We start from the raw sequence: 72,089 nt of genomic DNA, 5'->3' as shown, positions 1-72,089 counted from the left end.
TTTGTATTGAATCGGGATGCAATTTCTGTTTTTTATCGTCAATGTGATGGTCTAAGGGTAACAGTAAACCTGCTGTGGTGCATCGGAGTCTAACACTCAGCCCCCAGGGAAGAGCCAGTAAACAGACTCCCCGAAACGTTACTTTCGTCAATATAAATCGGCATTGCGAATTTTGTATTGAATCGGGATGCAATTTCTGTGTTTCATCGTCAATGTGATGGTCTAAGGGTAACAGTAAACCTGCTGTGGTGCGTCTGAGTCTAACACTGGGCCCCCAGGGAGGAGCCAAAGTACATCCTCTTCTAAACCATAGTCCTGTGGACAGAAATCGGCATTGCGAATTTTGTATTGAATCGGGATGCAATTTCTGTGTTTCATCGTCATTGTGATGGTCGAAGGGTAACAGTAAACCTGCTATTGTGCATCGGAGTCCAACACTCAGCCCTGGGGAAGGGCCTATAAACAGACTGACCGAAACGTTACTCTCGTCAATATAAATTAGCATTGCGATTTTTGTATTGAATCGGGACGCAATTTCTGGGTTTCATCGTCAATGTGATGGTCGAAGGGTAACTGTAAACCTGCTGTAGTGCGTCGGAGTCTAGCACTAGGCCCCCAGGGAAGAGCCAAAGTACATACTCTTCTAAACCGTAATCCTGTGGACAGAAACCGGTATTGCGAATTTTGTATTGAATCAGGATGCAATTTCTGTGTTTCGTCATCATTGTGATGGTCGGAGGGTAACAGTAAACCTCCTGTTGTGCGTCGGAGTCTAACACTGGGCCCCCAGGGAAGAGCCAAAGTACATATTCTTCTAAGACGTACTCCTGTGGACATAAATCGGCATTGCGAAATTTTTATTGAATCCGGATCCAATGTCTCTGTTTCATCGTCAATGTGATGTTTGAAGGGATACAGTAAACCTGCTGTGGTGCATCGTTGTCTGACACTGAGCTCCGGGAAGAGCCAAAATACGAACTCCCCGAAACGTTACTCTCGTCAATATAAATCGACATTGCGAAATTTGTATTGAATCGGGATGCAATTTCTGTATTTCATCGTCAATGTGATGGTCGTAGGGTAACAGTAAACCTGCTGTGGTGCATCGGACTCCAAAACTCAGCCCCCAGGGAAGAGCCAATAGACAGACTCCCCGAAACTTTCGTCTCGTCAATACAAATCGCCATTGCGAATTTTGTATATAATCGGGATGCAATTTCTGTGTTTTATCGTCAATGTGATGGTCGAAGGGTAACTGTAAACCTGCTGTGGTGCATCGGAGTCCAACACTCAGCCCCCAGGGAAGAGACAATTAACAGACCCCCGAAACGTTACTCTCGTCAATATAAATCGGCATTCGAATTTTGTATTGAATCGGGATGCAATTTCTATGTTTCATCGTCAATGTGATGGTTGAAGGGATAGAGTAAACCTGCTGTGGTACATCGGAATCCAACACTGACCACACAGGGTAGAGCCAATAAACAGACTCCCTGAAACGTTACTCTCGTCAATATAAATCGGCATTGCGAATTTTCTATTGAATCCGGATGCAATTTCTGTGTTTCATCGAAAATGTGATGGGCGAAGGGTAACAGTAAACCTGCTGTGGTGCATCGGAGTCTAACACTCAGCCCCCAGGGAAGAGCCAATAGACAGATTACCCGAAACGTTACTCTCGTCAATATAAATCGGCATTGCGAAGTTTGTATTGAATCGGGATGCAATTTCTGTTTTTTATCGTCAATGTGATGGTCTAAGGGTAACAGTAAACCTGCTGTGGTGCATCGGAGTCTAACACTCAGCCCCCAGGGAAGAGCCAGTAAACAGACTCCCCGAAACGTTACTTTCGTCAATATAAATCGGCATTGCGAATTTTGTATTGAATCGGGATGCAATTTCTGTGTTTCATCGTCAATGTGATGGTCTAAGGGTAACAGTAAACCTGCTGTGGTGCGTCTGAGTCTAACACTGGGCCCCCAGGGAGGAGCCAAAGTACATCCTCTTCTAAACCATAGTCCTGTGGACAGAAATCGGCATTGCGAATTTTGTATTGAATCGGGATGCAATTTCTGTGTTTCATCGTCATTGTGATGGTCGAAGGGTAACAGTAAACCTGCTATTGTGCATCGGAGTCCAACACTCAGCCCTGGGGAAGGGCCTATAAACAGACTGACCGAAACGTTACTCTCGTCAATATAAATTAGCATTGCGATTTTTGTATTGAATCGGGACGCAATTTCTGGGTTTCATCGTCAATGTGATGGTCGAAGGGTAACTGTAAACCTGCTGTAGTGCGTCGGAGTCTAGCACTAGGCCCCCAGGGAAGAGCCAAAGTACATACTCTTCTAAACCGTAATCCTGTGGACAGAAACCGGTATTGCGAATTTTGTATTGAATCAGGATGCAATTTCTGTGTTTCGTCATCATTGTGATGGTCGGAGGGTAACAGTAAACCTCCTGTTGTGCGTCGGAGTCTAACACTGGGCCCCCAGGGAAGAGCCAAAGTACATATTCTTCTAAGACGTACTCCTGTGGACATAAATCGGCATTGCGAAATTTTTATTGAATCCGGATCCAATGTCTCTGTTTCATCGTCAATGTGATGTTTGAAGGGATACAGTAAACCTGCTGTGGTGCATCGTTGTCTGACACTGAGCTCCGGGAAGAGCCAAAATACGAACTCCCCGAAACGTTACTCTCGTCAATATAAATCGACATTGCGAAATTTGTATTGAATCGGGATGCAATTTCTGTATTTCATCGTCAATGTGATGGTCGTAGGGTAACAGTAAACCTGCTGTGGTGCATCGGACTCCAAAACTCAGCCCCCAGGGAAGAGCCAATAGACAGACTCCCCGAAACTTTCGTCTCGTCAATACAAATCGCCATTGCGAATTTTGTATATAATCGGGATGCAATTTCTGTGTTTTATCGTCAATGTGATGGTCGAAGGGTAACTGTAAACCTGCTGTGGTGCATCGGAGTCCAACACTCAGCCCCCAGGGAAGAGACAATTAACAGACCCCCGAAACGTTACTCTCGTCAATATAAATCGGCATTCGAATTTTGTATTGAATCGGGATGCAATTTCTATGTTTCATCGTCAATGTGATGGTTGAAGGGATAGAGTAAACCTGCTGTGGTACATCGGAATCCAACACTGACCACACAGGGTAGAGCCAATAAACAGACTCCCTGAAACGTTACTCTCGTCAATATAAATCGGCATTGCGAATTTTCTATTGAATCCGGATGCAATTTCTGTGTTTCATCGAAAATGTGATGGGCGAAGGGTAACAGTAAACCTGCTGTGGTGCATCGGAGTCTAACACTCAGCCCCCAGGGAAGAGCCAATAGACAGATTACCCGAAACGTTACTCTCGTCAATATAAATCGGCATTGCGAAGTTTGTATTGAATCGGGATGCAATTTCTGTGTTTCATCGTCAATGTGATGGTCGATGTGTAACAGTAAACCTGCTGTGGTGCATCGGAGTCCAACACTCAGCCCCAGGGAAGGCCAATAAACAGACTCCCCGAAACGTTACTATCGTCAATATAAATCGGCATTGCGAATTTTGTAATGAATCGGGTTGCATTTTCTGTGTTTCATCGTCAATTTGATGGTTGAAGGGATAGAGTAAACCTGCTGTGGTGCATCGGAATCCAACACTGACCACCCATTGAAGAGCCAATTAACAGACTCCCCGAAACGTTACTCTCGTCAATATAAATCGGCATTGCGATTTTTGTATTGGATCGGGATGCAATTTCTGGGTTTCATCGTCAATGTGATGGTCGAAAGGTAACAGTAAACCTGCTGTAGTGCGTCGGAGTCTAGCACTGGGCCCCCAGAGAAGAGCCAAAGTACATACTCTTCTAAACCGTAATCCTGTGGACAGAAACCGGCATTGCGAATTTTGTATTGAATCAGGATGCAATTTCTGTGTTTCATCATCATTGTGATGGTCGAAGGGTAACAGTAAACCTCCTGTGGTGCGTCGGAGTCTAACACTGGGCCCCCTGGGTAGAGCCAAAGTACATATTCTTGTAAACTATACACCTGTGGACAGAAATCGGCATTGCGAATTTTGTATTGAATCCGTATGCAATTTCTGAGTTTCATCGGCATTGTGATGGTCGAAGGGTAACAGTAAACCAGCTGTGGTGCATCGGAGTCAAACACTCACGCCCCAGGAAGAGCCATCAAGCAGACTCCCCGAAACGTTACTCTCGTCAATATAAATCGGCATTGCGAATTTTGTATTGAATCCGGATGCAATATCTGTGTTTCATCGTCATTGTGACGGTCGGAGTGTAACAGTAAACCTGCTGTGGTGCATCGGAGTCCAACACTCAGCCCCCAGGGAAGAGCCAATAAACAGAATCCCCAAAAACGTTACTCTCGTCAATATAAATCGGCATTGTGAATTTTGTATTGAATTGGGATTCATTTCTGTGTTTCATCGTCAATGTGATGGTCGAAGTGTAACAGTTAACCTGCTGTGGTGCATCGGAGTCCAATACTGACCACCCAGGGAAGAGCCAAAAAACGGATTCCCCGAAACGTTACTCTCGTCAATATAAATTGGCATTTCGAATTTTGTATTGAATCCGGATGCAATTTCTGTGTTTCATCGTCATTGTGATGGTCGGAGGGTAACAGTAAACCTGTTGTGGTGCATCGGAGTCCATCACTGGGACCCAGGGGAGAGCCAAAGTACATATTCTTCTAAGCCGTACTCCTGTGGACAGAAATCGGCATTGCGAATTTTTTATTGAATCCGGATGCAATATCTGTGTTTCATCGTCTATGTGATGGTCGAAGGGTAACAGTAAACCTCCTGTGGTGCATCGGAGTCTGACACTGAGCCCCCAGGGAAGAGCCAAAAACGGATTCCCCGAAACGTTACTCTCGTCAATATAAATCGGCATAGCGAATTTTGTATTGAATCCGGATGCAATTTCTGTGTTTCATCGTCTATGTGATGGTCGAAGGGTAACAGTAAACCTGCTGTAGGGCACCAGAATCCAACACTGAAATTCCAGGGAAGAGCGTATAAACAGACTCCCCGAAACGTGACTCTCGTCAATATAAATCGGCATTGCGAATTTCCTATTGAATCCGGATGCAATTTCTGTGTTTCATCGTCAATGTGATGGTCGAAGGGTATCAGTAAAGCTGCTGTGGTGCATCGGAGTCTAACAGTTAGCCCACAGGGAAGTTCCAATAAACAGACTACCCCAAAACGTTACTCTCGTCAATATAAATCGACATTGCGAACTTTGTATTGAATTGGGATGCAATTTCTGTGTTTCATCCTCAATGCGATGGACGAAGGGAAACAGTAAACCTTGCGTGGTGCATCGGAGTCCAACATTCAGCCCCCAGGGAAGAGCCAATAGAAAGACTCCACGAAACGTTACTCTCGTCAATATAAATCGGCATTGCGTATTTCGTATTGAATCGGGATGCAATTTCTGTGTTTCATCGTCAATGTCATGGTCGAAGGGTTACAATAAACCTGCTGTGGTGCATCGAGGTCTAACTTTGCGTCCCCAGGGATGACTCAAAAGACTGACTCCCCGAAACGTTACTCTCGTCAATATAAATCGGCATTGCGAATCTTATATTGAATCCGGATGCAATCTCTGTGTTTCATCGTCAATGTGATGGTCGAAGGGTAACAGTAAACCTGCTGTGGTGCATCGGAGACTTACACTGGGCACCCAAGGGAAGAGCCAAAGAACATACTCCTCGAAACAGTACTGCTGTGGACAGAAATCGACATTGTGAATTTTGTATTGATTCCCGATGCAATTTCTGTGTTTCATTGTCAATGTGATGGTCGAAGTGTTACAGTATACCTGCTGTGGCGCATCAGAGTCTAACACTGGCCCCAGGGAAGAGACAAAATACATACTCTTCGATACTAGATCCCTGTGGACAGAAATCGGCATTGTGAATATTGTATTGATTCCCGATGCAATTTCTGTGTTTCATCGTCAGTGTGATAATCGAAGGGTTACAGTCTACCTGCTGTGGTGCACCGGAGTCTAACACTGAGCCCCCAGCGAAGAGCCAAAAAAAGGCTCCCCGAAACGTTACTCTCGTCAATATAAATCGTCAATGCGAATAATTTATTAAATGCGGATACAATTTCTGTGATTCGTCGTCAATGTGATGGTCGAAGCGAAACAGTAAACCTGCCGTGGTGCATCGGAGTCCAACACTGGACCCCGAGGGAAGATTAAAATTACATACTCTTCGAAACGGTACTCCTGTGGAAAGAAATCTGCTTTGTGAATTCTAAATTGATTCGCGATGCAATTTTGTGTTTCATCATCAATGTGATGGTCGGAGGGTCACAGTAAACCTGCTGTGGTACATCGGAGTCTAACACTGAGCCCCCAGGGAAGATCCAAAAAACAGACTCCCCGAAAATTTACTCTCGTCAATATAAGTCGTCATTGCGAATTTTGTATTAAATCCGAATGCAATTACTGTGTTTCATCGTCAATGTGATTGTCGAAGGGTTACAGTAATTCTGCTGTGGTGCATCGGAGTGTAACACTGAGCCTCCAGGGAAGAGCCAAAAACAGACTCCCTGAAACTTTACTCTCGTCAATATCAATCGGCATTGCGAATTTTGTATTGAATCCGGATGCAATTTCTGTGTTTCATCGCCAATGTGATGGTCGAACGGTAACGGTAAACCTGTTGTGGTGATCGGAGTCTAACACTGGGCCCCCAGGGACGAGCCAAAGTACATACTCTTCGAAACGTTACTCCTGTGGACAGAAATCGGCATTGTGAATTTTGTATTGAATCCGGATACAATTTCTGTGTTTCATCGTCAATGTGATGGTCGATGTGTAACAGTAAACCTGCTGTGGTGCATCGGAGTCCAACACTCAGCCCCAGGGAAGAGCCAATAAACAGACTCCCCGAAACGTTACTATCGTCAATATAAATCGGCATTGCGAATTTTGTAATGAATCGGGTTGCATTTTCTGTGTTTCATCGTCAATTTGATGGTTGAAGGGATAGAGTGAACCTGCTGTGGTGCATCGGAATCCAACACTGACCACCCATTGAAGAGCCAATTAACAGACTCCCCGAAACGTTACTCTCGTCAATATAAATCGGTATTGCGAATTTTCTATTGAATCCGGATGCAATTTCTGTGTTTCATCGAAAATGTGATGGTCGATTTGTAACAGTAAACCTGCTGTGGTGCATCGGAGACCAACACTGAGCCCCCAGGGAAGAGCAAAAGTACATATTCTTCTAAACTGTACTCCTGTGGACAGAAATCGGCATTGTTAATTTTGTATTGATTCGGGATGCATTTTCTGTGTTTCATCGTCATTGTGATGGTAGAAGGGTAACAGTAAACCTGCTGTGGTGCATCGGAGTCCAACACTCAGCCCACAGGGAAAGGCCTATAGACAGACTCCCCGAAACGTTACTCTCGTCAATACAAATTAGCATTGCGATTTTTGTATTGAATCGGGATGCAATTTCTGGGTTTCATCGTCAATGTGATGGTCGAAAGGTAACAGTAAACCTGCTGTAGTGCGTCGGAGTCTAGCACTTGGCCCCCAGGGAAGAGCCAAAGTACATACTCTACTAAACCGTAATCCTGTGGACAGAAACCGGCATTGCGAATTTTGTATTGAATCAGGATGCAATTTCTGTGTTTCATCATCATTGTGATGGTCGAAGGGTAACAGTAAACCTCCTGTGGTGCGTCGGAGTCTAACACTGGGCCCCCTGGGAAGAGCCAAAGTACATATTCTTGTAAACCATACACCTGTGGACAGAAATCGGCATTGCGAATTTTGTATTGAATCCGGATGCAATATCTGTGTTTCATCGTCATTGTGATGGTCGGAGTGTAACAGTAAACCTGCTGTGGTGCATCGGAGTCCAACACTCAGCCCCCAGGGAAGAGCCAATAAACAGAATCCCAAAAACGTTACTCTCGTCAATATAAATCGGCATTGTGAATTTTGTATTGAATTGGGATTCATTTCTGTGTTTCATCGTCAATGTGATGGTTGAAGTGTAACAGTTAACCTGCTGTGGTGCATCGGAGTCCAACACTGACCACCCAGGGAAGAGCCAAAAAACGGATTCCCCGAAACGTTACTCTCGTCAATATAAATTGGCATTTCGAATTTTGTATTGAATCAGGATGCAATTTCTGTGTTTCATCGTCATTGTGATGGTCGGAGGGTAACAGTAAACCTGCTGTGGTGCGTCGGAGTCTAACACTGGTCCCCCAGGGAAGAGCCAAAGTACATGTTCTTCTAAACCGTACTCCTGTGGACGGAAATCGGCATAGCGAAATTTGTATGGAATCGGGATGAAATATCTGTGTTTCATCGTCAATGTGATGTTTGAAGGGATACAGTAAACCTGCTGTGGTGCATCGGAGTCCAACACTGAGGCCCCAGGGAAGTGCCAATAAACAGCCTCCCCGAAACGTTACTGTCGTCAATGTAAATCGGCATTGCGAATTTTGTATTGAATCCGGATGCAATTTCTGTGTTTCATCGTCAATGTGATGGTCAAAGGGTAACAGTAAACCTGTTGTGGTGCATCGGAGTCCATCACTGGGACCCAGGGGAGAGCCAAAGTACATATTCTTCTAAGCCGTACTCCTGTGGACAGAAATCGGCATTGCGAATTTTTTATTGAATCCGGATGCAATATCTGTGTTTCATCGTCTATGTGATGGTCGAAGGGTAACAGTAAACCTCCTGTGGTGCATCGGAGTCTAACACTGAGCCCCCAGGGAAGAGCCAAAAACGGATTCCCCGAAACGTTACTCTCGTCAATATAAATCGGCATAGCGAATTTTGTATTGAATCCGGATGCAATTTCTGTGTTTCATCGTCTATGTGATGGTCGAAGGGTAACAGTAAACCTGCTGTAGTGCACCAGAATCCAACACTGAAATTCCAGGGAAGAGCGTATAAACAGACTCCCCGAAACGTGACTCTCGTCAATATAAATCGGCATTGCGAATTTCCTATTGAATCCGGATGCAATTTCTGTGTTTCATCGTCAATGTGATGGTCGAAGGGTATCAGTAAAGCTGCTGTGGTGCATCGGAGTCTAACAGTTAGCCCACAGGGAAGTTCCAATAAACAGACTCCCCAAAACGTTACTCTCGTCAATATAAATCGGCATTGCGTATTTCGTATTGAATCGGGATGCAATTTCTGTGTTTCATCGTCAATGTCATGGTCGAAGGGTTACAATAAACCTGCTGTGGTGCATCGGGGTCTAACTTTGCGTCCCCAGGGATGACTCAAAAGACTGACTCCCCGAAACGTTACTCTCGTCAATATAAATCGGCATTGCGAATCTTATATTGAATCCGGATGCAATTTCTGTGTTTCATCGTCAATGTGATGGTCGAAGGGTAACAGTAAACCTGCTGTGGTGCATCGGGGACTTACACTGGGCACCCAAGGGAAGAGCCAAAGAACATACTCCTCGAAACAGTACTGCTGTGGACAGAAATCGACATTGTGAATTTTGTATTGATTCCCGATGCAATTTCTGTGTTTCATTGTCAATGTGATGGTCGAAGTGTTACAGTATACCTGCTGTGGCGCATCAGAGTCTAACACTGGCCCCAGGGAAGAGACAAAATACATACTCTTCGATACTAGATCCCTGTGGACAGAAATCGGCATTGTGAATTTTGTATTGATTCCCGATGCAATTTCTGTGTTTGATCGTCAGTGTGATAATCGAAGGGTTACAGTCTACCTGCTGTGGTGCACCGGAGTCTAACACTGAGCCCCCAGCGAAGAGCCAAAAAAAGGCTCCCCGAAACGTTACTCTCGTCAATATAAATCGTCAATGCGAATAATTTATTAAATGCGGATACAATTTCTGTGATTCGTCGTCAATGTGATGGTCGAAGCGAAACAGTAAACCTGCCGTGGTGGATCGGAGTCCAACACTGGACCCCGAGGGAAGATTAAAATTACATACTCTTCGAAACGGTACTCCTGTGGAAAGAAATCTGCTTTGTGAATTCTAAATTGATTCGCGATGCAATTTTGTGTTTCATCATCAATGTTATGGTCGGAGGGTCACAGTAAACCTGCTGTGGTACATCGGAGTCTAACACTGAGCCTTCTAGCGTTAAAAGGTTTTTTGGCTTTTAACATTTAACCAAATATAACATTGATGTTGATAATTCATGGCAATGTTTGCCGACAAGATAAAGAATGCAACCTTTTAACACTAGATTGCGTACTCACGGCAGTTCTCCTTGGCCGTTTCTTGGTACGACTTGGAAAAAGAGAAAAATTAATGAATGATCGACGATGCGTCGGTTCTCGATTGTGTTTAGGAGACGTACGGATTGATTGCGTGAAAATAGTTTCTCAAATGACCTCTTAACCCGGATTGCTTTCACGCAATCAGACTCTTCAATGAAATTACCTAAGGGACCTATTTGAATAATAAAAAAAATTGGAAATGAATGCAAAACAGTGAAATTTTGTAAAAAAAGTTGTCAGATCGTAAATTGAACACGTTAATGGTCTCCCAAATACAATCGACACACCGCGATAAAGAGCGAACCTGTAACAAAGTTCATTTAAACATAAACATTATTTGTGGTTAATTTAAAGAAAAGAATAAGCATAGATTTTCTGTATAGTGAAGCATCAATATATTCGTAAAGAACAAAGGCGTTAAACTATAAACATTAACAAATTTACAATGTATACAAAACTTACATTTTTATGTTTTTCTCATACATGGAGCAGTCCAACAATCGCTGCTTCTGTATGTGTGATATTTTATAAAAATTAAATGTCCTGGCGTGCGCTTAAGTATTTTTTATCGTCACAAAGTTTATAAAAGCGTTTTTGTTTTCTTGGTGATAACGTGGTTTTTCACACCAAAAGAAATATAACTTGTAGCGGTGCTACACAACACGTCTTAACAAGTCGGCGACCAAACATCAAAGGTAATGAAGTACATGTTAACATATCGGCGACCAGAAGTACAACTAACTATAAAGACTCTAGAATTTTCCTAACAAATGATAAATTGTTCTTTCTTCTGTTTCGCAGCTTCTTGCTATCAAGCGCTGCGCCAATGATTTTAAATATCTGCGCCCAGCGAGTCATAGTATTTAAAAGTACCTTTTAAACGCTGGCCGCGCGTCTTGGTGTAGGCGAACGTTATAAACAGATTTCGTTTTTTTTTTACTCTCGTGTTGTCATGCTTAGTATCACTGCAAACTACAGCTTGGTGGCTGTCCTTTTCTCATATGCAAAATGTCTGAAATCCAATAATATCACATTGCTTCCCGCGTGAGGAGCGATGACTCCGTCAGGATCATCGAGACTCACGCGTAGTCGTGATATTATTGCTTTCGTGAAACAAGTTAGTATTACTTGCAAAAATTCTTTACAATAGATTTTACACATTACATCAAGCAAAGTGGTTAACATACAGAGTATCAGGTAAGTATATTCGTACGACTGAAATTGATAGTAATTTGTCCATAGGGTAACTACATGACAATTGAACTGTGCCCTTTCTAATGTATTGTACAAGGATAACAAATGTTCATTTCTCGGTAAAAGATAATGAAATTAAGATAAAGAGACACATACATAGATACATTATACATGGCATAATAAATATAAAAAAAAATAACAAAGAAATAAATTACTTGACTTCACAGGAAGTCTGGGTGCTGTGTGCACTCGTGGAAAAAATATGTTACAAAAAAATTGACATTCTTGTTTTACAGTGACATACTACAGGAATATTTTTGTCGTTGTTTCGTCGAAGATTTCTTGCAGTAAATACGTAGCACTTTACTTATTTGTGGCTTTTATGACCTGCAAAAAAAAAAAAATGTTTCACTACACTTGGGTAGGTATGAGTTGCACTGGGAGTGGTAAAACTTCAGGTATAAATGATAGCACTGCACTTGAGTGGGGAAATTGATTACACTTTCACAGTGGAGGAAAAGTAGGGCATCACTTTCACTGTGGAAGTTGGAGTAGTTGTCGGGGTGTGATGTTGCGTTGGAAATACGTCGTGGGTCAGGAACTGGAAGACTGGTTCTGCAACATGTTGAGCCGTATGGTGGCGGTCTCTATTTCACTTGACATTTGTCCGTGCTTCCATTTATGTTTTCGTACATGAAAAATACAGAAAAAAAATCTGTATTAGAATGTGCTTACTTACTAATAACTTAGTCTAAAAGAAAATTGGATTAGGTAAGGATAACAATTGTTTATGTACATAAGGTCTCATTCTCTTAGGAATGCTTAGTTCTCATATTTATCTATTTTTCTGGTTTTATTTGGTTCGATACGTTTTCGTCATTACTCGGCCTGGTCAGTAAATTCGGTAGCTATTGTCAAAATCGAACTTAAGACTCTTCCGATTAGTGTCTTTATAATTTCACAAGGTACATGAGTGCTTAATTCATTGCTTTATCATATTTTATTTTGAATGCATTTCAAACACATTTGGCATCCGCGCTCGTTGTTCAAAGAAAAATTTATTGTTGAGCGCTCAGCGTACACAGTGTTACGTCCGTTGGTCACAATCACGTGATAATAACTTGACAGTTCCACAACGCTAGCAGCAGTATTCTGCGAGAAGCAGAGCGTTTGGTGTCTACTAGCCGTGGTGTGAGTTTTTATACAGTTTTTCATCGACTCTGGATTACGGAAGCAGCCAGATGCGGCGACTCCCGCAGCTGTTTCGAAGAATGTGTCCGTGGAAAGGCGTACAGTACCGTTTGTGGTAAGTACAACACTTATTCACTTTCACTCTTCGGCTTTCTACATCGTGGTTTCGTGGTACAAGTACTTATAACATTACTTCACACGCGGTATTTCACGCGCGTCCTTGGAGTTATCACCTTTTCAGTTCACACGTTATTATTAATTCGTGTTAACATTTATTTGGTCGTCATGTTAAGGTTCACACGCACCACTTTTATACGTGTCCATTAATTACTTGTCTATAGTCGGTTCACACGCAGCAGCACATACGTGTCCATTTATTACTGACTGCATTATTACTACAAAGTACAGTTAACATTTAGTATACATATCATGTCTAAAAATTATTTACAAAGAAATATTTAGTCTCTGTGACTACAAGGCCTGACGAAAAGCGTGTCTTGTTCGTAGTTTGTGCTTCCAAGGCACTTTAGGTTTACACTTTGTTCGAAATCTTGTTATTCTTTTCTTTTTACAATAGTTACTCTTTTCGCAAGTTCAGCTCTTTTATTTTCTCTCTATTACGTCGTTAGTTTGAAGACATAGTCAATGTGGCTTCGTTTACGTGATGAACAGTTCGTGTTCAAACTACCATTAGGGTAATTGGGAAGCTTGGTGTTCCCTGTCGTGCAATTGCACATAACAAATCTTAATTGAACTCGCAATTTGCGAAGAATAAGCATAGCCCGTCGACAACCAATGTGTCACGACTATCCATTCGTATAGCCTGTATGTATCAATCATGCAACCAGCTCGTAAAATTCACTTCTCTACTGGATAAGGTAGGATGGTAAGGATACTGGTTAGAGGAAAACACAAAGGACTTTTATGGAGTGAAGAGATTTGAAGACACAGTGTTAATGACGTATGATATGATGAGCTTCACATAAATTATTTTCATCTTAGTTTTTCATAACAAATAGTATAATTAAATCGATACAGTAGTTTCAGTGTCGTCTGATCCAGCTCTCTAAACAATTTTCTATGCATATCTAAAATTACTTAAACCATGCATTAGCAGTGAACTGTGTCTGTTAACTATCTTCTGTTCCATGTATCGTAAAAATTGGTTTTCTAAAAAAAAATCGTCGTATCTCGAGGACCTGAAATAGATATTTCTAGTACTAAACTAATTTATTTATAAATGATCTTTGTATTTCAGCTGCACTGTGCCGTAAAATTGTTATGAGCGTATACGGTTTTCTCCGTATTATAATAAAATGATTGAGTTGCGCACTTCTTTCCTGCTACCTGGATCGTTATTGACTTACTTGATTCTTATATGCTAAGCTGCTGCTTTTTGCCTGCTGCGTTTCATAGGTGGTCTCATAAAATTTGTTGTCACACACTCCTTATGCATAACATAACATTTACCTCATTAGAGTAAGCGACCTTGATAATTTTTCTTTTAACCTACGAGCAATCATTCTGGTCTGAATGATCATTTTAATTTATTTCATTCAAGAGGAGAGAGCTTTGCTATACTTAAAACTAGTGATAGCAGGTGGCACTTAGCACGTCCCTACTATAATATTTATTTGTCAGCTCTTTCGGCTGTGGCCGTTCATGGCTCAATTAACTTAAAACTAACTTACATCTAAGGCAAATCTTGCTCTCCTACAATAAATGTGTTTTACTTAAGGTGCTCATATAAATTACTTATCTTGTTGTGGCAGGTCGACAGGGTGTTAGTCCTGTGCATTACTCTTACATACGTTGGTACTTCACACATAGTATGACAACTTATAGTGTGTGTGTATATTTTCTTTTAGCAGCTTAACAGATATTTTCAATGGTTGACTCGGTATTTCTTCAAGTCTGCGTGATGAAACAATCCTTTTATTCGTCCAGATACAGGGTCAGCTAATAGATAGCAACCAATGTGCGGCTTTCTTAAGATAATATATGGTCCTTCATACAAGTGCTGCCACTTGCGATTCTTATGATGAATCAAAGATGGTTTGAAGTGGGTCTTTAATAGCACTCGTTCATTTATACGATACGATAAGACTTTGCTAATGTGTTTGTCATGCGCCTTTTTTCATAGGTTGGCATGAGTGGTTAAAGATATGAGAGCTTATTGGTCCCGCAGCTTCCCCGTGGAGGCACAAAGAAGCTACCAATAGTTTTCCGACTGGGATGGAGCTGAAATGTCAGTTATTTTTACTTGACTAATATTTTGCGACCTGCCAGGTCGAAAATTCGCGTTCGTATCCCATACGACCTGTGCATCACTTGATTGCGTGTTATTTGACATCGCGTTTGGTGCTTGGCTCGCCTGTGTGTAAAAAATAGTCGGGTTTCCTTGGCTATTATAACCGGCTGTGTCAGGAAAAGCATCCGACGAATTGTCTTGACTATTGTTCCTGAACTGTCGGTTGGGTTGGTGAGAAAATGTCGCATTTTTCGGCTGTGAAAAATTTATTTGCTGATAGGGAGTGAAGTGACTCGGCTGACTGTACTGTGGTGGATTGTTATAATTGTTCCATTTCTTTCCCTTGTGACGATTTCCATTATTCGTCTTGTTGTTCTGGTACTGGTAATTACCGTTATGAATTATCGGTGAATTACCGTATTGTTGCTGTGTGTTTTGATAAATCGGATTGTATCTATTCTGGTGTGGATGTTTGTTATATTGTTTTCCATTACGGCGGTTGAAACTGTTATGATTGCCGTAAGGCTGAGCGTTTGGTTGTCCCGTGTTATGTTGGTACGACATTCCATTGACACAGTTTGTTATGTGCTGCTGCGGAGCGGGCGGTCCATTATTATAATTATTCCGCGCGCTCGCACGCACATCCTCATAGATCATATCCAAATTGTCAAGAACAGAAAGAAAGGCTTCTAGGTCTTCTTCACTCACATTAACTAGTTTTTCTCTTATTGACACAGGAAGTTTTGACTTTAAGATCATGATTACATCTTTGGTTGAAATGGGCGTGTCCCAATACTGAATTTTACGTAGATATTTTTCAAAATAACGTCTCAAGCCTCCTCCTTTGGTGTTGAAAGGTTCGGCGTTGTAAACCTCTTTTCGGAGTCTTTGTTGTATACCTGAACTCCAGAATTTATTCAAAAAATGCTTTTCAAAATCTGCATAGGTGTGACATTTGTCTATTATTTCTGTACCCCAAATTGATCCTTCACCGTGTACATAGCCTAAGATGAACTGTATCCGCTGCCTGTCGTTCCATGATTCCGGAAAAGCACCTGTGAATGATTTTAGAAATACCATGGGATGTATATTTCGTTTTTCAGGTATAAAAGGCTGAAAAACTCTGTGTTTTAGCACACTCTCGTCTCGCATTAGTTCAACGAGTGTTAGTTGATCGGCATGACTACGTGACGTAGAAGTTTCGCCACGCGTATTATTTACTGTTGGTGAGAATTGTACCTGACACTCGGGATATTGACGATTATCGTGTTCTGGCGGTAGCGAATACTCACTTTGATTGTCACCTTGCAATTCCGTAACTTGTCGTCTCAGTTGATCTATATCATTGCTTAGCTGACGTTTCCATTCCGGAAGATCGTGGCTAAATGCTCGTCTGATTTCACCTAATTCACTGGTTAAAGTGTCACCAGAAGTACCGGGAGCGGTTAAGATTTCTGCTGTAGCAGATTTAACCGTACCCTTTAGTTCAGCGTGTACCTTGCTGACAATGTACTGTTCTTTGGATTGCATCCACTCTTCAAATTCCCTATTAAGTGTATTGCTTATACCGGTGTTGACATCTGCGATCTTTTTGTCAATATTGACATCGGATATTTGCTGAGCAAGGTCTTCGACTCGCTCGCCAACGTGGTTGACACTTTCTGTCAATTGGCTTACTCTCTTTGAAACATCACTGTAATGTTTCAAAGAGTCACTCGCAGTTGATTTACACACATCTATTTGGGCCTGCATATCTATGAACTTGCTACCAATATTGGTCTCGGCGGATTCCACCATCGAAAGAACACTATCAATTTTTGCGTGTACGCTTGCGTTTAGCTCGCTTGCGTAAGCAGTGGTAATGGCTTTAATTTTTTCCTCCATGGTGTCATTCGAATTTTTGATTTGTGCTTGGACGTCCTCTATCCTTGATTCTAAACTGCTGAACCTGCTGTCACTTTGATTTGCTAACTGACTGATTTGCGTTTCAATATTGTCACTTTGGTTTGTTAACTGTGCCATTCGAGTGTCAAGATTACCCATGTTTGCTTCAAAACTGGTTTTCATATCAGCAAACAATTTTAGTATATCTGACAGCGAGCATTCATGTGACTGCGACGCGGTCTGTGGCGCCGACAGCTCACGTGTCGCTTCGTCGTCTGTTGTTCCCTCACTACGAGATTCAGGTTTGTTTACACCCGCGCGCGGTCTAAGTTGCCTTGGTTGCTCATCAGCCATCGTAAATTTAAAGTAGTTACACTGCACGAGCTAGAAAAGATAATTTTTTTTTTTTTAAATTATGATTTTCACTTGTCAGGTGCGCCAAGGATTTCGCGTCCTGATTTCACAGATATTGCTTGCGCGTTATAAACAATTGAAACTCTGACACACGAAAATGCCAATATGGCAACGAGAGAGATAAAATAAATGAAAAACACTTATAGAGCACTGAAACTGACACAGATAGCGGCCATTGTGATTCACTGAAATGCACAACACTGGAAATTCTTGCTAACTATTTCTAACTATTGTAAGCGAAATGATGAAATAGAGGCGGGTCTAATAGAAAAAAAGAAACAGAAATTTGGAAATTAAATTGCTTGAGGAAAAGGAAAAAAACGTAAAGAGTGAATGTCACGAGCCGACTGAATGCTCGGTACGCAAAGCTTCAAACGTAATGAAAAATCGTACTCACATTAGTTGTCTTGCGCGCTGCTATTTATTGCTGTTGTGGATTCTTGCTGCGATTTTCTGCATATGCGTCCTTTTTTTTATCACTGGTTTTGGCTTCCAATTTTCTCCAGATGGTAGCATGAAAATAAAAAGAACAAATTAGTTTTTTAGTCGAGTCCCTGTTCGGGCGCCACATCTAGCGTTAAAAGGTTTTTTGGCTTTTAACATTTAACCAAATATAACATTGATGTTGATAATTCATGGCAATGTTTGCCGACAAGATAAAGAATGCAACCTTTTAACACTAGATTGCGTACTCACGGCAGTTCTCCTTGGCCGTTTCTTGGTACGACTTGGAAAAAGAGAAAAATTAATGAATGATCGACGATGCGTCGGTTCTCGATTGTGTTTAGGAGACGTACGGATTGATTGCGTGAAAATAGTTTCTCAAATGACCTCTTAACCCGGATTGCTTTCACGCAATCAGACTCTTCAATGAAATTACCTAAGGGACCTATTTGAATAATAAAAAAAATTGGAAATGAATGCAAAACAGTGAAATTTTGTAAAAAAAGTTGTCAGATCGTAAATTGAACACGTTAATGGTCTCCCAAATACAATCGACACACCGCGATAAAGAGCGAACCTGTAACAAAGTTCATTTAAACATAAACATTATTTGTGGTTAATTTAAAGAAAAGAATAAGCATAGATTTTCTGTATAGTGAAGCATCAATATATTCGTAAAGAACAAAGGCGTTAAACTATAAACATTAACAAATTTACAATGTATACAAAACTTACATTTTTATGTTTTTCTCATACATGGAGCAGTCCAACAATCGCTGCTTCTGTATGTGTGATATTTTGTAAAAATTAAATGTCCTGGCGTGCGCTTAAGTATTTTTTATCGTCACAAAGTTTATAAAAGCGTTTTTGTTTTCTTGGTGATAACGTGGTTTTTCACACCAAAAGAAATATAACTTGTAGCGGTGCTACACAACACGTCTTAACAAGTCGGCGACCAAACATCAAAGGTAATGAAGTACATGTTAACATATCGGCGACCAGAAGTACAACTAACTATAAAGACTCTAGAATTTTCCTAACAAATGATAAATTGTTCTTTCTTCTGTTTCGCAGCTTCTTGCTATCAAGCGCTGCGCCAATGATTTTAAATATCTGCGCCCAGCGAGTCATAGTATTTAAAAGTACCTTTTAAACGCTGGCCGCGCGTCTTGGTGTAGGCGAACGTTATAAACAGATTTCGTTTTTTTTTTACTCTCGTGTTGTCATGCTTAGTATCACTGCAAACTACAGCTTGGTGGCTGTCCTTTTCTCATATGCAAAATGTCTGAAATCCAATAATATCACAGCCTCCAGGGAAGAGCCAAAAACAGACTCCCTGAAACTTTACTCTCGTCAATATCAATCGGCATTGCGAATTTTGTATTGAATCCGGATGCAATTTCTGTGTTTCATCGCCAATGTGATGGTCGAACGGTAACGGTAAACCTGCTGTGGTGATCGGAGTCTAACACTTGGCCCCCAGGGACGAGCCAAAGTACATACTCTTCGAAACGTTACTCCTGTGGACAGAAATCGGCATTGTGAATTTTGTATTGAATCCGGATGCAATTTCTGTGTTTCATCGTCAATGTGATTGTCGAACGGTAACGGTAAACCTGCTGTGGTGATCGGAGTCTAACACTGGGCCCCCAGGGACGAGTCAAAGTACATACTCTTCGAAACGGTACTCCTGTGGACAGAAATCGGCATTGTGAATTTTGTATTGATTCCCGATGCAATTTCTGTGTTTCATCAACAGTGTGATGGTCGAAGGATTACAGTAAACCTGCTGTGGTGCATCGGAGTCTAACACTGAGCCCCCAGGGAAGAGCCAAAAGACAGAATCCCCGGAACGTTACATTCGTCATTATAAATCGGCATTGCGAATTTTGTATTGAATCCGGATGCAATTTCTGGGTTTCATCGTCAGTGTGATGGTCAAACTGTAACAGTAAACCTGCTGTGGTGCATCGGAGTCTAACACTTAGCCCCCAGGGAAGAGCCAAAAGACAGAATCCCCGAAACGTTACTCTCGTCAATATAAATAGACATTGTGAATTTTGTATTGATTCCCAATGCAATTTGTGTGTTTCATCGTCAATGTGATGGTCGAAGGGTAACAGTAAACCTGCTGTGGTGCATCGGAGTCCAACACTCAGCCCCCAGGGAAGAGCGAATAAACAGACTCCCCGAAACATTACTCTCGTCAATATATATCGGCATTGCGTATTTCGTATTGAATCGGGATGCAATTTCTGTGTTTCATCGTCAATGTGATGGTCGAAGGGTAACAGTAAACCTGCTGTGGTGCATCGGAGTCCAACACTCAGCCCCCAGGGAAGAGCCAATAAACAGTCTCCCTGAAAAGTTACTCTCGTCATTATAAATCGGCATTGCGAAGTTTGTATTGAATCCGGATGCAATTTCTGTGTTTCATCGTCAATGTGATGGTCGAAGGGTAACAGTAATCCTGCTGTGGTGCGTCGGAGTCTAACACTGGGCCCCCAGGGAAGAGCCAAAGTACATATTCTTCTAACCGTACTCCTGTGGACACAAATCGGCATTGCGCATTTTGTACTATATTGGGATGCAATTTCTGTGTTTCATCGTCAATGTGATGGTCGACGATTAACAGTATACCTGCTGTGGTGCATGGGAGTCCAACACTCAGCCCCCAGGGAAGAGCCAATAGACAGACTCCCCGAAACGTTACTCTCGTCAATATAAATCGGCATTGCGAATTTTGCATTGAATCGGGATGCAATTTCTGTGTTTCATCGTCAATGTGATGGTCGAAGGGTAACAGTAAATCTGCTGTGGTGCATCGGAGTCCAACACTCAGCCCCCAGGGAAGAGCCAATAAACAGTCTCCCCGAAAAGTTACTCTCGTCATTATAAATCGGCATTGCGAATTTTGTATTGAATCCGGATGCAATTTCTGTGTTTCATCGTCAACGTGATGGTCGAAGGGTAACAGTAATCCTGCTCTGGTGCGTCGGAGTCTAACACTGGGCCCCCAGGGAAGAGCCAAAGCACATATTCTTCTAAACCGTACTCCTGTGGACAGAAATCGGCATTGCGCATTTTGTACTGTATTGGGATGCAATTTCTGTGTTTCATCGTCAATGTGATGGTCGAAGATTAACAGTAAACCTGCTGTGGTGCATCGGAGTACAACACTCAGCCCCCAGGGAAGAGCCAATAAACAGTCTCCCCGAAACGTTACTATCGGCAATTTAAATCGGCTTTGCGAATTTTGTATTGAATCGGGGTGCAATTTCTGTGTTTCATCGTCAATGTCATGGTCGAAGGGTTACAATAAACCTGCTGTGGTGCATCGGGGTCTAACTTTGATTCCCCAGGGATGACTCAAAAGACAGTCTCCCCGAAACGTTACTCTCGTCAATATAAATCGGCCTTGCGAATCTTATATTGAATCCGGATGCAATTTCTGTGTTTCATCGTCAATGTGATGGTCGAAGGGTAGCAGTAAACCTGCTGTGGTGCATCGGAGACTTACACTGGGCCCCCAAGGGAAGAGTCAAAGAACATTCTCTTCGAAACAGTACTCCTGTGGACAGAAATCGGCATTGTGAATTTTGTATTGAATCGGGATGCAATTTCTGTATATCATCGTCAAGGGGATGGTTGAAGGGATAGAGTCAACCTGATATGGTGCATCAGAATCCAACACTGACCACCGAGGGAAGAGCCAATGAACCGAGACCCCGAAACGTTACTCTCGTCAATATAAATCGGCATTGCGAATTTTCTATTGAATCCGGATTCAATTTCTGTGATTCATCGTCAATGTGATGGTCGAACGGTAACAGTAAACCTGCTGTGGTGCATCGGAGTCTAACACTCAGCCCCCAGGGAAGAGCTAATAGACAGACTCCCCGAAACGTTACTCTCGTCAATATAAATCGGCATTGCGAATTTTGTATTGAATCGGGATGCAATTTCTGTGTTTCATCGTCAATGTGATGATCGAAGGGTAACAGTAAACCTGCTGTGGTGCATCGGAGTCCAACACTCTGCCCCCAGGGAAGGGCCAATAAACAGTCTCCCCGAAACGTTACTATCGTCAATTTAAATCGGCATTGCGAATTTTGTATTGAATTGGGATGCAATTTCTGTGTTTCATCGTCAATGTCATGGTCGAAGGGTTACAATAAACCTGCTGTGGTGCATCGGGGTCTAACTTTGAGTCCCCAGGGATGACTCAAAAGACAGACTCCCCGAAACGTTACTCTCGTCAATATAAATCGGCTTTGCGAATCCTATATTGAATCCGGATGTAATTTCTGTGTTTCATCGTCAATGTGATGGTCGAAGGGTAACAGTAAACCTGCTGTGGTGCATCGGAGACTTAGACTGGGCACCCAAGGGAAGAGCCAAAGAACATTCTCCTCGAAACAGTACTGCTGTGGACAGAAGTCGGCATTGTGAATTTTGTATTGATTCCCGATGCAATTTCTGTGTTTCATTGTCAATGTGATGGTCGAAGTGTTACAGTAAACCTGCTGTGGCGCATCAGAGTCTAACACTGGCCCCCAGGGAAGAGACAAAGTACATACTCTTCGAAACGGGATCCCTGTGGACAGAAATCGGCATTGTGAATTTTGTATTGATTCCCGATGCAATTTCTGTGTTTCATCGTCAGTGTGATGATCGAAGGGTTACAGTCTACCTGCTGTGGTGCACCGGAGTCTAACACTGAGCCCCCAGCGAAGAGCCAAAAAAAGGCTCCCCGAAAAGTTACTCTCGTCAATATAAATTGTCAATGCGAATAATTTATTAAATCCGGATACTATTTCTGTGATTCGTCGTCAATATGATGGTCGAAGCGAAACAGTAAACCTGCCGTGGTGCATCGGAGTCCAACACTGGACCCCGAGGGAAGATTAAAATTACATACTCTTCGAAACGGTACTCCTGTGGAAAGAAATCTGCTTTGTGAATTCTAAATTGATTCGCGATGCAATTTTGTGTTTCATCATCAATGTGATGGTCGGAGGGTCACAGTAAACCTGCTGTGGTATATCGGAGTCTAACACTGAGCCCCCAGGGAAGATCCAAAAAACAGACTCCCCGAAAATTTACTCTCGTCAATGTAAGTCGTCATTGCGAATTTTGTATTGAATCCGAATGCAATTACTGTGTTTCATCGTCAATGTGATGGTCGAAGGGTAACAGTAAACCTGCTGTGTTGCATCGGAGTCTAACACTGGGCCCCCAGGGAAGAGCCAAAAGACAGGCTCCCCGGAACGTTACTCTCTTGAATATAAATCGGCATTGCGAATTTTGTATTGAATCCGGATGCAATTTCTGTGTTTCATCGTCAATGTGATGGTCGAAGATTAATAGTAAACCTGCTGTGGTGCATCGGAGTCCAACACTCAGCCTCCAGGGAAGAGCCAATAAACAGACTCCCCGAAACGTTACTCCCGTCAATATAATTCGGCATTGCGAATTTTGTATTGATTCCGGATGCAATTTCTGTGTTTCATCGTCAATGTGATGGTCGAAGGGAAACAGTAAACCTGCTGTGGTGCATCGGAGTCTAACACCGAGCCCCCATGGAAGAGCAAAAGAACAGACTCCCCGAAACGCTACTCTCGTCAATATAAACCGGCATTGTGAATTTTGTATTGATTCCGGATGCAATTTCTGTGTTTCATCGTCAATGTGATGGTCGAAGGGAAACAGTAAACCTGCTGTGGTGCATCGGAGTCCAACACTCAGCCCCCAGGGAAGAGCCAATAAACAGTTTCCCCGAAACGTTACTCTCATGAATATAAATCGGCATTGCGAATTTCGTATTGAATCGGGATGCAATTTCTGTGTTTCATCGTCAATGTGATGGTCGAAGATTAACAGTAAACCTGCTGTGGTGCATCGGAGTCCAACACTCAGCCTCCAGGGAAGAGCCAATAATCAGAATCCCCGAAACGTTATTCTCGTCAATAGAAATCGGCATTGCGAATTTTCTATTAAATCCGGATGCAATTTCTGTGTTTCATCGTCAATGTGATGGTCGAACGGTAACAGTAAACCTGCTGTGGTGCATCGGAATCTAACACTCAGCCCTCAGGGAAGAGCAAATAGACAGAGTCCCCGAAACGTTACTCTCGTCAATATAAATCGGCATTGCGAATTTTGTATTGAGTCGGGATGCAATTTCTGTGTTCCATCGTCAATGTGATGGTCGAAGGGTAACAGTAAACCTGCTGTGGTGCATCGGAGTCCAACACTCTGCCCCCAGGGAGGAGCCAATAAACAGACTCCCCGAAACGTTACTATCGTCAATATAAATCGGCATTGCGAATTTTGTATTGAATCCGGATGCAATTTCTGTTTTTCATCGTCAGTGTGATGGTCAAAGTGTAACGGTAAACCTGTTAAGGTGCATCAGAGTTTAACACTGGGCCCCCAGGGAAGAGCCAAAGTACATACTCTTCGAAACGGTATTCCTGTGGACAGAAATCGGCATTGTGTATTTTGTATTGAATCCGGATGCAATACCTGTGTTTCATCATCAATGTGATGGTCGAAGGGTTACAGTAAACCTGCTGTGGTGCATCGGAGTCTAACACTGAGCCACCAGGTTGAGCCAAAAGACAGACTCCCCGAAACGTTACTCTCGTCAATATAAATCGGCATTGCAAATTTTGTATTGGTTCCGGATGCAATTTCTGTGTTTCATCGTCAGTGTGATGGTCGAAGGGTAACGGTAAACCTGTTGTGGTGCATCGGAGTTTAATACTGGGCCCTCAAGGAATAGCCAAAGTAGATACTCCTCGAAAAGGTATTCCTGTGGACAGAAATCGGCGTTGTGAATTTTGTATTGATTCTCGATGCTATTTCTGTGTTTCATCGTCAATGTGATTGTCGAAGGGATACAGTAATTCTGCTGTGGTGCATCGGAGTGTAACACTGAGCCCCCAGGGAAGAGCCAAAAACAGACTCCCTGAAACTTTACTCTCGTCAATATAAAGCGGCATTGCGAATTTTGTATTGAATCGGGATGCAATTTCTGTGTTTCATCGCCAATGTGATGGTCGAACGGTAACGGTAAACCTGCTGTGGTGATCGGAGTCTAACACTGGGCCCCCAGGTACGAGCCAAAGTACATACTCTTCGAAACGTTACTCCTGTGGACAGAAATCGGCATTGTGAATTTTGTATTGAATCCGGATGCAATTTCTGTGTTTCATCGTCAATGTGATGGACGAACGGTAACGGTAAACCTGCTGTGGTGATCGGAGTCTAACACTGGGCCCCCAGGAACGAGTCAAAGTACATACTCTTCGAAACGGTACTCCTGTGGACAGAAAACGGCATTGTGAATTTTGTATTGATTCCCGATGCAATTTCTGTGTTTCATCGTCAGTGTGATGGTCGAAGGATTACAGTAAACCTGCTGTCGTGCATCGGAGTCTAACACTAAGCCCCCAGGGAAGAGCCAAAAGACAGAATCCCCGGAACGTTACTTTCGTCAATATAAATCGGCATTGCGAATTTTGTATTGAATCCGGATGCAATTTCTGGGTTTCATCGTCAATGTGGTGGTCGAAGGGAAACAGTAAACCTGCTGTGGTGCATCGGAGTCCAACACTCAGCCCCCAGGGAAGAGCCAATAAACAGTTTCCCCGAAACGTTACTCTCATGAATATAAATCGGCATTGCGAATTTCGTATTGAATCGGGATGCAATTTCTGTGTTTCATCGTCAATGTGATGGTCGTAGATTAACATTAAACCTGCTGTGGTGCATCGGAGTCCAACACTCAGCCTCCAGGGAAGAGCCAATATTCAGAATCCCCGAAACGTTATTCTCGTCAATATAAATCGGCATTGCGAATTTTCTATTAAATCCGGATGCAATTTCTGTGTTTCATCGTCAATGTGATGGTCGAACGGTAACAGTAAACCTGCTGTGGTGCATCGGAATCTAACACTCAGTCCTCAGGGAAGAGCCAATAGACAGAGTCCCCGAAGGTTACTCTCGTCAATATAAATCGGCATTGCGAATTTTGTATTGAGTCGGGATGCAATTTCTGTGTTCCATCGTCAATGTGATGGTCGAAGGGTAACAGTAAACCTGCTGTCGTGCATCGGAGTCTAACACTGAGCCCCCAGGGAAGAGCCAAAAGACAGAATCCCCGGAACGTTACTTCCGTCAATATAAATCGGCATTGCGAATTCTGTATTGAATCCGGATGCAATTTCTGGGTTACATCGTCAATGTGATGGTCAAAGGGTAACAGTAAACCTGCTGTGGTGCATCGGAGTCTAACACTTAGCCCCCAGGGAAGAGCCAAAAGACAGAATCCCCGAAACGTTACTCTCGTCAATATAAATAGGCATTGTGAATTTTGTATTGATTCCCGATGCATTTTCTGTGTTTCATCGCCAATGTGATGGCCGAAGGGTAACAGTAAACTAGCTGTGGTGCATCGGAGTGTAACACTGAGCCCCCAGGGAAGAGACAAAGAACAGTCTCTCCGAAACGTTACTCTCGCCAATATAAATCGGCATTGCGAATTTTGTATTGAATCTGGATGCAATTTCTCTGTTTCACCGTCAATGTGATGGTCAAAGGTTTACAGTAAACCTGCTGAGGTGCATCGGAGTCTACCACTGGGCCCCCAGGGAAGAGCCAAAGAACAGTCTCCCGGAAACGTTACGCTCGTCAATATAAATCGTCATTGTGAATTTTGTATTGAATCCGGATGCAATTTAAGTGTTTCATCGTCAATGTGATGGTCGACGGGTAACAGTAAACCTGCTGTGGTGCATCGGAGTCTAACACCGAGCCCCCATGGAAGAGCAAAAGAACAGACTCCCCGAAACGCTACTCTCGTCAATATAAACCGGCATTGTGAATTTTGTATTGATTCCGGATGCAATTTCTGTGTTTCATCGTCAATGTGATGGTCGAAGGGAAACAGTAATCCTGCTGTGGTGCATCGGAGTCCAACACTCAGCCCCCAGGGAAGAGCCAATAAACAGTTTCCCCGAAACGTTACTCTCATGAATATAAATCGGCATTGCGAATTTCGTATTGAATCGGGATGCAATTTCTGTGTTTCATCGTCAATGTGATGGTCGAAGATTAACAGTAAACCTGCTGTGGTGCATCGGAGTCCAACACTCAGCCTCCAGGGAAAAGCCAATAATCAGAATCCCCGAAACGTTATTCTCGTCAATATAAATCGGCATTGCGAATTTTCTATTAAATCCGGATGCAATTTCTGTGTTTCATCGTCAATGTGATTGTCGAAGGGATACAGTAATTCTGCTGTGGTGCATCGGAGTGTAACACTGAGCCCCCAGGGAAGAGCCAAAAACAGACTCCCTGAAACTTTACTCTCGTCAATATAAATCGGCATTGCGAATTTTGTATTGAATCGGGATGCAATATCTGTGTTTCATCGCCAATGTGATGGTCGAACGGTAACGGTAAACCTGCTGTGGTGATCGGAGTCTAACACTGGGCCCCCAGGTACGAGCCAAAGTACATACTCTTCGAAATGTTACTCCTGTGGACAGAAATCGGCATTGTGAATTTTGTATTGAATCCGGATGCAATTTCTGTGTTTCATCGTCAATGTGATGGACGAACGGTAACGGTAAACCTGCTGTGGTGATCGGAGTCTAACACTGGGCCCCCAGGGACGAGTCAAAGTACATACTCTTCGAAACGGTACTCCTGTGGACAGAAAACGGCATTGTGAATTTTGTATTGATTCCCGAAGCAGTTTCTGTGTTTCATCGTCAGTGTGATGGTCGAAGGATTACAGTAAACCTGCTGTCGTGCATCGGAGTCTAACACTGAGCCCCCAGGGAAGAGCCAAAAGACAGAATCCACGGAACGTTACCTTTGTCAATATAAATCGGCATTGCGAATTTTGTATTGAATCCGGATGCAATTTCTGGGTTTCATCGTCAATGTGAGGTCAAAGGGTAACAGTAAACTTGCTGTGGTGCATCGGAGTCTAACACTTAGCCCCCAGGGAAGAGCCAAAAGACAGAATCCCCGAAACGTTACTCTCGTCAATATAAATAGGCATTGTGAATTTTGTATTGATTCCCGATGCAATTTCTGTGTTTCATCGCCAATGTGATGGCCGAAGGGTAACAGTAAACCAGCTGTGGTGCATCGGAGTGTAACACTGAGCCCCCAGGGAAGAGACAAAGAACAGTCTCCCCGAAACGTTACTCTCGCCAATATAAATCGGCATTGCGAATTTTGTATTGAATCTGGATGCAATTTCTCTGTTTCACCGTCAATGTGATGGTCAAAGGGTTACAGTAAACCTGCTGAGGTGCATCGGAGTCTACCACTGGGCCCCCAGGGAAGAGCCAAAGAACAGTCTCCCGGAAACGTTACGCTCGTCAATATAAATCGTCATTGTGAATTTTGTATTGAATCCGGATGCAATTTAAGTGTTTCATCGTCAATGTGATGGTCGAAGGGTAACAGTAAACCTGCTGTGGTACATCGGAGTCTAACACTGAGCCCCGTGGGAAACGCCAAATGACAGACTCCCCGAAACGTTACTCTCGTCAATATAAATCGGCATTGCGAATTTTGTATTGAATCCGAATGCAATTTCTGTTTCTCATCGTCAGTGTGATGGTCGAAGTGTAACGGTAAACCTGTTGTGGTGCATCAGAGTCTAACACTGGGCCCCCAGGGAAGAGCAAAGTAAATACTCTTCGAAACGGTATTCCTGTGGACAGAAATCGGCATTGTGAATTTTGTAGTGATTCCTGATGCAATTTCTGTGTTTCATCGCCAATGTGATGGTCGAAGGGTAACAGTAAACCTGCTGTGGTGCATCGGAGTCTAAAACTGAGCCCCCAGGGAAGAGCCAAAAGACAGACTCCCCGAAACGTTACTCTCGTCAATATAAATCGGCATTACGAATTTTGTATTCAATCCGGATGCAATTTCTGTGTTTCATCGTCAATGTGATGGTCGAAATGTTACAGTAAACCTGCTGTGGTGCATCGGAGGTTACCACTGAGCCCCCAGGGAAGAGCCAAAGAACAAACTCCCCGAAACGTTACTCTCGCCAATATAAATCGGCATTGCGAATTTTGTATTGAATCCGGATGCAATTTCTGGGTATTATCGTCAATGTGATGGTCGAAGGGTAACAGTAAACCTGCTGTGGTGCATCGGGGTCCAACACTCAGCCCCCAGGGAAGAGCCAAAAACCAGACTCCCCGAAGCGTTACTCTCTTCAATATAAATCGGCATTGCGAATTTTGTATTGAATCCGGATGCAATTTCTGTTTTTCATCTTCAGTTTGATGGTCGAAGTGTAACGGTAAACCTGTTGTGGTGCATCAGAGTCTAACAATGGGCCCCCAGGGAAGAGCCAAAGTACATAATCTTCGAAACTGTATTCCTGTGGACAGAAATCGGCATTGTGATTTTGTATTGATTCCCGGTTCAATATCTGTGTTTCATCGTCAATGTGATGGTCGAAGGGTTACAGTAAACCTGCTGTGGTGCATCGGAGTCTAAGACTTAGCCCCCAGGGAAGAGCCAAAAGACAGACTCCCCGAAACGTTACTCTCGTCAATATAAATAGGCATTGTGAATTTTGTATTGAATCCGGATGCAATATCTGTGTTTCATCGTCAATGTAATGGTAGAAGGGTAACAGTAAACCTGCTGTGGTGCATCGGAGTCTAACACTGAGCCACCAGGTAAGAGCCGAAACAGACTCCCGGAAAAGTTACTCTCTTCAATATAAATCGGCATTGCGAATTTTGTATTGAATCCGGATGCAATTTCTGTTTTTCATCTTCAGTTTGATGGTCGAAGTGTAACGGTAAACCTGTTGTGGTGCATCAGAGTCTAACACTGGGCCCCTAGGGAGGAGACAAAGTACATACTCTTCGAAACTGTATTCCTGTGGACAGAAAGCGGCATTGTGAATTTTGTATTGATTCCCGATGCAATTTCTTTGTGTCATCGTCAATGTGATGGTGGAAGGGTTACAGTAAACCTGCTGTGGTGCATCGGAGACTGACACCGAGCCCCCAGGGAAGAGCCTTCAAACAGACTCCCCGAAATGTTACTCTCATCAATATAAAGCGGCATTGTGAAATTTGTATTGAATCCGGATGCTGTATCTGTGTTTCATCGTCAATGTGATGGTCGAAGGTTAACAGTAAACCTGCTGTGTTGCATCGGAGTCAAACACTGGGCCCCCAGGGAAGAGCCAAAAGATAGGCTCCCCGGGACGTTACTCTCTTAAATATAAATCGGCATTGCGAATTTTGTATTGAATCCGGATACAATTTCTGTGTTTCATCGTCAATGTGATGGTCGAAGGGTTACAGTAAACTTGCTGTGGTGTATCAGAGTGTAATATTAAGCCCCAAGGAAGAGCCAAAAACAGACTCCCCGAAACGTTACTCTCATCAATATAAATTGGCATTGTGAATTTTGTATTGATTCCGGATGCAATTTCTGTGTTTCATCGTCAATGTGATGGTCGAATATTAACAGTAAACCTGCTGTGGTGCATCGGAGTCCAACACTCAGCCTCCAGGGAAGAGCCAATAAACAGACTCCCCGAAACGTTACTCCCGTCAATTTAATTCGGCATTGCGAATTTTGTATTGATTCCGGATGCAATTTCTGTGTTTCATCGTCAATGTGATGGTCGAAGGGAAACAGTAAACCTGCTGTGGTGCATCGGAGTCTAACACTGAGCCCCCATGGAAGAGCAAAAGAACAGACTCCCCGAAACGCTACTCTCGTCAATATAAACCGGCATTGTGAATTTTGTATTGATTCCGGATGCAATTTCTGTGTTTCATCGTCAATGTGATGGTCGAAGGGAAACAGTAAACCTGCTGTGGTGCATCGGAGTCCAACACTCAGCCCCCAGGGAAGAGCCAATAAACAGATTCCCCGAAACGTTACTCTCATGAATATAAATCGGCATTGCGAATCTCAAATTGAAGCGGGATGCAATTTCTGTGTTTCATCGTCAATGTGATGGTCGAAGATTAACAGTAAACCTGCTGTGGTGCATCGGAGTCCCACACTCAGCCTCCAGGGAAGAGCCAATAATCAGACTCCCCGAAACGTTATTCTCGTCAATATAAATCGGCATTGCGAATTTTCTATTGAATCCGGATGCAATTTCTGTGTTTCATCGTCAATGTGATGGTCGAACGGTAACAGTAAACCTGCTGTGGTGCATCGGAATCTAACACTCAGCCCTCAGGGAAGAGCCAATAGACAGAGTCCCCGAAACGTTACTCTCGTCAATATAAATCGGCATTGCGAATTTTGTATTGAGTCGGGATGCAATTTCTGTGTTCCATCGTCAATGTGATGGTTGAAGGGTAACAGTAAACCTGCTGTGGTGCATCGGAGTCCAACACTCTGCCCCCAGGGAGGAGCCAATAAACAGACTCCCCGAAACGTTACTATCGTCAATATAAATCGGCATTGCGAATTTTGTATTGAATCCGGATGCAATTTCTGTTTTTCATCGTCAGTGTGATGGTCAAAGTGTAACGGTAAACCTGTTAAGGTGCATCGGAGTTTAACACTGGGCCCCCAGGGAAGAGCCAAAGTACATAATCTTTGAAACTGTATTCCTGTGGACAGAAATCGGCATTGTGAATTTTGTATTGAATGCGGATGCAATTTATGTGTTTCATCGTCAATGTGATGGTCGAAGGATAACAGTAGACCTGCTCTGGTGCATCGGAATCTACCACTGAGCCCCCAGGGAAGAGCCAAAGACAGACTCCCCGAAACTTTACTCTCGTGAACATAAATCGGCATTGCGAATTTTGTAATGAATCCGGATGCAATATCTGTGTTTCTCTCGTCAATGTGATGGTCGAAGGGTAACGGTAAACCTGTTGTGGTGCTTCGGAGTTTAATACTGGGCCCCCAAGGAAGAGCCAAAGTCCATACTCCTCGAAAAGGTATTCCTGTGGACAGAAATCGGCGTTGTGAATTTTGTATTGATTCCCGATGCAATTTCTGTGTTTCATCGTCAATGTGATTGTCGAAGGGATACAGTAATTCTGCTGTGGTGCATCGGAGTGTAACACTGAGCCCCCAGGGAAGAGCCAAAAACAGACTCCCTGAAACTTTACTCTCGTCAATATAAATCGGCATTGCGAATTTTGTATTGAATCGGGATGCAATTTCTGTGTTTCATCGCCAATGTGATGGTCGAACGGTAACGGTAAACATGCTGTGGTGATCGGAGTCTAACACTGGGCCCCCAGGTACGAGCCAAAGTACATACTCTTCGAAACGTTACTCCTGTGGACAGAAATCGGCATTGTGAATTTTGTATTGAATCCGGATGCAATTTCTGTGTTTCATTGTCAATGTGATGGACGAACGGTAACGGTAAACCTGCTGTGGTGATCGGAGTCTAACACTGGGCCCCCAGGGACGAGTCAAAGTACATACTCTTCGAAACGGTACTCCTGTGGACAGAAATCGGCATTGTGAATTTTGTATTGATTCCCGATGCAATTTCTGTGTTTCATCGTCAGTGTGATGGTCGAAGGATTACAGTAAACCTGCTGTCGTGCATCGGAGTCTAACACTGAGCCCCCAGGGAAGAGCCAAAAGACAGAATCCCCGGAACTTTACTTTCGTCAATATAAATCGGCATTGCGAATTTTGTATTGAATCCGGATGCAATTTCTGGGTTTCATCGTCAATGTGATGGTCAAAGGGTAACAGTAAACCTGCTGTGGTGCATCGGAGTCTAACACCTAGCCCCCAGGGAAGAGCCAAAAGACAGAATCCCCGAAACGTTACTCTCGTCAATAAAAATAGGCATTGTGTATTTTGTATTGATTCCCGATGCAATTTCTGTGTTTCATCGTCAATGTGATGGCCGAAGGGTAACAGTAAACCAGCTGTGGTGCATCGGAGTGTAACACTGAGCCCCCAGAGAAGAGACAAAGAACAGTCTCCCCGAAACGTTACTCTCGCCAATATAAATCGGCATTGCGAATTTTGTATTGAATCTGGATGCAATTTCTCTGTTTCACCGTCAATGTGATGGTAAAAGGGTTACAGTAAACCTGCTGAGGTGCATCGGAGTCTACCACTGGGCCCCCAGGGAAGAGCCAAAGAACAGTCTCCCGGAAACGTTACGCTCGTCAATATAAATCGTCATTGTGAATTTTGTATTGAATCCGGATGCAATTTAAGTGTTTCATCGTCAATGTGATGGTCGAAGGGTAACAGTAAACCTGCTGTGGTACATCGGAGTCTAACACTGAGCCCCGTGGGAAACGCCAAATGACAGACTCCCCGAAACGTTACTCTCGTCAATATAAATCGGCATTGCGAATTTTGTATTGAATCCGGATGCAATTTCTGTTTCTCATCGTCAGTGCGATGGTCAAAGTGTAACGGTAAACCTGTTGTGGTGCATCAGAGTCTAACACTGGGCCCCCAGGGAAGAGCAAAGTACATACTCTTCGAAACGGTATTCCTGTGGACAGAAATCGGCATTGTGAATTTTGTATTGATTCCCGATGCAATTTCTGTGTTTCATCGCCAATGTGATGGTCGAAGGGTAACAGTAAACCTGCTGTGGTGCATCGGAGTCTAAAACTGAGCCCCCAGGGAAGAGCCAAAAGACAGACTCCCCGAAACGTTACTCTCGTCAATATAAATCGGCATTACGAATTTTGTATTCAATCCGGATGCAATTCCTGTGTTTCATCGTCAATGTGATGGTCGAAATGTTACAGTAAACCTGCTGTGGTGCATCGGAGGTTACCACTGAGCCCCCAGGGAAGAGCCAAAGAACAAACTCCCCGAAACGTTACTCTCGCCAATATAAATCGGCATTGCGAATTTTGTATTGAATCCGGATGCAATTTCTGGGTATTATCGTCAATGTGATGGTCGAAGGGTTACAGTAAACCTGCTGTGGTGCATCGGGGTCCAACACTCAGCCCCCAGGGAAGAGCCAAAAACCAGACTCCCCGAAGCGTTACTCTCTTCATTATAAATCGGCATTGCGAATTTTGTATTGAATCCGGATTCAATTTCTGTTTTTCATCTTCAGTTTGATGGTCGAAGTGTAACGGTAAACCTGTTGTGGTGCATCAGAGTCTAACACTGGGCCCCCAGGGAAGAGCCAAAGTACATAATCTTCGAAACTGTATTCCTGTGGACAGAAATCGGCATTGTGAATTTTGTATTGATTTCGGTTCAATATCTGTGTTTCATCGTCAATGTGATGGTCGAAGTGTTACAGTAAACCTGCTGTGGTGCATCGGCGTCTAACACCGAGCCCCCAGGGAAGAGCCTATAAACAGACTCCCTGAAATGTTACTCTCATCAATATAAAGCGGCATTGTGAAATTTGTATTGAATCCGGATGCTGTATCTGTGTTTCATCGTCAATGTGATGGTCGGAGGGTAACAGTAAACCTGCTGTGGTGCATCGGAATCTAACACTGAGCACCCATGGAATAGCCAAAGAATAGACTCCCGGAAACGTTACTCACATCAATATAAACCGGCATTGTGAATTTTTTATTGAATCCGGATGCAATTTATGTGTTTCATCGTCAATGTGATTGTCGAAGGGATACAGTAATTCTGCTGTGGTGCATCGGAGTGTAACACTGAGCCCCCAGGGAAGAGCCAAAAACAGACTCCCTGAAACTTTACTCTCGTCAATATAAAGCGGCATTGCGAATTTTGTATTGAATCGGGATGCAATTTCTGTGTTTCATCGCCAATGTGATGGTCGAACGGTAACGGTAAACCTGCTGTGGTGATCGGAGTCTAACACTGGGCCCCCAGGTACGAGCCAAAGTACATACTCTTCGAAACGTTACTCCTGTGGACAGAAATCGGCATTGTGAATTTTGTATTGAATCCGGATGCAATTTCTGTGTTTCATCGTCAATGTGATGGACGAACGGTAACGGTAAACCTGCTGTGGTGATCGGAGTCTAACACTGGGCCCCCAGGAACGAGTCAAAGTACATACTCTTCGAAACGGTACTCCTGTGGACAGAAAACGGCATTGTGAATTTTGTATTGATTCCCGATGCAATTTCTGTGTTTCATCGTCAGTGTGATGGTCGAAGGATTACAGTAAACCTGCTGTCGTGCATCGGAGTCTAACACTAAGCCCCCAGGGAAGAGCCAAAAGACAGAATCCCCGGAACGTTACTTTCGTCAATATAAATCGGCATTGCGAATTTTGTATTGAATCCGGATGCAATTTCTGGGTTTCATCGTCAATGTGGTGGTCGAAGGGAAACAGTAAACCTGCTGTGGTGCATCGGAGTCCAACACTCAGCCCCCAGGGAAGAGCCAATAAACAGTTTCCCCGAAACGTTACTCTCATGAATATAAATCGGCATTGCGAATTTCGTATTGAATCGGGATGCAATTTCTGTGTTTCATCGTCAATGTGATGGTCGTAGATTAACATTAAACCTGCTGTGGTGCATCGGAGTCCAACACTCAGCCTCCAGGGAAGAGCCAATATTCAGAATCCCCGAAACGTTATTCTCGTCAATATAAATCGGCATTGCGAATTTTCTATTAAATCCGGATGCAATTTCTGTGTTTCATCGTCAATGTGATGGTCGAACGGTAACAGTAAACCTGCTGTGGTGCATCGGAATCTAACACTCAGTCCTCAGGGAAGAGCCAATAGACAGAGTCCCCGAAGGTTACTCTCGTCAATATAAATCGGCATTGCGAATTTTGTATTGAGTCGGGATGCAATTTCTGTGTTCCATCGTCAATGTGATGGTCGAAGGGTAACAGTAAACCTGCTGTCGTGCATCGGAGTCTAACACTGAGCCCCCAGGGAAGAGCCAAAAGACAGAATCCCCGGAACGTTACTTCCGTCAATATAAATCGGCATTGCGAATTCTGTATTGAATCCGGATGCAATTTCTGGGTTACATCGTCAATGTGATGGTCAAAGGGTAACAGTAAACCTGCTGTGGTGCATCGGAGTCTAACACTTAGCCCCCAGGGAAGAGCCAAAAGACAGAATCCCCGAAACGTTACTCTCGTCAATATAAATAGGCATTGTGAATTTTGTATTGATTCCCGATGCATTTTCTGTGTTTCATCGCCAATGTGATGGCCGAAGGGTAACAGTAAACTAGCTGTGGTGCATCGGAGTGTAACACTGAGCCCCCAGGGAAGAGACAAAGAACAGTCTCTCCGAAACGTTACTCTCGCCAATATAAATCGGCATTGCGAATTTTGTATTGAATCTGGATGCAATTTCTCTGTTTCACCGTCAATGTGATGGTCAAAGGGTTACAGTAAACCTGCTGAGGTGCATCGGAGTCTACCACTGGGCCCCCAGGGAAGAGCCAAAGAACAGTCTCCCGGAAACGTTACGCTCGTCAATATAAATCGTCATTGTGAATTTTGTATTGAATCCGGATGCAATTTAAGTGTTTCATCGTCAATGTGATGGTCGACGGGTAACAGTAAACCTGCTGTGGTGCATCGGAGTCTAACACCGAGCCCCCATGGAAGAGCAAAAGAACAGACTCCCCGAAACGCTACTCTCGTCAATATAAACCGGCATTGTGAATTTTGTATTGATTCCGGATGCAATTTCTGTGTTTCATCGTCAATGTGATGGTCGAAGGGAAACAGTAATCCTGCTGTGGTGCATCGGAGTCCAACACTCAGCCCCCAGGGAAGAGCCAATAAACAGTTTCCCCGAAACGTTACTCTCATGAATATAAATCGGCATTGCGAATTTCGTATTGAATCGGGATGCAATTTCTGTGTTTCATCGTCAATGTGATGGTCGAAGATTAACAGTAAACCTGCTGTGGTGCATCGGAGTCCAACACTCAGCCTCCAGGGAAAAGCCAATAATCAGAATCCCCGAAACGTTATTCTCGTCAATATAAATCGGCATTGCGAATTTTCTATTAAATCCGGATGCAATTTCTGTGTTTCATCGTCAATGTGATTGTCGAAGGGATACAGTATTTCTGCTGTGGTGCATCGGAGTGTAACACTGAGCCCCCAGGGAAGAGCCAAAAACAGACTCCCTGAAACTTTACTCTCGTCAATATAAATCGGCATTGCGAATTTTGTATTGAATCGGGATGCAATATCTGTGTTTCATCGCCAATGTGATGGTCGAACGGTAACGGTAAACCTGCTGTGGTGATCGGAGTCTAACACTGGGCCCCCAGGTACGAGCCAAAGTACATACTCTTCGAAATGTTACTCCTGTGGACAGAAATCGGCATTGTGAATTTTGTATTGAATCCGGATGCAATATCTGTGTTTCATCGTCAATGTGATGGACGAACGGTAACGGTAAACCTGCTGTGGTGATCGGAGTCTAACACTGGGCCCCCAGGGACGAGTCAAAGTACATACTCTTCGAAACGGTACTCCTGTGGACAGAAAACGGCATTGTGAATTTTGTATTGATTCCCGAAGCAGTTTCTGTGTTTCATCGTCAGTGTGATGGTCGAAGGATTACAGTAAACCTGCTGTCGTGCATCGGAGTCTAACACTTAGCCCCCAGGGAAGAGCCAAAAGACAGAATCCCCGAAACGTTACTCTCGTCAATATAAATAGGCATTGTGAATTTTGTATTGATTCCCGATGCAATTTCTGTGTTTCATCGCCAATGTGATGGCCGAAGGGTAACAGTAAACCAGCTGTGGTGCATCGGAGTGTAACACTGAGCCCCCAGGGAAGAGACAAAGAACAGTCTCCCCGAAACGTTACTCTCGCCAATATAAATCGGCATTGCGAATTTTGTATTGAATCTGGATGCAATTTCTCTGTTTCACCGTCAATGTGATGGTCAAAGGGTTACAGTAAACCTGCTGAGGTGCATCGGAGTCTACCACTGGGCCCCCAGGGAAGAGCCAAAGAACAGTCTCCCGGAAACGATACGCTCGTCAATATAAATCGTCATTGTGAATTTTGTATTGAATCCGGATGCAATTTAAGTGTTTCATCGTCAATGTGATGGTCGAAGGGTAACAGTAAACCTGCTGTGGTACATCGGAGTCTAACACTGAGCCCCGTGGGAAACGCCAAATGACAGACTCCCCGAAACGTTACTCTCGTCAATATAAATCGGCATTGCGAATTTTGTATTGAATCCGAATGCAATTTCTGTTTCTCATCGTCAGTGTGATGGTCGAAGTGTAACGGTAAACCTGTTGTGGTGCATCAGAGTCTAACACTGGGCCCCCAGGGAAGAGCAAAGTAAATACTCTTCGAAACGGTATTCCTGTGGACAGAAATCGGCATTGTGAATTTTGTAGTGATTCCTGATGCAATTTCTGTGTTTCATCGCCAATGTGATGGTCGAAGGGTAACAGTAAACCTGCTGTGGTGCATCGGAGTCTAAAACTGAGCCCCCAGGGAAGAGCCAAAAGACAGACTCCCCGAAACGTTACTCTCGTCAATATAAATCGGCATTACGAATTTTGTATTCAATCCGGATGCAATTTCTGTGTTTCATCGTCAATGTGATGGTCGAAATGTTACAGTAAACCTGCTGTGGTGCATCGGAGGTTACCACTGAGCCCCCAGGGAAGAGCCAAAGAACAAACTCCCCGAAACGTTACTCTCGCCAATATAAATCGGCATTGCGAATTTTGTATTGAATCCGGATGCAATTTCTGGGTATTATCGTCAATGTGATGGTCGAAGGGTAACAGTAAACCTGCTGTGGTGCATCGGGGTCCAACACTCAGCCCCCAGGGAAGAGCCAAAAACCAGACTCCCCGAAGCGTTACTCTCTTCAATATAAATCGGCATTGCGAATTTTGTATTGAATCCGGATGCAATTTCTGTTTTTCATCTTCAGTTTGATGGTCGAAGTGTAACGGTAAACCTGTTGTGGTGCATCAGAGTCTAACAATGGGCCCCCAGGGAAGAGCCAAAGTACATAATCTTCGAAACTGTATTCCTGTGGACAGAAATCGGCATTGTGATTTTGTATTGATTCCCGGTTCAATATCTGTGTTTCATCGTCAATGTGATGGTCGAAGGGTTACAGTAAACCTGCTGTGGTGCATCGGAGTCTAAGACTTAGCCCCCAGGGAAGAGCCAAAAGACAGACTCCCCGAAACGTTACTCTCGTCAATATAAATAGGCATTGTGAATTTTGTATTGAATCCGGATGCAATATCTGTGTTTCATCGTCAATGTAATGGTAGAAGGGTAACAGTAAACCTGCTGTGGTGCATCGGAGTCTAACACTGAGCCACCAGGTAAGAGCCGAAACAGACTCCCGGAAAAGTTACTCTCTTCAATATAAATCGGCATTGCGAATTTTGTATTGAATCCGGATGCAATTTCTGTTTTTCATCTTCAGTTTGATGGTCGAAGTGTAACGGTAAACCTGTTGTGGTGCATCAGAGTCTAACACTGGGCCCCTAGGGAGGAGACAAAGTACATACTCTTCGAAACTGTATTCCTGTGGACAGAAAGCGGCATTGTGAATTTTGTATTGATTCCCGATGCAATTTCTTTGTGTCATCGTCAATGTGATGGTGGAAGGGTTACAGTAAACCTGCTGTGGTGCATCGGAGACTGACACCGAGCCCCCAGGGAAGAGCCTTCAAACAGACTCCCCGAAATGTTACTCTCATCAATATAAAGCGGCATTGTGAAATTTGTATTGAATCCGGATGCTGTATCTGTGTTTCATCGTCAATGTGATGGTCGAAGGTTAACAGTAAACCTGCTGTGTTGCATCGGAGTCAAACACTGGGCCCCCAGGGAAGAGCCAAAAGATAGGCTCCCCGGAACGTTACTCTCTTAAATATAAATCGGCATTGCGAATTTTGTATTGAATCCGGATACAATTTCTGTGTTTCATCGTCAATGTGATGGTCGAAGGGTTACAGTAAACTTGCTGTGGTGCATCAGAGTGTAATATTAAGCCCCAAGGAAGAGCCAAAAACAGACTCCCCGAAACGTTACTCTCATCAATATAAACCGGCATTGTGAATTTTGTATTGATTCCGGATGCAATTTCTGTGTTTCATCGTCAATGTGATGGTCGAAGGGAAACAGTAAACCTGCTGTGGTGCATCGGAGTCCAACACTCAGCCCCCAGGGAAGAGCCAATAAACAGATTCCCCGAAACGTTACTCTCATGAATATAAATCGGCATTGCGAATCTCGTATTGAAGCGGGATGCAATTTCTGTGTTTCATCGTCAATGTGATGGTCGAAGATTAACAGTAAACCTGCTGTGGTGCATCGGAGTCCCACACTCAGCCTCCAGGGAAGAGCCAATAATCAGACTCCCCGAAACGTTATTCTCGTCAATATAAATCGGCATTGTGAATTTTCTATTGAATCCGGATGCAATTTCTGTGTTTCATCGTCAATGTGATGGTCGAACGGTAACAGTAAACCTGCTGTGGTGCATCGGAATCTAACACTCAGCCCTCAGGGAAGAGCCAATAGACAGAGTCCCCGAAACGTTACTCTCGTCAATATAAATCGGCATTGCGAATTTTGTATTGAGTCGGGATGCAATTTCTGTGTTCCATCGTCAATGTGATGGTTGAAGGGTAACAGTAAACCTGCTGTGGTGCATCGGAGTCCAACACTCTGCCCCCAGGGAGGAGCCAATAAACAGACTCCCCGAAACGTTACTATCGTCAATATAAATCGGCATTGTGAATTTTGTATTGAATGCGGATGCAATTTATGTGTTTCATCGTCAATGTGATGGTCGAAGGATAACAGTAAACCTGCTCTGGTGCATCGGAATCTACCACTGAGCCCCCAGGGAAGAGCCAAAGACAGACTCCCCGAAACTTTACTCTCGTGAACATAAATCGGCATTGCGAATTTTGTAATGAATCCGGATGCAATATCTGTGTTTCATCGTCAATGTGATGGTCGAAGGGTAACGGTAAACCTGTTGTGGTGCTTCGGAGTTTAATACTGGGCCCCCAAGGAAGAGCCAAAGTACATACTCCTCGAAAAGGTATTCCTGTGGACAGAAATCGGCGTTGTGAATTTTGTATTGATTCCCGATGCAATTTCTGTGTTTCATCGTCAATGTGATTGTCGAAGGGATACAGTAATTCTGCTGTGGTGCATCGGAGTGTAACACTGAGCCCCCAGGGAAGAGCCAAAAACAGACTCCCTGAAACTTTACTCTCGTCAATATAAATCGGCATTGCGAATTTTGTATTGAATCGGGATGCAATTTCTGTGTTTCATCGCCAATGTGATGGTCGAACGGTAACGGTAAACATGCTGTGGTGATCGGAGTCTAACACTGGGCCCCCAGGTACGAGCCAAAGTACATACTCTTCGAAACGTTACTCCTGTGGACAGAAATCGGCATTGTGAATTTTGTATTGAATCCGGATGCAATTTCTGTGTTTCATTGTCAATGTGATGGACGAACGGTAACGGTAAACCTGCTGTGGTGATCGGAGTCTAACACTGGGCCCCCAGGGACGAGTCAAAGTACATACTCTTCGAAACGGTACTCCTGTGGACAGAAATCGGCATTGTGAATTTTGTATTGATTCCCGATGCAATTTCTGTGTTTCATCGTCAGTGTGATGGTCGAAGGATTACAGTAAACCTGCTGTCGTGCATCGGAGTCTAACACTGAGCCCCCAGGGAAGAGCCAAAAGACAGAATCCCCGGAACTTTACTTTCGTCAATATAAATCGGCATTGCGAATTTTGTATTGAATCCGGATGCAATTTCTGGGTTTCATCGTCAATGTGATGGTCAAAGGGTAACAGTAAACCTGCTGTGGTGCATCGGAGTCTAACACCTAGCCCCCAGGGAAGAGCCAAAAGACAGAATCCCCGAAACGTTACTCTCGTCAATAAAAATAGGCATTGTGTATTTTGTATTGATTCCCGATGCAATTTCTGTGTTTCATCGTCAATGTGATGGCCGAAGGGTAACAGTAAACCAGCTGTGGTGCATCGGAGTGTAACACTGAGCCCCCAGAGAAGAGACAAAGAACAGTCTCCCCGAAACGTTACTCTCGCCAATATAAATCGGCATTGCGAATTTTGTATTGAATCTGGATGCAATTTCTCTGTTTCACCGTCAATGTGATGGTAAAAGGGTTACAGTAAACCTGCTGAGGTGCATCGGAGTCTACCACTGGGCCCCCAGGGAAGAGCCAAAGAACAGTCTCCCGGAAACGTTACGCTCGTCAATATAAATCGTCATTGTGAATTTTGTATTGAATCCGGATGCAATTTAAGTGTTTCATCGTCAATGTGATGGTCGAAGGGTAACAGTAAACCTGCTGTGGTACATCGGAGTCTAACACTGAGCCCCGTGGGAAACGCCAAATGACAGACTCCCCGAAACGTTACTCTCGTCAATATAAATCGGCATTGCGAATTTTGTATTGAATCCGGATGCAATTTCTGTTTCTCATCGTCAGTGCGATGGTCAAAGTGTAACGGTAAACCTGTTGTGGTGCATCAGAGTCTAACACTGGGCCCCCAGGGAAGAGCAAAGTACATACTCTTCGAAACGGTATTCCTGTGGACAGAAATCGGCATTGTGAATTTTGTATTGATTCCCGATGCAATTTCTGTGTTTCATCGCCAATGTGATGGTCGAAGGGTAACAGTAAACCTGCTGTGGTGCATCGGAGTCTAAAACTGAGCCCCCAGGGAAGAGCCAAAAGACAGACTCCCCGAAACGTTACTCTCGTCAATATAAATCGGCATTACGAATTTTGTATTCAATCCGGATGCAATTCCTGTGTTTCATCGTCAATGTGATGGTCGAAATGTTACAGTAAACCTGCTGTGGTGCATCGGAGGTTACCACTGAGCCCCCAGGGAAGAGCAAAAGAACAAACTCCCCGAAACGTTACTCTCGCCAATATAAATCGGCATTGCGAATTTTGTATTGAATCCGGATGCAATTTCTGGGTATTATCGTCAATGTGATGGTGGAAGGGTTACAGTAAACCTGCTGTGGTGCATCGGGGTCCAACACTCAGCCCCCAGGGAAGAGCCAAAAACCAGACTCCCCGAAGCGTTACTCTCTTCATTATAAATCGGCATTGCGAATTTTGTATTGAATCCGGATTCAATTTCTGTTTTTCATCTTCAGTTTGATGGTCGAAGTGTAACGGTAAACCTGTTGTGGTGCATCAGAGTCTAACACTGGGCCCCCAGGGAAGAGCCAAAGTACATAATCTTCGAAACTGTATTCCTGTGGACAGAAATCGGCATTGTGAATTTTGTATTGATTTCGGTTCAATATCTGTGTTTCATCGTCAATGTGATGGTCGAAGTGTTATAGTAAACCTGCTGTGGTGCATCGGCGTCTAACACCGAGCCCCCAGGGAAGAGCCTATAAACAGACTCCCTGAAATGTTACTCTCATCAATATAAAGCGGCATTGTGAAATTTGTATTGAATCCGGATGCTGTATCTGTGTTTCATCGTCAATGTGATGGTCGGAGGGTAACAGTAAACCTGCTGTGGTGCATCGGAATCTAACACTGAGCACCCATGGAATAGCCAAAGAATAGACTCCCGGAAACGTTACTCACATCAATATAAACCGGCATTGTGAATTTTTTATTGAATCCGGATGCAATTTATGTGTTTCATCGTCAATGTGATGGTCGAAGGGTATCAGTAAACCTGCTTTGGTGCATCTGAGTGTAACACTGGGCCCCCGCTGAGGCGCCAAAGTACATAATCTTCGAAACGGTATTCCTATGGACAGAAATCGGCATTGTGAATTTTGTATTGATTCCCGATGCAATTTCTGTGTTTCATCGTCAATGTGATGGTCGAAGGGTTACAGTAAACTTGCTGTGGTGCATCGGAGTCTAACACTTAGCCCCCAGGGAAGAGCCAAAAGACAGACTCCCCGAAACGTTGATCTCGTCAATATAAATGGGCATTGCGAATTTTGTATTGAATCGGGATGCAATTTCTGTGTTTCATCGTCAATGTGATGGTCGACAGGTAACAGTAAACCTGCTGTGGTGCATCGGAGTGTAACACTGAGGCCCCAGGGAAGAGCCAAATGACAGACTCCCAGAAATGTTACTCTCTTCACTATAAATGGGCATTGCGAATTTTGTATTGTATCCGGATGCAATTTCTGTGTTTCTTCGTCAATGTGATGGTCGAAGGGTAACGGTAAACCTGCTGTGGTGCATCGGAGTCTGACACCGAGCCCCCAGGGAAGAGCCTATAAACAGACTCCCCGAAATGTTACTCTCGTCAATATAAAGCAGCATTGTGAATTTCGTATTGAATCCGGATGCAATTTCTGTGTTTCATCCTATATGTTATGGTCGAAGGGTTACAGTAAACCTGCTGTGGTGCATCGGAGTCTAACACTGAGCTCTCAGGGAAGAGCCAAATTACATACTCTTCGAAACTGTATTCCAGTGGATAAAATTGGCATTGTGAATTTTGTATTGATTCCCGATTCAATTTCTGTGTTTCATCGTCAATGTGATGATCGAAGTGTTACAGTAAACCTGCTGTGGTGCATCGGAGTGTAACACTGAGGCCCCAGGGAAGAGCCAAATGACAGACTCCCAGAAACGTTACTCACTTCCCTATAAATGGGCATTGCGAATTTTGTATTGTATCCGGATGCAATTTCTGTGTTTCTTCGTCAATGTGATGGTCGAAGGGTAACGGTAAACCTGCTGTGGTGCATCGGAGTCTAACACTGGGCCCCCAGGGAGAAGCCAAAGTACATACTCTTCGAAACTGTATTCCTGTGGACAGAAAGCGGCATTGTGAATTTTGTATAGATTCCCGATGCAATTTCTTTGTGTCATCGTCAATGTGATGGTCGAAGGGTTACAGTAAACCTGCCGTGGTGCATCGGAGACTGACACCGAGCCCCCAGGGCAGAGCCAAAAGAAAGAGTCCCCGAAACGTTACTCTCGTCAATATAAATGGGCATTGTGAAATTTGTATTGAATCCGGATGCAATTTAAGTGTTTCATCGTCAATGTGATGGTCGAAGGGTAACAGTAAATCTGCTGTGGTGCATCGGAGTCTAACACTGAGCACTCAGGGAATAGTCAAAAAACAGACTCTCCGAAACGTTACTTTCGTCAATATAAATCGGCATTGCGAATTTTGTATTGAATCCGAATGCAATTTCTGTGTTCCATCGTCAATGTGATGGTCGAAGCGTTACAGTAAACCTGCTGTGGTGCATCGGAGTCTAACACATAGCCCATAGGGAAGAGCCAAAAGAAAGAGTCCCCGAAACGTTACTCTCGTCAATATAAATCGGCATTGCGAATTTTGTATTGAATCCGGATGCAATTTCTCTGTTTCATCGCCAAAGTGATGGTCGAAGGGTTACAGTAAACCTGCTGTGGTGCATTGGAGTCTAACACTGAGCCCCCAGGGAAGAGCCAAAAACAGACTCCCTGAAACGTTACTCTCGTCAATATAAATCGGCATTGCGAATTTTGTATTGAATCCGGATGCAATTTCTGTATTTCATCGTCAATGTGATGGTCAAAGGGTAACGGTAAACCTACTGTGGTGCATCGGAGTGTAACACTGGGCCCTCAGGGAAGATCCAAAGTGCATACTCTTCGAAACGGTATTCCTGTGGTCAGAAATTGGCATTATGAATTTTGTATTGATTCGCGATGCAATTTCTGTGTTTCATTATCAATGTCATGGTCGAAGGGTTACAGTAAAACTGCTGTGGTGCATCTGAGTCTAACACGGAGCCTTCACGGAAGATGCCAAAAAACAGACTCACTGAATCGTTACTCTCGTCAATATAAATCGGCATTTTGAATTTTGTATTAAATCCGGATGCAATTTCTGTATTTCATCGTCAATGTGATGGTCGAAGGGTAACAGTAAACCTGCTGTGGTGCATCGGAGTCTAACACTGAGCCCCCAGGGAAGAGCCAAAGAACAGACTCTACGAAACGTTACTCCCGTCAATATAAATCGGCATTGTGAATTTTGTATTGAATCCGGATGCAATTTCGGTGTTTCATCGCCAATGTGATGGTCGAAGGGTTACAGTAAATTTGCTGTGGTGCATCGGAGTCTAACAATGAGCCCCCAGGGAAGAGCAAAATGACAGAGTCCCCGAAACGTTACTTTCGTCAATATAAATCGGCATTGCGAATTTTGTATTGAATCCAAATGAAAATTCTCTGTTTAATCGTCAAAGTGATGGTCGAAGGGTTACAGTAAACCTGCTGTGGTGCATCGGAGTCTAACACTGAACCCCAAGGGAAGAGCCAAAAACAGTTTCCCTGAAACGTTACTCTCGTCAATATAAATCGGCATTGAGAATTTTGTATTGAATCCGGATGCAATTTAAGTGTTTCATCGTCAATGTGATGGTCGAAGGGTAACAGTAAATCTGCTGTGGTGCATCGGAGTCTAACACTGAGCACTCAGGGAATAGCCACCAAACAGACTCTCCGAAACGTTACTTTCGTCAATATAAATCGGCATTGCGAATTTTGTATTGAATCCGGATGCAATTTAAGTGTTTCATCGTCAATGTGATGGTCGAAGGGTAACAGTAAATCTGCTGTGGTGCATCGGAGTCTAACACTGAGCACTCAGGGAATAGCCAACAAACAGACTCTCCGAAACGTTACTTTCGTCAATATAAATCGGCATTGCGAATTTTGTATTGAATCCGGATGCAATTTAAGTGTTTCATCGTCAATGTGATGGTCGAAGGGTAAAAGTAAATCTGCTGTGGGGCATCGGAGTCTAACACTGAGCACCCAGGGAATAGCCAAAAAACAGACTATCCGAAACGTTACTTTCGTCAATATAAATCGGCATTGCGAATATTGTATTGAATCCGAATGCAATTTCTGTGTTCCATCGTCAATGTGATGGTCGAAGCGTTACAGTAAATCTGCTGTGGTGCATCGGAGTCTAACACTGAGCACTCAGGGAATAGCCAACAAACAGACTCCCCTAAACGTTACTCTCGTCAATATAAATCGGCATTCCGAATTTTGTATTGAATCCGGATGCAATTTAAGTGTTTCATCGTCAATGTGATGGTCGAAGGGTAACAGTAAATCTGCTGTGGTGCATCGGAGTCTAACACAGAGCACTCAGGGAATAGCCAAAAAACAGACTCTCCGAAACGTTACTTTCGTCAATATAAATCGGCATTGCGAGTGTTGTATTGAATCCGAATGCAATTTCTGTGTTCCATCGTCAATGTGATGGTCGAAGCGTTACAGTAAACCTGCTGTGGTGCATCGGAGTCTAACACATAGCCCCTAGGGAAGAGCCAAAAGAAAGAGTCCCCGAAATGTTACTCTCGTCAATATAAATCGGCATTGCGAATTTTGTATTGAATCCGGATGCAATTTCTCTGTTTCATCGCCAAAGTGATGGTCGAAGGGTTACAGTAAACCTGCTGTGGTGCATTGGAGTGTAGCACTGAGCCCCCAGGGAAGAGCCAAAAAGAGACTCCCTGAAACGTTACTCTCGTCAATATATATCGGCATTGCGAATTTTTTATTGAATCCGGATGCAATTTCTGTATTTCATCGTCAATGTGATGGTCGAAGGGTAACAGTAAATCTGCTGTGGTGCATCGGAGTCTAACACTGAACCCCAAGGGAAGAGCCAAAAACAGTTTCCCCGAAACGTTACTCTCGTCAATATAAATCGGCATTGTGAATTTTGTATTGAATCCGGATGCAATTTAAGTGTTTCATCGTCAATGTGATGGTCGAAGGGTAACAGTAAATCTGCTGTGGTGCATCGGAGTCTAACACAGAGCACTCAGGGAATAGCCAACAAACAGACTCTCCGAAACGTTACTTTCGTCAATATAAATCAGCATTGCGAATTTTGTATTGAATCCGGATGCAATTTAAGTGTTTCATCGTCAATGTGATGGTCGAAGGGTAAAAGTAAATCTGCTGTGGGGCATCGGAGTCTAACACTGAGCACCCAGGGAATAGCGAAAAAACAGACTATCCGAAACGTTACTTTCGTCAATATAAATCGGCATTGCGAATTTTGTATTGAATCCGAATGCAATTTCTGTGTTCCATCGTCAATGTGATGGTCAAACGTTACAGTAAACCTGCTGTGGTGCATCGGAGTCTAACACTGAGCACCCAGGGAAGACTCAAAAAACAGACTCCCCTAAAAGTTACTCTCGTCAATATAAATCGGCATTGCGAATTTTGTATTGAATCCGGATGCAATTTCTGTGTTTCATCGTCAATGTGATGGTCGAAGGGTAACGGTAAACCTACTGTGGTGCATCGGAGTCTAACACTGGGCCCTCGGGGAAGATCCAAAGTGCATACTCTTCGAGACGGTATTCCTGTGGACAGAAATTGGCATTATGAATTTTGTATTGATTCGCGATGCAATTTCTGTGTTCATCGTCAATGTGATGGTAGAAGGGCTACAGTAAACCTGCTGTGGTGCATCGGAGTCTAACACTGGGCCCTCAGGGAAGATCGAAAGTGCATACTCTTCGAAACGGTATTCCTGTGGACAGAAATTGGCATTATTAATTTTGTATTGATTCGCGATGCAATTTCTGTGTTTCATTATCAATATCATGGTCGAAGGGTTACAGTAAACCTTTTGTGGTGCATCTGAGTCTAACACGGAGCCTCCACGGAACATGCCAAAAAACAGACTCACTGAAACGTTACTCTCGTCAATATAAATCGGAATTTTGAATTTTGTATTGAATTCGGATGCAATTTCTGTATTTCATCGTCAATGTGATGGTCGAAGGGTAACAGTAAACCTGCTGTGGTGCATCGGAGTCGAACACTGAGCCCCCAGGGAAGAGCCAAAGAACAGACTCTCCGAAACGTTACTCCCATCAATATAAATCGGCATTGTAAATTTTGTATTGAATCCGGATGCAATTTCGGTGTTTCATCGCCAATGTGATGGTCGAAGGGTTACAGTAAAACTGCTGTGGTGCATCTTAGTCTAACAATGAGCCCCCAGGGAAGAGCCAAAAGACAGAGTCCCCGAAACGTTACTCTCGTCAATATAAATTGGCATTGCGAATTTAGTATTGAATCCGGATGAAAATTCTCTGTTTCATCGGCAAAGTGATGGTCGAAGGGTTACAGTAAACCTGCTGTGGTGCATCGGAGTCTAACACTGAACCCCAAGGGAAGAGCCAAAAGCAGTTTCCCCGAAACGTTACTCTCGTCAATATAAATCGGCATTGTGAATTTTGTATTGAATCCGGATGCAATTTAAGTGTTTCATCGTCAATGTGATGGTCGAAGGGTAACGGTAAATCTGCTGTGGTGCATCGGTGTCTAACACTGAGCACTCTGGGAATAGCCAACAAACAGACTCTCCGAAACGTTACTTTCGTCAATATAAATCGGCATTGCGAATTTTGTATTGAATCCGGATGCAATTTAAGTGTATCATCGTCAATGTGATGGTCGAAGGGTAAAAGTAAATCTGCTGTGGGGCATCGGAGTCTAACACTGAGCACCCAGGGAATAGCCAAAAAACAGGCTATCCGAAACGTTACTTTCGTCAATATAAATCGGCATTGCGAATTTTGTATTGAATCCGAATGCAATTTCTGTGTTCCATCGTCAATGTGATGGTCGACAGGTAACAGTAAACCTGCTGTGGTGCATCGGAGTCTAACACTGAGCTCCCAGGGAAGAGCCCAAAGACAGTCTCCCCGAAACGTTACTCTCGTCAAAATAAATCGGCATGCGAATTTTGTATTGTATCCGGATGCAATATTTGTGTTTCATCGTCAATGTGATGGTCGAAGGGTTACAGGAAAATTGCTGTGGTGCATCGGAATCTAACACTGAGCTCTCAGGGAAGAGCCAAAAGACAGACTATCCGAAACGATACTCTCGTCAATATAAATCAGCATTGTGAATTTTGTATTGAATCCGGATGCAATTTCTGTGTTCATCGTCAATGTGATGCTCAAAGGGCTACAGTAAACCTGCTGTGGTGCATCGGAGTCTAACACTGAGCCCCCAGGGAAGAGCCATAAAAACAGGCTCCCCGAAACTTTACTCACGTCAATATAAATCGGCATTGTGAATTTTGTACTGAATCCGGATGCAATTTCGGTGTTTCATCGCCAATGTGATCGTCGAAGAGTTACAGTAAACGTGCTGTGGTGCATCGGAGTCTAACACTTAGCCCCCAGGGAAGAGCCAAAAGAAAGAGTCCCCGAAACGTTACTCTCGTCAATATAAATCTGCATTGCGAATTTTGTATTGAATCCGGATGCAATTACTGTGTTTCATCATCAATGTGATGGTCGAATGGTAACAGTAAACCTGCTGTGGTGCATCGGAGTCTAACTCTGAGCCCCCAGGGAAGAGCCAAAAGACAGACTCCCCGGAACATTACTATCGTCAATATAAATCGCCATTGTGAATTTTGTATTGAATCCTTATGCAATTTCAGTGTTTCATCGCCAATGTGATGGTCGAAGGGTTACAGTAAACCCGCTGTGGTGCATCGCAGTCTAACACTAAGCCCCCAGGGAAGAGCCAAAAGACAGAGTCACCGAAACGTTAATCTCGTCAATATCAATCGGCATTGCGAATTTTTTATTGAATCCGGATGCAATTTCTGTGTTTCCTCTTCAAAGTGATGGTCGAAGGGTTACAGTAAACCTGATGTGGTGCATCGGAGTCTAACACTGAGCCCCAAGGAAAGAGCCAAAGGACAGACTCCGGATACAATTTCTGTGTTTCTTCGCCAATGTGATGGTCGAAGGGTTACAGTAAACCTGCTGTGGTGCATCGGAGTCTAACACTGAGCCCCCAGGGAAGAGTCAAAGGACAGATTCCCCGAAACGTTACTCTCGTCAATATAAATCGGCATTGTGAATTTTGTATTGAATCCGGATGCAATTACTGTGTTTCATCGTCAATGTGATGGTCGAAGGGTAACAGTAAACCTGCTGTGGTGCATCGGAGTCTAACACTGAGCCCCCAGGGAAGAGCCAAAGAACAGACTCCCGGAAACGTTACTCTCGTCAATACAAATGGGCATTGTGTATTTTGTATTGAATCCGGATGCAATTTAAGTTTTTCATCGTCAATGTGATGTTCGAAGGGTAACAGTAAACCTGCTGTGGTGCATCGGAGTCTAACACTGAGCCCCCAGGGAAGACCCAGAAAACAGACTCCCCTAAACATTACACTTGTCAATATAAATCGGCATTGCGAATTTTGTATTGATTCCCGATGCAATTTCTGTGTTTCATCGTCAATGTGATGTTCGAAGGGTTACAGTAAACCTGCTGTGGTGCATCGGAGTCTAACACTGAGCTCCCAGGGAAGAGCCCAAAGAGAGGCTCCCCGAAACGTTACTCTCGTCAATATAAACCGGCATTGCGAATTTTATATTGTATCCGGATGCAATTTCTGTGTTTCATCGTCAATGTGATGGCCGAAGGGTGACGGTAAACCGGCTGTGGTGCATCGGAGTCTAACACTGGGCCCCCAGGGTAGAGCCAAAGTACACACTCTTCAAAACGGTATTCCTGTGGACAGAAAGCGGCATTGTGAATTTTGTATTGATTCCCGATGCAATTTCTTGTTTCATTGTCAATGTGATTGTCGATAGGTTACAGTAAACCTGCTGTGGTGCATTAAAGACTAACACCGAGCCCCCAGGGAAGAGCCATAAAACAGACTCCCCGAAATGTTACTCTCGTCAATATAAAGCGGCATTGTGAATTTTGTATTGTATCCGGATGCAATTTCTGTGTTTCATCGTCAATGTGATGGTTGAAGGGTTACAGTAAACCTGCTGTGGTGCATCAGAGTCTAACACTGAGCCCCCAACGGAAAAGCCGAAGACAGACTCCTCGAAACTTCACTCTCGCCAACATAAATCGGCATTGCGAATCTTATATTGAATCCGGATTCAATATTTCTGTTTCATCGTCAATGTGATGGACGAAGGGTTACAGTAAACTTGCTGTGGTGCATCGGAATCTAAAACTGAGCCCCCAGGGAAGAGCCAAAAGACAGACTCCTCGAAACGTTACTCTCGTCAATATAAATCGGCATTGTGAGTTTTGTATTGAATCCGGATGCAATTTAAGTGTTTCATCGTCAATGTGATGGTCGAAAGGTAACAGTAAATCTGCTGTGGTGCAGCGGAGTCTAACACTGTGATCCCAAAGAATAGCCAAAAAACAGACTGTCCGAAACGTTACTTTCGTCAATATAAATCGGCATTGCGAATTTTGTAATGAATCCGGATGCAATTTAAGTGTTTCATCGTCAATGTGATGGTCGAAAGGTAACAGTAAATCTGCTGTGGTGCAGCGGAGTCTAACACTGAGATCCCAAAGAATAGCCAAAGAACAGACTCTCCGAAACGTTACTTTCGTCAATATAAATCGGCATTGCGAGTTTTGTAATGAATCCGGATGCAATTTCTGTGTTCCATCGTCAATGTGATGGTCGAAGGGTAACAGTAAACCCGCTGTGGTGCATCGGAGTCTAACACTAAGCCCCAAGGGAAGAGCCAAAAGACAGCCTCCCTGAAATGTTACTCTCGTCAATATAAATGGGCATTGCATATTTTGTATTGAATCCGGATGCAATTTCTATGTTTCATCGTCAATGTGATGGTCGAAGGGTAACGATAAACGTGCTGTGGTGATTGGAGTCTAACACTGGGCCCCCAGGGACGAGCCAAAGTACATACTCTTCGAAACGGTACTCCTGTGGACAGAAATCGGCATTGTGAATTTTGTATTGATTCCCGATGCAATTTCTGTGTTACATCATCAATGTGATGGTCGAAGGGTATCGGTAAACCTGCTGTGGTGCATCGGCGTCTAACACTGGGCCCCCAGGGAAGAGCCAAAAGACAGACTCCCCGAAACGTTACTCTCGTCAATATAAATCGGCATTGCGAATTTTGTATTAAATGCGGATGCAATTTCTGTGTCTCATCATCATTGTGATGGTCGAGGGGTAACAGTAAACCTGCTGTGGTGCATCGGAGTCCAACACTGATCCCCCAGGGAAGAGCCAAAGAACAGAGTCCCCGAAAAGTTTCTCTCGTCAATATAAATCGGCATTGCGAATATTGTATTGAATCCGGATGCAATTTTTGTGTTTCATCGTCAATGTGATGGTCGAAGGGTAATAGTAAACCTGCTGTGGTGCGTCGGAGTCTAACACTGAGCCCCCAGGGAAGAGCCAAAAATCAGGCCCCCGAAACATTACTCTCGTCAATATAAATCGTCATTACGAATTTTGTATTAAATCCGGATGGAATTTCTCTGTTTCATCGTCAATGTGATGGTCGAAGGGTAACAGTAAACCTGCTGTGGTGCATCGGAGTCTAACACTGAGCCCCCAGGGGAGTGCCAAAAGACAGGCTCCCCGAAACGTCACTCCCGTCAATATAAATCGGCATTGCGAATTTGGTATTGAATCCGGGTGCAATTTTTGTGTTTCATCGTCAATGTGATGGTTGAAGGGTAACAGTAAACCTGCTGTGGTACATCGGAGTCTAACACTGAGCCCCCAGGGAAGAGCCAAAGAACAGACTCCCCAAAACGTTACTCTCGTCAATTTAAATCGGCATTGTGAATTTTGTATTGAATCCGGATGCAATTACTGTGTTTCATCGTCAATGTGATGTTCGAAGGGTAACAGTAAACCTGCTGTGGTGCATCGGAGTCTAACACTGAGCCCCCAGGGAAGAGCCAAAAGCTAAACTCCCCGGAACGTTACTCTCGTCAGTATAAATCGGCATTACGAATTTTGTATTGAATCCGGATGCAATTTCTGTGTTTCGTTGTCAATGTGGTGGTCGATGGGTTACAGTAAACCTGCTTTGGTGCATCGGGGTCTAACACTGAGCCCCCAGGTAAAAGCAAAAGTACATACTCTTTGAAACGGTACTCCTGTGGACAGAAATCGCATTGTGAATTTTGTATTGATTCCCGATCAATTTATGTGTCTGATCGTCAATGTGATGGTCGAAGGAAAACAGTAAACCTGCTGTGGTGCATCGGAGTCTAACACTGAGCCCCCAGGGAAGAGCCAAGAACAGACTCCCTGAAACTTTACTCTCGTCAATATAAATCGGCATTGCGAATTTTGTACTGAATCCGGATGCAATTTCTGTGTTTCTTCGCCAATGTGGTGGTCGAAGGGTTACAATAAACCTGCTGTGGTGCATCGGAGCCTAACACTGAGACTCCAGGGAAGAGCCAAAGACAGACTCCCCGAAACGTTACTTTCGTCAATATAAATCGGCATTGTGAATTTTGTATTGAATCCGGATGCAATTTCTGTGTTTCACCGTCAATTTGATGGTCGCAGGGTAACAGTAAACCTGCTTTGGTGCATCGGGGTCTATCACTGGGCCCCCATGTAAAAGCCAAAGTACACACTCTTCGTAACAGAACTCCTGTGGATAGAAATCGGCATTGTGAATTTTGTATTGATTCCCGATCAATTTCTGTGTCTGATCGTCAATGTGATGTTCGAAGGAAAACAGTAAACCTGCTGTGGTGCATCGGAGTCTAACACTGAGCCCCCAGGGAAGAGCCAAAAAACAGTCTCCCCGAAAAGTTACTCTCGTCAATATAAATCGGCATTGCGAATTATGTATTGAATCCGGATGCAATTTTTCTGTTTCATCGTCAATGTGATGCTCAAAGGATATTAGTAAACTTGCTGTGGTGCATCGGAGTCTAACACTGAGCCCCCAGGGAAGAGCCAAAAACAGTCTCACCGAAACGTTACTCTCGTCAATATAAATCGGCATTGCGAATTTTGTATTGAATCCGGATGAAATATGTGTGTTTCATCGTCAATGTGATGGTCGCAGGGTAACAGTAAACCTGCTGTGGTGCATCAGAGTGTAACACTGAGCCCCCAGGGAAGAGGCAAAAGACAGTCTCCCTGAAACGTTACTCTCGTCAATATAAATCGGCATTGCGAATTTGTATTAAATCCGGATGCAATTTCTATGTTTCATCGTCAATGTGATGGTCGAAGGGATACAGTAAACGTGCTGTGGTCCATCGGAGTCTAACACTGAGACCCCAGGGAAGAGCCAAAAGACATACTCACCGAAACATTACTCTCGTCAATTTAAATCGGCATTGCTAATTTTCTATTGAATACGGATGCAATTTCTGTGTTTCACCGTCAATGTGATGGTCACAGGGTAACAGTAAACCTGCTTTGGTTAATCGGGGTCTGTCACTGGGCCCACAGGTAAAAGCCAAAGAATACAATCTTCGAAACGGTACTCTAGTGGACAGAAATCGGCATTGTGAATTTTGTATTGTTTCCCGTTCAATTTCTGTGTCTGATCGTCAATGTGATGATCGAAGGAAAACAGTAAACCTGCTGTGGTGCATCGGAGTCTACCATTGAGCCCCCAGGGAGGAGCCAAAAAACAGACTCTCCGAAACGTATCTCTCGTCAATGTTATTCGGCATTGCCAATTTTGTATTGAATCCGGATGCAATTTCGGTGTTTCATCGTCAATGTGATGGTCGATGGGTAACAGTAAACCTGCTGTGGTGCATCGAAGTCTAACACTGAGCCCCAGGGAAGAAACAAAGGAAAGACACTACGAAACGTGACTTTCGTGACTATAAATAGGCACTGCGAAATTTGTATTTAATCCGGATGCAATTTCTTTGTTTCATCGTCAATGTGATGGTCGAAGGGTAACTGTAAACCTGCCGTGCTGCATCGGAGTCTAACACTGAGCTCCCAAAGAAGAGCCAATAGACAGACTCCCCGAAAAGTTACTCTTGTAAATATAAATCGGCATTGCGAGTTTTGTATCTAATCCGGATGCAATTTTAGTGTTTCATCGTCAATGTGATGGTCGAAGGGTAACAGTAAATTTGCTGTGGTGCATCGGAGTCTAACACTGAGCCCCCAGGGAAGAGCCAAAAGACAGACTCCCCGAAACGTTACTCTCGTCAATATAAATCGGCATTACGACTTTTGTATTGAATCCGGATGCAATTTCTTTGTTTCATCGTCAATGTGATGGTCGAAGGGTAACAGTAAACCTGCTGTTGTGCATCGGAGTCTAACACTGAGCCCCCAGGGAAGAGCCAAAAGACAGACTACCAGAAACGTTACTCTCGTCAATATAAATCGGCATTACGAATTTTGTATTGAATCCGGATGCAATTTCTTTGTTTCATCGTCAATTTGATGGTCGAAGGGTAACAGTAAACCTGCTGCGGTGCATCGGAGTCTAACACTGAGCCCCCAGGGAAGAGCCAAAAGACAGACAACCAGAAACGTTACTCTCGTCAATATATATCGGCATTACGAATTTTGTATTGAATCCGGATGCAATTTCATTGTTTCATCGTCAATGTGATGGTCGAAGGATAACAGTAAACCTGCTGTGGTGCATCGGAGTCTAACACTGAGCCCCCAGGGAAGAGCCAAAAGACAGACTACCAGAAACGTTACTCTCGTCAATATAAATCGGCATTACGAATTTTGTATTGAATCCGGATGCAATTTCTTTGTTTCATCGTCAATGTGATGGTCGAAGGGTAACAGTAAACCTGCTTCGGTGCATCGGGGTCTAACACTGAGCCCTCAGGGAAGAGCCAAAAGGCAGATTCCCTGAAACGTTACTCTCGTCAATATAAATCGGCATTGCTAATTTTGTATTGAATCCGGATGCAATTTCTGTGTTTCACCGTCAATTTGATGGTCGCAGGGTAACAGTAAACCTGCTTTGGTGCATCGGGGTCTATCACTGGGCCCCCAGGGAAAAGCCAAAGTACATACTCTTCGAAACTGTACTCCTTTGGACAGAAATCGGCATTGTGAGTTTTGTATTGATTCCCGATCAATTTCTGTGTTTCATCGTCAATGTGATGGTCGAAGGGTTACAGTAACTCTGCTGTGGTCCATCAGAGTGTAACACTGAGACTCCAGGTAAGAGCCAAAAGACAAACACCCCGAAACGTTACTCTCGTCAATTTAAATCAGCATTGCGAAATTTGTATTGAATCCGGGTGCAATTTCTGTGTTTCATCGTCAATGTGATGGTCGACAGGTAACAGTAAACCTGCTGTGGTGCATCGGAGTCTAACACTGAGCCCCCAGGGAAGAGCCAAGGAACAGACTCCCCAAAACGTTACTCTCGTCAATATAAATCGGCATTGCGAATATTGTATTGAATCCGGACCCAATTTCTGTCTTTCATCGTCAATGTGATGGTCGAAGGGTAACAATAAACCTGCTGTAATGCAAATCGGCACTGCCAATTTTGTATTGAATCCGGTTGCAGTTTTTGTGTTTCATCGTCAATGTGATGGTCGAAGGGTAACAGTAAACCTGCTGTGATACTTCGGACTCTAACACTGGGCCCCGGGAAAAAGCCAAATTACTTACTCTTCAAAAAGGTACTCCTGTGGACAGAAATCGGCATTGTGAACTTTGTATTGATTGCCGATGCAATATCTGTGTTTCATCGCCAATGTGATGGTCGAAGGGTTACAGTAAACCTGCTGTGGTGCATCAGAGTCTGACACTGGGCCCCCAAGGAAGAGCCAAAGTACATACTCTTCGAAACGGTACTCCTGTGGACAGAAATCGATTTTTTGATTTTTGTATTGATTGCCGATGCAATTTCTATGTTTCATCATCAATGTGATGGTCGAAGGGTTACAGTAAACCTGCTGTGGTGCATCGGAGTCTGACACTGGGCCACCAGGGAAGAGCCAAAGTACATACTCTTCGAAACGGTACTCCTGTGGACAGAAATCTGCATTGTGAATTTTGTATTGATTGCCGATTCAATTACTGTGTTTCATCGTCAATGTGATGGTCGAATGGCTACAGTTACCTGCTGTGGTGCATCGGAGTCTAACACTGAGCCCCCGGGGAAGAGCCAAAATACAGACTCCCCGAAACGTTACTCTCGCCAATAAAAATCGGCATTGTGAATTTTGTATTGAATCTGGATGCAATTTCTGTGTTTCGTCGCGAATGTGATGATCGAAGGGTAACAGTAAACCTGCTGTGGTGCATCGGAGTCTAACACTGGGCCCCCAGGGAAGAGACAAATTACATACTCTTCGAAACGGTACTCCTGTGGACAGAAATCTGCATTGTGAATTTTGTATTGATTCTCGATGCAATTTTGTGTTCCATCGTCAATGTGATGGTCGAAGGGTTAGAGTAAACCTTGCAGTGGTGCATCTTAGTCTTACACTGAGCCCCCAGGGAAAGGCCAAAGAACAGACTCCCCGAAACGTTACTCTCGTCAATTTAAATCGGCATTGCGAGTTTTGTATTGAATCCGGATGCAATTTCTGTGTTTCATCGTCAATGTGATGGTCGAAGGGTAACAGTAAACCTGCTGTGGTGCATCGGAGACTAACACTGAGCCCCCGGGGAAGAGCCAAAGATAGACTCCCTGAAACTTTACTCTCGTCAATATAAATCATCATTGCGAATTTTTTATTGAATCCGGATGAAATTTCTGTGTTTCTTCGCCAATGTGATATTCGAAGGTTTACAGTAAACCTGCTGTGGTGCATCGGAGACTAACACTGAGCCCCCAGGGAAGAGCCAGAAGACAGTCTCCCCGAAACCTTACATTCGTCAATATAAATCGGCATTGTGAATTTTGTATTGAATCCGGATGCAATTTCTGTGTTACATCGTCAATGTGATGGTCGAAGGGTTACGGTAAACCTGCTGTGGTGCGTCGGATTCTAACACTGAGCCCCCAGGGAAGAGTCAAAGGACAGACTCCCCGTAACGTTAGTCTCGTCAATATAAATCGGCATTGTGAATTTTGTATTGAATCCGGATGCAATTTCTGTTCTTCATCGTCAATGTGATGGTCGAAGGGTTACAGTAAACCTGCTGTGGTGCATCGGAGTCTAACACTCAGCCCCCAGGGAAGAGCCAAAAGAAAGACTCCCCGAAACGTTACTCTCGTCAATATAAATCGGCATTGCGAATTTTGTATTGAATACGGATACAATTTCTGTGTTTCATCGTCAATGTGATGGTCGAAGGGTTACAGTAAACCTGCTGTGGTGCATCGGAGTCTAACACTGAGCCCCCAGTGAGGAGTCAAAAAACAGACTCACCGAAGCGTTATTCTCAACAATATAAATCGGCATTGCGAATTTTTCATTGAATCCGGATGCAATTTCTGTGTTTCATCGTCAATGTGATGGTCGGAGGATAACAGTAAACCTGCTGTGGTGCATCGGAGCTACCACTGAGCCCCCTGGGACAAGCCAAAAAACAGACTCCCCGAAACGTTACTCTCGTCAATATAAATCGGCATTGCGAAATTTTTATTGTATCCAGATGCAATTTCTGTGTTTCATCGTCAATGTGATGGTCGAAGGGTAACGGTAAACCTGTTGTGGTGCATCGTAGTCTAACACTGGGCCCCCAGGGAAGAGCCAAATTACTTACTCTTCGAAACGGTATACCTGTGGACAGAAATCGGCATTGTGAATTTTGTATTGATTCCCGATCAATTTCTGTGTCTCATCGTCAATGTGATGGTCGAAGGGTTACAGTAAACCTGCTGTGGTGCATTGGAGCCTGACACTGGGCCCCCAAGGAAGAGCCAAAGTAAATACTCTTCGAAACAGTACTCCTGTGGACAGGAATCGATTTTTTGATTTTTGTATTGATTGCCGATGCAATTTCTATGTTTCTTCATCAATGTGATGGTCGTAGGGTTACAGTAAACCTGCTGTGGTGCATCGGAGTCTGACACTGGGCCACCAGGGAAGAGCCAAAGTACATACTCTTCGAAACAGTACTCCTGTGTACAGAAATCTGCATTGTGAATTTTGTATTGATTGCCGATTCAATTACTGTGTTTCATCGTCAATGTTATTATCGAATGGCTACAGTTACCTGCTGTGGTGCATCGGAGTCTAACACTGAGCCCCCGGGGAAGAGCCAAAATACAGACTCCCCGAAACGTTACTCTCGCCAATAAAAATCGGCATTGTGAATTTTGTATTGAATCTGGATGCAATTTCTGTGTTTAGTCGCGAATGTGATGATCGAAGGGTAACAGTAAACCTGCTGTGATGCATCGGAGTCTAACACTGGGCCCCCAGGGAAGAGACAAATTACATACTCTTCGAAACGGTACTCCTGTGGACAGAAATCTGCATTGTGAATTTTGTATTGATTCTCGATGCAATTTTGTGTTCCATCGTCAATGTGATGGTCGAGGGGTTACAGTAAACCTTGCAGTGGTGCATCTTAGTCTTACACTGAGCCCCCAGGGAAAGGCCAAAGAACAGACTCCCCGAAACGTTACTCTTGTCAATTTACATCGGCATTGCGTATTTTGTATTAAATCCGGATGCAATTTCTGTGTTTCATCGTCAATGTGATGGTCGAAGGGTAACAGTAAACCTGTCGTGGTGCATCAGAGTCTAACACTGAGCTCCCAAAGAAGAGCCAAAACACAGACTCCCCGAAAAGTTACTCTCGTCAATATAAATCGGCATTGCGAGTTTTGTATTGAATCCGGATGCAATTTCTGTGTTTCATCGTCAATGTGATGGTCGAAGGGTAACAGTAAACCTGCTGTGGTGCATCGGAGACTAACACTGAGCCCCCGGGGAAGAGCCAAAGACAGACTCCCTGAAACTTTACTCTCGTCAATATAAATCATCATTGCGAATTTTGTATTGAATCCGGATGAAATATCTGTGTTTCTTCGCCAATGTGATATTCGAAGGTTTACAGTAAACCTGCTGTGGTGCATCGGAGACTAACACTGAGCCCCCAGGGAAGAGCCAGAAGACAGTCTCCCCGAAACCTTACTTTCGTCAATATAAATCGGCATTGTGAATGTTGTATTGAATCCGGATGCAATTTCTGTGTTACATCGTCAATGTGATGGTCGAAGGGTTACGGTAAACCTGCTGTGGTGCGTCGGATTCTAACACTGAGCCCCCAGGGAAGAGTCAAAGGACAGACTCCCCGTAACGTTAGTCTCGTCAATATAAATCGGCATTGTGAATTTTGTATTGAATCCGGATGCAATTTATGTTCTTCATCGTCAATGTGATGGTCGAAGGGTTACAGTAAACCTGCTGTGGTGCATCGGAGTCTAACACTCAGCCCCCAGGGAAGAGCCAAAAGAAAGACTCCCCGAAACGTTACTCTCATCAATATAAATCGGCATTGCGAATTTTGTATTGAATACGGATACAATTTCTGTGTTTCATCGTCAATGTGATGGTCGAAGGGTTACAGTAAACCTGCTGTGGTGCATCGGAGTCTAACACTCAGCCCCCTGGGAGGAGTCAAAAAACAGACTCACCGAAGCGTTATTCTCAACAATATAAATCGGCATTGCGAATTTTTCATTGAATCCGGATGCAATTTCTGTGATTCATCGTCAATGTGATGGTCGAAGGATAACAGTAAACCTGCTGTGGTGCATTGGAGCTACCACTGAGCCCCCAGGGACAAGCCAAAAAACAGACTCCCCGAAACGTTACTCTCGTCAATATAAATCGGCATTGCGAAATTTTTATTGTATCCGGATGCAATTTCTGTGTTTCATCGTCAATGTGATGGTCGAAGGGTAACGGTAAACCTGTTGTGGTGCATCGTAGTCTAACACTGGGCCCCCAGGGAAGAGCCAAATTACTTACTCTTCGAAACGGTATACCTGTGGACAGAAATCGGCATTGTGAATTTCGTATTGATTCCCGATCAATTTCTGTGTCTCATCGTCAATGTGATGGTCGAAAAGTTACTGTAAACCTGCTGTGGTGCATCGGAGTCTAGCTCTGAGCCCCCAGGGAAGAGCCAAATAACAGATTCCCCAAAACGTATCTCTCGTCAATATAAATCGGCATTGCGACTTTTGTATTGAATCCGGATGCAATATCTATGTTTGATCGTCAATGTGATGGTCGAAGGGTAACAGTCAACCTGTCGTGGTGCATCAGAGTCTAACACTGAGCTCCCAAAGAAGAGCCAAAACACAGACTCCCCGAAAAGTTACTCTCGTCAATATAAATCGGCATTGCGAGTTTTGTATTGAATCCGGATGCAATTTCTGTGTTTCATCGTCAATGTGATGGTCGAAGGGTAACAGTAAACCTGCTGTGGTGCATCGGAGACTAACACTGAGCCCCCGGGGAAGAGCCAAAGACAGACTCCCTGAAACTTTACTCTCGTCAATATAAATCATCATTGCGAATTTTGTATTGAATCCGGATGAAATATCTGTGTTTCTTCGCCAATGTGATATTCGAAGGTTTACAGTAAACCTGCTGTGGTGCATCGGAGACTAACACTGAGCCCCCAGGGAAGAGCCAGAAGACAGTCTCCCCGAAACCTTACTTTCGTCAATATAAATCGGCATTGTGAATTTTGTATTGAATCCGGATGCAATTTCTGTGTTACATCGTCAATGTGATGGTCGAAGGGTTACGGTAAACCTGCTGTGGTGCGTCGGATTCTAACACTGAGCCCCCAGGGAAGAGTCAAAGGACAGACTCCCCGTAACGTTAGTCTCGTCAATATAAATCGGCATTGTGAATTTTGTATTGAATCCGGATGCAATTTATGTTCTTCATCGTCAATGTGATGGTCGAAGGGTTACAGTAAACCTGCTGTGGTGCATCGGAGTCTAACACTCAGCCCCCAGGGAAGAGCCAAAAGAAAGACTCCCCGAAACGTTACTCTCATCAATATAAATCGGCATTGCGAATTTTGTATTGAATACGGATACAATTTCTGTGTTTCATCGTCAATGTGATGGTCGAAGGGTTACAGTAAACCTGCTGTGGTGCATCGGAGTCTAACACTCAGCCCCCTGGGAGGAGTCAAAAAACAGACTCACCGAAGCGTTATTCTCAACAATATAAATCGGCATTGCGAATTTTTCATTGAATCCGGATGCAATTTCTGTGATTCATCGTCAATGTGATGGTCGAAGGATAACAGTAAACCTGCTGTGGTGCATTGGAGCTACCACTGAGCCCCCAGGGACAAGCCAAAAAACAGACTCCCCGAAACGTTACTCTCGTCAATATAAATCGGCATTGCGAAATTTTTATTGTATCCGGATGCAATTTCTGTGTTTCATCGTCAATGTGATGGTCGAAGGGTAACGGTAAACCTGTTGTGGTGCATCGTAGTCTAACACTGGGCCCCCAGGGAAGAGCCAAATTACTTACTCTTCGAAACGGTATACCTGTGGACAGAAATCGGCATTGTGAATTTTGTATTGATTCCCGATCAATTTCTGTGTCTCATCGTCAATGTGATGGTCGAAGGGTTACAGTAAACCTGCTGTGGTGCATTGGAGCCTGACACTGGGCCCCCAAGGAAGAGCCAAAGTAAATACTCTTCGAAACAGTACTCCTGTGGACAGGAATCGATTTTTTGATTTTTGTATTGATTGCCGATGCAATTTCTATGTTTCATCATCAATGTGATGGTCGTAGGGTTACAGTAAACCTGCTGTGGTGCATCGGAGTCTGACACTGGGCCACCAGGGAAGAGCCAAAGTACATACTCTTCGAAACAGTACTCCTGTGGACAGAAATCTGCATTGTGAATTTTGTATTGATTGCCGATTCAATTACTGTGTTTCATCGTCAATGTTATTATCGAATGGCTACAGTTACCTGCTGTGGTGCATCGGAGTCTAACACTGAGCCCCCGGGGAAGAGCCAAAATACAGACTCCCCGAAACGTTACTCTCGCCAATAAAAATCGGCATTGTGAATTTTGTATTGAATCTGGATGCAATTTCTGTGTTTAGTCGCGAATGTGATGATCGAAGGGTAACAGTAAACCTGCTGTGATGCATCGGAGTCTAACACTGGGCCCCCAGGGAAGAGACAAATTACATACTCTTCGAAACGGTACTCCTGTGGACAGAAATCTGCATTGTGAATTTTGTATTGATTCTCGATGCAATTTTGTGTTCCATCGTCAATGTGATGGTCGAGGGGTTACAGTAAACCTTGCAGTGGTGCATCTTAGTCTTACACTGAGCCCCCAGGGAAAGGCCAAAGAACAGACTCCCCGAAACGTTACTCTTGTCAATTTACATCGGCATTGCGTATTTTGTATTAAATCCGGATGCAATTTCTGTGTTTCATCGTCAATGTGATGGTCGAAGGGTAACAGTAAACCTGTCGTGGTGCATCAGAGTCTAACACTGAGCTCCCAAAGAAGAGCCAAAACACAGACTCCCCGAAAAGTTACTCTCGTCAATATAAATCGGCATTGCGAGTTTTGTATTGAATCCGGATGCAATTTCTGTGTTTCATCGTCAATGTGATGGTCGAAGGGTAACAGTAAACCTGCTGTGGTGCATCGGAGACTAACACTGAGCCCCCGGGGAAGAGCCAAAGACAGACTCCCTGAAACTTTACTCTCGTCAATATAAATCATCATTGCGAATTTTGTATTGAATCCGGATGAAATATCTGTGTTTCTTCGCCAATGTGATATTCGAAGGTTTACAGTAAACCTGCTGTGGTGCATCGGAGACTAACACTGAGCCCCCAGGGAAGAGCCAGAAGACAGTCTCCCCGAAACCTTACTTTCGTCAATATAAATCGGCATTGTGAATGTTGTATTGAATCCGGATGCAATTTCTGTGTTACATCGTCAATGTGATGGTCGAAGGGTTACGGTAAACCTGCTGTGGTGCGTCGGATTCTAACACTGAGCCCCCAGGGAAGAGTCAAAGGACAGACTCCCCGTAACGTTAGTCTCGTCAATATAAATCGGCATTGTGAATTTTGTATTGAATCCGGATGCAATTTATGTTCTTCATCGTCAATGTGATGGTCGAAGGGTTACAGTAAACCTGCTGTGGTGCATCGGAGTCTAACACTCAGCCCCCAGGGAAGAGCCAAAAGAAAGACTCCCCGAAACGTTACTCTCATCAATATAAATCGGCATTGCGAATTTTGTATTGAATACGGATACAATTTCTGTGTTTCATCGTCAATGTGATGGTCGAAGGGTTACAGTAAACCTGCTGTGGTGCATCGGAGTCTAACACTCAGCCCCCTGGGAGGAGTCAAAAAACAGACTCACCGAAGCGTTATTCTCAACAATATAAATCGGCATTGCGAATTTTTCATTGAATCCGGATGCAATTTCTGTGATTCATCGTCAATGTGATGGTCGAAGGATAACAGTAAACCTGCTGTGGTGCATTGGAGCTACCACTGAGCCCCCAGGGACAAGCCAAAAAACAGACTCCCCGAAACGTTACTCTCGTCAATATAAATCGGCATTGCGAAATTTTTATTGTATCCGGATGCAATTTCTGTGTTTCATCGTCAATGTGATGGTCGAAGGGTAACGGTAAACCTGTTGTGGTGCATCGTAGTCTAACACTGGGCCCCCAGGGAAGAGCCAAATTACTTACTCTTCGAAACGGTATACCTGTGGACTGAAATCGGCATTGTGAATTTCGTATTGATTCCCGATCAATTTCTGTGTCTCATCGTCAATGTGATGGTCGAAAAGTTACTGTAAACCTGCTGTGGTGCATCGGAGTCTAGCTCTGAGCCCCCAGGGAAGAGCCAAATAACAGATTCCCCAAAACGTATCTCTCGTCAATATAAATCGGCATTGCGACTTTTGTATTGAATCCGGATGCAATATCTATGTTTGATCGTCAATGTGATGGTCGAAGGGTAACAGTCAACCTGTCGTGGTGCATCAGAGTCTAACACTGAGCTCCCAAAGAAGAGCCAAAACACAGACTCCCCGAAAAGTTACTCTCGTCAATATAAATCGGCATTGCGAGTTTTGTATTGAATCCGGATGCAATTTCTGTGTTTCATCGTCAATGTGATGGTCGAAGGGTAACAGTAAACCTGCTGTGGTGCATCGGAGACTAACACTGAGCCCCCGGGGAAGAGCCAAAGACAGACTCCCTGAAACTTTACTCTCGTCAATATAAATCATCATTGCGAATTTTGTATTGAATCCGGATGAAATATCTGTGTTTCTTCGCCAATGTGATATTCGAAGGTTTACAGTAAACCTGCTGTGGTGCATCGGAGACTAACACTGAGCCCCCAGGGAAGAGCCAGAAGACAGTCTCCCCGAAACCTTACTTTCGTCAATATAAATCGGCATTGTGAATGTTGTATTGAATCCGGATGCAATTTCTGTGTTACATCGTCAATGTGATGGTCGAAGGGTTACGGTAAACCTGCTGTGGTGCGTCGGATTCTAACACTGAGCCCCCAGGGAAGAGTCAAAGGACAGACTCCCCGTAACGTTAGTCTCGTCAATATAAATCGGCATTGTGAATTTTGTATTGAATCCGGATGCAATTTATGTTCTTCATCGTCAATGTGATGGTCGAAGGGTTACAGTAAACCTGCTGTGGTGCATCGGAGTCTAACACTCAGCCCCCAGGGAAGAGCCAAAAGAAAGACTCCCCGAAACGTTACTCTCATCAATATAAATCGGCATTGCGAATTTTGTATTGAATACGGATACAATTTCTGTGTTTCATCGTCAATGTGATGGTCGAAGGGTTACAGTAAACCTGCTGTGGTGCATCGGAGTCTAACACTCAGCCCCCTGGGAGGAGTCAAAAAACAGACTCACCGAAGCGTTATTCTCAACAATATAAATCGGCATTGCGAATTTTTCATTGAATCCGGATGCAATTTCTGTGATTCATCGTCAATGTGATGGTCGAAGGATAACAGTAAACCTGCTGTGGTGCATTGGAGCTACCACTGAGCCCCCAGGGACAAGCCAAAAAACAGACTCCCCGAAACGTTACTCTCGTCAATATAAATCGGCATTGCGAAATTTTTATTGTATCCGGATGCAATTTCTGTGTTTCATCGTCAATGTGATGGTCGAAGGGTAACGGTAAACCTGTTGTGGTGCATCGTAGTCTAACACTGGGCCCCCAGGGAAGAGCCAAATTACTTACTCTTCGAAACGGTATACCTGTGGACAGAAATCGGCATTGTGAATTTCGTATTGATTCCCGATCAATTTCTGTGTCTCATCGTCAATGTGATGGTCGAAAAGTTACTGTAAACCTGCTGTGGTGCATCGGAGTCTAGCTCTGAGCCCCCAGGGAAGAGCCAAATAACAGATTCCCCAAAACGTATCTCTCGTCAATATAAATCGGCATTGCGACTTTTGTATTGAATCCGGATGCAATATCTATGTTTGATCGTCAATGTGATGGTCGAAGGGTAACAGTCAACCTGTCGTGGTGCATCAGAGTCTAACACTGAGCTCCCAAAGAAGAGCCAAAACACAGACTCCCCGAAAAGTTACTTTCGTCAATATAAAGCGGCATTGCGAATTTTGTATTGAATCCGGATGCAATTTTGTGTTTCATCGTCAATGTGATGGTCGAAGTGTAATAGTAAACCTGCTGTGGTGCATCGGAGTCTAACACTGGGCCCGCAGGGAAGAGCCAAAGTACATACTCTTCGAATCGGTACTCCTGTGGACAGAAATCGGCATTGTGAATTTTGTATTGTTTGCCGACGCAATTTCTGTGTTTCATCGTCAATGTGATGGTCGATGGGCTACAGTAAACCGGCTGTGGTGCATAGGAGTCTAACACTGAGCCCCCAGGGAAGAGCCAAAGAACAGACTCCCCGAAACGTTTCTCTCGTCAATATAAATCGGCATTGCCAATTTTGTATTGAATCCGGATACAATTTCTGTGTTTCATCGTCAATGTGATGGTCGAAGGGTAACAGTAAACCTGCTGTGGTGCATTGGAGTCTAACACTGCGCCTCCAGGGAAGAGCCAAAAAACAGATACCCCGACAGGATTCTTTCGTCAATATAAATCGGCATTGCCAATTTTGTATTGAATCCGGATGCAATCTCTGTGTTTCATCGTCAATGTGATGTTCGAAGGGTAACAGTAAACCTGCTGTGGTGCATCGGAGTCTAACATTAAACCCCCAGAAAAGAGCCAAAAGACAGACTTTCCGAAACGTTACTCTCGTCAATATAAATCGGCATATCGAATTTTGTATTGAATCCGGATGCAATTTCTGTGTTTCATCTTCAATGTGATGCTCGAAGTGTAACAGTAAACCTGTTGTGGTGCATCGGAGTCTAACACTGAGCCCCCAGGAAAGAGCCAAAGTACAGACTCCCCGAAAAGTTTCTCTCGTCAATATAAATCGGCATTGCCAACTTTGTACTGAATCCAGATTCAATTTCGGTGTTTCATCGTCAATCTGATGGTCGAAGGGTAACAATAAATCTGCTGTGGTTTATCGGAGTCTAACACTGAGCCACCAGGGAAGAGCCAAAAGATAGTCTCTCCGAACCGTTACTCACGTCAATATAAATTGGCATTGCGAATTTAGTATTGAATCCGGATGCAATTTCTGTGTTTCATCGTCAATGTGATGGTCGAAGGGTTACAGTAAACCTGTTGTGGTGCATCGGAGTCTAACGCTGAGCCCCAGGGAAGAGCCAAAAAACAGACTCCCCGAAACGTTACTCTCGTCATTATAAATCGGCATTGTGAATTTTGTGTTGAATCCGGATGCAATTTCTGTGTTTCGTCGCGAATGTGATGGACGAAGTGTAATAGTAAACCTGCTGTGGTGCATCGGAGTCTAACACTGAGCCCCCAGGGAAGAGCCAAAGAAAGACTACCAGAAACGTTACTCTCGTCAACATAATTCGACATTGCGAATTTTGTATTGATTCCGGATGCAATTTCTTTGTTTCATCGTCGATGTGATGGTCAAAGGGTAACAGTAAACCTCCTGTGGTGCATCGGAGTCTAACACTGAGTCCCCAGGGAAGAGCTAAAGGACAGACTCCCCGAAACGTTACTATCGTCAATATAAATCGGCATTGAGAATTTTGTATTGAATCCAGATGCAATTTCTGCTATTCATCGTCAATGTGATGATCGAAGGGTAACAGTAAACCTCCTGTGGTGCATCGGAGTCTAACACTGAGTCCCCAGGGAAGAGCCAAAGGACAGACTCCCCGAAACTTTACTATCCTCAGTATAAATCGGCATTGAGAATTTTGTATTGAATCCGGATGCAATTTCTGTGTTTCAACGTCAATGTGCTGGTCAAAGGGTAACAGTAAACCTGCTGTGGTGCATCGGAATCTAACACTGGGCCGCAGGGAAGAGCCAAAGTACATACTAATCGAAAAGGTACTCCTGTGCACAGAAATCGGCATTGAGAATTTTGTATTGATTGCCGATGCAATTTTGTGTTTCATCGTGAATGTGATGGTCGAAGGGTTAGAGTAAACCAGCTGTGGTGCATCTTAGTCTTACACTGAGCCCTCAGGGAAAGGCCAAAGAACAGACTCCCCGAAACGTTACTCTCGTCAATTTAAATCGTCATTGCGTATTTTGTATTAAATCCGGATGCAATTTCTGTGTTTCATCGTCAATGTGATGGTCGAAGGGTAACAGTAAACCTGCTGTGGTGCATCGGAATCTAACACTGAGCCACCAGGGAAGAGCCAAAGAACAGGCTCCCCGAATCGTTTCTCTCGTCAATATAATTCGGCATTACGAATTTTGTATTGAATCCGGCTGCAATTTCGGTGTTTCATCGTCAATGTGATGGTCGAAGGGTAACAGTAAACCTCCTGTGGTGCATCGGAGCCTATCACTGAGCCCCCAGGGAAGAGCCAAAAAACAGATACCCCGAAAGGTTTCTCTCGTCAATATCAATCGGCAGTGCCAATTTTGTATTGAATCCGGATGCAATTTCTGTGTTTCATCTTCAATGTGATGGTCGAAGGATAACAGTAAACCTGCTGTGGTGCATCGGAGTCTAACACTGAGCCCCCAGAAATTAGCCAAAAGACAGACTCCCCGAAACGTTACTCTCGTCAATATAAACCGGCATATCGAATTTTGTATTGAATCCGAATGCAATTTCTGTGTTTCATCGTCGATGTGATGGTCGAACGGTAACAGTAAACCTGCTGTGGTGCATCAGAGTCTGACACTGGGTCCGCAGGGAAGAGCCAAAGTACATACTCTTCGAAACGGTACTGCTGTAGTCAGAAATCGGCATTGTGAATTTTGTATTGATTGCCGATGCAATTTCTGTGTTTCATCGTCAATGTGATGGTCGATGGGCTACAGTAAACCTGCTGAGGTACATCGGAGTCTAGCACTGAGCCCCCGGGGAAGCGCCAAAAGATAGTCTCCCCGAAAAGTTACTCACGTCAATATAAATTGGCATTGCGAATTATGTATTGAATCCGGATACAAATTCTGTGTTTCATCTTCAATGTGATGGTCGAAGGGTTACAGTAAACCTGCTGTGTTGCATCGGAGTCTGACACTGAGCCCCCAGGGAAGAGCCAAAAAACAGACTCCCCGAAACGTTACTCGAGTCAATATAAATCGGCATTCTGAATTTTGTATTGAATCCGGATGCAATTTCTGTGTTTCGTCGCGAATGTGATGGACGAAGTGTAATAGTAAACCTGCTGTGGAGCATCGGAGTCTTACACTGAGCCCCCAGGGAAGAGCCAAAGAAAGACTACCAGAAACGTTACTCTCGTCAACATAAATCGACATTGCGAATTTTGTATTGATTCCGTATGCAATTTCTTTGTTTCATCGTCAATGTGATGGTCGAAGGGTAACAGTAAACCTGCTGTGGTGCATCGTAGTCTAACTCTGAGCCCCCAGGGAAGAGCCAAAGAACAGAGTCCCCGAAACGTTTCTCTCGACAATATAAATCATCATTGCGAATATTGTATTGAATCCGGATGCAATATTTGTGTTTCCTTCGTCAATGTGATGGTCGAAGTGTAACAGTAAACCTGCTGTGGTGCATCGGAGTCTAACACTGAGTCCCCAGGGAAGAGCCAAAGACAGACTCCCCGAAACGTTACTATCGTCAATATAAATCGTCATTGCGAATTTTGTATTGAATCCAGATGGAATTTCTGTGTTTCATCGTCAATGTGATGGTCGAAGGGTAACAGTAAACCTCCTGTGGTGCATCGGAGTCTAACACTGAGTCCCCAGGGAAGAGCCAAAGGACAGACTCCCCGAAACGTTACTATCGTCAATATAAATCGGCATTAAGAATTTTGTATTGAATCCGGATGCAATTTCTGTGTTTCATCGTCAATGTTATGGTCTAAGGGTAACAGTAAACCTGCTGTGGTGCATCGGAGTCTAACACTGGTCCCCAGGGAAGAGACAAATTACATACTAATCGAAAAGTACTCCTGTGGACAGAAGTCGGCATTGAGAATTTTGTATTGATTGCCGATGCAATTTTGTGTTTCATCGTGAATGTGATGGTCGAAGGGTTAGAGTAAACCTGCTGTGGTGCATCTTAGTCTTACACTGAGCCCCCAGGGAAAGGCCAAAGAACAGACTCCTCGAAACGTTAGTCTCGTCAATTTAAATCGGCATTGCGTATTTTGCATTAAATCCGGATGCAATTTCTGTGTTTCATCGTCAATGTGATGGTCGAAGGGTAACAGTAAACCTGCCGTTGTGCATCGGTCTCTAACAGTGAGCTCCCAAAGAAGAGCCAGACTCCCCGAAACGTTACTCTGGTCAATATAAATCGGCATTCCGAATTTTGTATCGAAATCGGATGGAATTTCTGTGTTTCATCGTCAATGTGATGGGCGAAGTGTAACAGTAAACCTGCTTTGGTGCATCGGAGTCTACCACTGAGCCCCCAAGGAAGAGCCAAAAAAAAGACTCCCCGAAACGTTACTCTCGTCAATATAAATCGGCATTGGGAATTTTGTATTGAATCCGGATGCAATTTTTGTGTTTCATCGTCAACGTGATGGTCGAAGGGTTACAGTAAACCTGCTGTGGTGCATTGGAGTCTAACACTGAGCCCCAGGGAAGAGCCAAAAAACAGACTCCCCGAAACGTTACTTTCGTCAATATAAATCGGCATTGTGAATTTTGTATTGAATCCGGATGCAATTTCTGTGTTTCGTCGTCAATGTGATGGTCGAAGGGTAACAGTAATCTTGCTGTGGTGTATCGGAGTGTAAAACTGGGCCCCCAGTGAAGAGACGAAGTACATACTCTTCGAAACGGTTCTCCTGTGGACAGAAATCTGCATTGTGAATTTTGTATTGATTCCCGATGCACTTTTGTGTTTCATCGTCAATGTGATGGTCGAAGGGTTAGAGTAAACCTGCTGTGGTGCATCATAGTCTTACACTGAGCCCCCAGGGAAAGGCCAAAGAACAGACTCGCCAAAACGAGAAGGTCGGGGAAGAAGGCCAGTGTTCACTCTGTCTGCTTGCCGGGGGGTCTCATCCGAGATGTGGAGGAGGCCCTACCGGCGGCGATAGAGAGCACTGG

Source organism: Schistocerca cancellata, chromosome 10 (genome assembly GCF_023864275.1).
Source record: "Schistocerca cancellata isolate TAMUIC-IGC-003103 chromosome 10, iqSchCanc2.1, whole genome shotgun sequence".
Taxonomy (NCBI): domain Eukaryota; kingdom Metazoa; phylum Arthropoda; class Insecta; order Orthoptera; family Acrididae; genus Schistocerca; species Schistocerca cancellata.
This window is presented reverse-complemented; position numbering follows the sequence as displayed.